The sequence below is a fragment of the Cryptomeria japonica genome, chromosome 10 (genome assembly GCF_030272615.1).
Source record: "Cryptomeria japonica chromosome 10, Sugi_1.0, whole genome shotgun sequence".
In the NCBI taxonomy this organism is placed as follows: domain Eukaryota; kingdom Viridiplantae; phylum Streptophyta; class Pinopsida; order Cupressales; family Cupressaceae; genus Cryptomeria; species Cryptomeria japonica.
This window is the reverse complement of record NC_081414.1, coordinates 282,008,341-282,080,429: the sequence shown is the minus strand read 5'-3', so window position 1 is coordinate 282,080,429 and position 72,089 is coordinate 282,008,341.

Genomic DNA, 72,089 nt, shown 5'->3' with positions numbered 1-72,089 from the left:
CAACTGGTATTTTGTATGAACCGGTAATACTCTGTGATGAGTTACCAACCGACATTTTGTGATGAGTTACCAATCCACCGATTGTTTGACGGTGCTGACAGACTAATGGTGCTTCTTGTGTCATGTTACTGAGTATGTATAGATTCATTGAACCTAGGAAATTGTAATGTAATCCTATTGGACCGCCATGAAATCAAATTCCTTTAAAAGGACATCATGTCTAGGGTTTTAGGTTGTTGCTGAAAGGGTTTATGTTGTGCTAGGGTTTAAGGTGATTGATGAGTTGTTAGAGCGATCTTATGTGAGAAGATCAAGTTGTAACTGAGTGAGAGATAGAGAAGACTAAAGTAATGCTGGGATGCATTAGCAGTGAGCTATACTGGATCTAACCAAGCAGTTTGTGCTATTAGATAGATCAAACACTTGTTGATTACTCACATCTTTGACAAGTCTGTAGCCCTTAACCGGGTAGGCCCAAAAGCCTTTTGTAAAATCCTCTAACAAGGTGGTTCACCTCTGTGAATCTAAAATCCTCTAGCAAGGTAGTCTTTAATCGGACTTATCTCCTAACAAAGATTGAGATTCCTAACAGGATCTATTCCGGTGAAGAACATTGTAAGACCTTAACCGGTTTGACCTTAATCGGTCTGGTTTCTATTCTGCAGATAGTGACTTGTGAGTTCCATCTCACCATGGTTTTTCCCAATTGGGTTTCCACGTCAAATATCTTGTGTTATGGCTGTATTGCTTTTGTGGGTGAATGCCTTATTTGCATTTTGGTTTGCATGTGTATTAATTGGTCTATCTGTTAAACTGCTTTATCGGTTTATCTTTAGACTGTTTAATGGTTTTAGTGTAGTGATTTTTGGCATACTAATTCACCCCCCCTCTTAGTATTCATCAACTACTTGAGTGTTGTTGTTGATGTCATTGAATTTGATGAATATTTTGTTTGGTTTTAACTTTGCAAATGGTTGTTGAGCACTATCACCCTTATCACTCGGAGCCATGGATGGAGATGATTGTTCCAATTGACTTACAGTCAGTTGATAATTATGAAGTACTGTGCACAACTGTGGAAAGGAAGTAAACTCAATTAAGATAAGTTTATCCTTAATATCCTTTTGTAAATTAGCAATGAAAATCTTTTGAATATCTTGATTGGGCACATGAAAAGAAATATGAGAATATAAATGCTTATATCTACCAATTAAATCAATCACTTTTTTTTTAACTCCTTGTTTATAATGCATCAAATTAGTCAAAGTAACTTTAGGACCAATGTTATTGTGAAATTTTTGAATGAAAGCATTAGCTAGTTGTTGAATATAAGTAATAGAATAAGGAGGAAAAGAACAATACCATTGCAAATCTCTATCCCTTCATGTTCTAGTAAACAATTTTGCTAACAACATTCGATCATAAGAAAAGTCACTACACAAAGTTTGGAATTTATTAACATGAGTTAAGGGACCACCTTTTCCATTATATAGTTCCAATTGAGGGACTTATACATGTTTAGGAGCAATGGCTTTAATAATGTAATTGGATAATGGGCTCGCTACATCAAATGTGGGCACATTATACTTGTATTGGTTCATAGAAGCTAGTTGTTGTTGTAAGGAAGATACTATTTGGGCTAGACTATTGATTGCAGCTTCGGTAGAAGGTTTGAAATTAGACATGTTGGATTGAGAGGGTAGAGTAATATTGTTGAATGAAGGAAGATATTGAGAATAAGGAGGTGGGACACTATGATAAGTAGGCAATGGAGAAGATTGGGTAACACATGGAAAACTCATAGGAGGAATGAAGGAATTGTGATTGAAAGAGTTGCCCCCTTGACTACCATTTATAGGTGGTGAATGTGATTGGGTAACAAGGGGAGCACTCATGGTAGGAGAAAAGGAGGAAGAGGTATTTCCCCCATGACTAACATTTGTAGGTATACAATTTTATGTAGAGGTAGCCATGATGTTTGATTTGAAGGTAGGAACACTAGTCATAGGAGTTGTTAAAGGAATGGAATGATTAACTTGGATAGGAGGGTGTGTATAACCTAGGTTTTCGACACAACACTTTATAGGCATGATATTATAATCTACAATATGAGAAATACCACACAAGATATCAACACCATGTTTATCACTTTAAATCATTCTTTTTAATCCTTCAATCAATAATAGAGCTTCACTTTCTGGGTATTCTTGACTCATCCATTGTTGAAGATTGTCAAATTAATTGTCCATCTTCGCCAATTGATCAATGGATACCCTAGTTAGTGATTCCTCCTCATTATGAGAATTATCAAGAGGATAAATGGGAATATCAGAGGATTAGAAGAAGCACCAATATCCTCATTGAAAAAGCTAGCCAAATTAGTCTCCATTTCCTCGGTAATTAAACCTTGGGCAACCTTAATTCTACAACTTCTTCTAATGGGGATACTATAGGTAGGACTAATAGTAGTAAAACTCATGCACTAGGAGAAAGAAATTGAAAGAATAATGCAATCTCCTAGGAATTTGAAATTTAAAATTTAAAATTAGGGCTTTGTTAAAATAACCTCTTAAATTAAATTTGAAATTATTCCCTAGAAGATAGAAATTTGAATTTAAAATTAGGGTTGAAAATGACCTCTTAATTTTAAATTTTTGAAAGGAGTGAAAATCAAAATTAAAATTAGGGTTGTCCAAATCTAACCTCTTAATTAAAATTTTGAGAGTTTGAAATGTTGAAATATTGAGGAAATCAATTTAATTTTAAAAATTAGGGCATATGGACTTAACCACTTAATTTTAAAATTTAAATTGAAAATGGAAATGTTGAAATTCAGATTTATTTTCGAACTTAGGATGACCTAAAATCAATAAAATTTCACAAATCTCTGGAATTGTGTTGTAAAACACAGTCAAAATAGGCTCCCAAAATTTGAGTAGAAAAAGTTGGGACCAAGGTGGTAGCAACACGGTCCGAACACACAGTCTGACCAACTTTTTACCAAAATTTTGGGGAAGCAAGATATTGTGATTTTAATGCGAATTCTAGAAGGATATGGGAATTCGAGATGTCTAGATATGCAAAAATAAGCCTTGAAGATCGAAATAGGATACACTTAGGATGAAAGATTGATAAAATGATTAATTGAAAGAAGAAAAAAAATGGACACACTTAAGGGTTGACTTTTATGATGTTTATAGGGACAAGAAGGGACTTTAGATTTAATTGAATCAATTAAATGCTTAAAGGAAAATTTGAATTTGCACAAGATTAATTTAATTTTAATAATTAGGGTTTGTTCCATAAACCGCTTAATTTTAAAAATTTAAATTTGAAAATTTGAATGTTAGAAGGAGGGAAAATGAATTTTTGAAATTGAAGCAAAGACCAAATTCAAGATCTACACAATCCACAAGGTGAATTTTAAAATAAAAAATTAGGGTTTTGTGATTTAACCACTTAATTTTTTTAAATTTTTAAAAATTATAAGTGTAAATAAAAACTTGAATTGCAAAATTAAAAGTTCTCGGATTTGAAACAATCAATCCAATATAGACAAATGACAAGCTCAATTTTGAATCTAAAAATTAGGGTTTTTGTGAATTCAACCTATAAATTTTTAAAAAATTGCAAGAAAATTAAAATTGTAAATGAAAAATTGAATTTTAAATTGTATACACTCAGATCTAAAAACAAAAATCAGAATTAAGGGTGTAAGGAGTTGGTTTCATAAAATGTAAAGTGGAAAATTGGGGGCTTGACCAACTCTCCACTTGGAAAGTGTGGGAATTTGCTAAGCACAATTTTCACTTGAGGAAACTTTACATTCAAAAGAGGGGGATGAATCTACTAGATCCATTCTCAAAAGGATGCAAGGACAAAATATTAAGTAGATTGATTGAGATTGGAATGCAATTAACCCTATTTTGTAAGTTGATTGATTGAATTAAGACAAAGTGTTGAAAAAGAAGACAAAGTGCGAAAAACAGTGAGCTATAAGTTCGAGATTCAGTCGTACACCTGGATCTGAGAAGTTTGAGATGATTCAGAGCTTCTCTGCAAAATCGAGCAAAATTTGTAGGGACCATGTGTTCGGACATGGGCACCCTCCACTTGCTCCTCCAAACTTTCCACACTTCGAAAATGTTAGGGTTTCAAGCAGATCCGAAGCAAATATGAACTAACAATTATATGCAGATTTAAATACAAAAGATAAAGAAATAAAATAGGACACAGACAACACAGAGATTTAACATGGTTCACCTAGAATGGGTTATGTCCATGATACACAGCTGTCCAATCTTTCTTATTATCTAGCAAAAAAAGTACATCAACCTTACAATGCCTTAAGCATCCCAGCCGCTTATAACATGCATTTTTAGGGCAACCAACAAAGTCGGCCTTTTTAGGGTTTTATTACAATGAGAGGATACGTGTTGAGTGTACAGTACTTTGTTGATCAGTCACCACATATCAACAATATCCCACTTGGAGACTGATCAGGCTCCACACAAAACAATCTCCCACTTGGAGACTGAAACTAGACGACACCACTGTACATGCAACATCCGCTAAATAAAACACTTGGACTTGACTAGTATAAATTCCACAATTATCAATCAAGAAGACCAACATAAACTGATGAAGAAATCAACTTCTCATGTGGAATTGCCTTCGTCAACATATCGATAGGATTCTCACTTGTGTGAATCTTCTCAAGCCGTAACTGACCCTCCTCCAAAATAGTCCGGATGAAGTGGTACCTGAGCTGAATGTGCTTTGTCCTTGAATGAAAAACATAGTTTCTTTGCAAGATGAATGGCACTCTGGCTATCGGTATATAATGGCTGATCCTCCTATGTCTTACCCAATTCCTCCAGAAAATATTGTAACCAAATCATCTCCTTGCTGGCTTTTGTATCAGCAACATACTTAGCTTCAATGGTTGAAAGTGCAACAACCTTTTGCTGCCTAGAAATCCAACTGACTGCGGTTCCCTCTATAGTAAAAACATACCCTGTAGTACTCCTCTGTGAATCAATATCACTTGCCAGATCAGAGTCAACAAATCCACTTAGAGCAGCATTAGATCCTTTGAAGCATAATGCCTTCGTAGTAGTTCCTTTCAGATGCTGAAGAATCCATTTCACAACATTCCAATGTTCCATACTCGGATTACTCATAACTTGCTCACAATTCCCACTGCATGTGTGATATCTGGCCTTATGCAAACCATTGCATACATCAGATTGCCAAAAGCTGATGAATACGGGATGTTAGACATTTTCTTTACCTCTTCCTATGCCTTTGGGCACATCTCCTTAGTCAATTTGAAATGACTAGACAAAGGTGTACTAACTGCTTTTGCATCTTGCATGTTAAATATTTTCAACACCTTCTTTATATACTCACTTTGGGACAAATTCAAGGTTCTATTTTTCCTGTCCCGTGTAATCCTCATACCCATAATTTGCTTAGCTGCACCCAAATCCTTCATAGCAAATGACCTAGCTAATTTCTATTTAAGATCATTTATGTGTTGCATGTTAGACCCAACAACAAGCATGTCGTCAACATAAAGCAACAAGATAATATAATTGCCATTATCCAATCTCTTAAAATATACACAATGATCAGAATGACATCTATGATAATCGTGTTCAACCATGAAACTATCAAATTTTAAATACCATTGTCGGGGTGCTTGCTTTAGGCCATACAAACTTTTCTTCAACCTGCACATCAACTTCTCCTTACCTTTCACCTCATATCCTTGTGGTTGCAACATGTAAATTTCCTCCTCCAAATCGCCATGGAGAAAAACTGTTTTGACATCTAATTGTTCAAGCTGTAAATCATCTATAGCCACAAGACTAAGTACAATTATAATTGAAGTCATTTTTACAACTGGAGAAAATATTTCATCATAATCTATACCCTTTTTCTGTGCAAAACCTTTTACCACAAGTCTAGCCTTATATCTTTTCTGACCTCCTTCCTCCTCCTTCAGCTGATAAACCCATTTGTTAGGCAAGACTCTTTTTTCTATAGGTAAAGGGACTAAGTCCCAAGTCTTGTTTTTCATCAAGGAGTCCATCTTCTCTTTCATGCCTAGCTCTCACTGTTGTTTGGCATCCACCTGCATTGCTTCTTCATATTCTTCTGGTTCACCAGAATCAATTAATAATATAGAATACAAAGAAGGAGAAAATATTTCAGGGGGTCTACTTGACCTCGTAGAATGTCTAACACTTGTAGGAGTTTGTGGGATATTCTGTTGTTGTTGAGCATCAGGTACTTATGGCATTTCATTTTCAGGAATCTCATCCAACACCACATATTCTTGCTTGTCCTATTCATGCTTCTTTTCCTACATCTGTTCTTTATACATAACCTTCTCATTAAATATAACATCTCTACTTCTAATTATTTTCTTATTTTCAAAATCTCATAATCGATAGCCATATTCATCTATCCCATATCCAATGAAGGTACATTTCAGAGATTTAGCATCAAGCTTGGTTCTGTTTTCTTTATCAACATGGACAAAAGCTTCACAACCAAAGGTTTTCAGAAAAGAATAATTTACCTTTTTACCAGTCCATGCCTCCTCTGGAATACCACCATCCAAAGGGGTTGAAGGTCCTCTATTTATCAAATAGACAACAATATGTACAACATCTGCCCAAAAATGTAAGGGCAATCCAACATGCAATCTCATGCTCCTCGCGCGTTCCATGATAGTCCTATTCATTCTCTCTGACACACCATTTTCCTATGGAGTTCCTGTAACTATCTTTTGCTTTTGAATCCCATTTAAGGAGTAGAAATCTTCAAATGCTTTGCTGCAATACTCACCTCCATTATCCGATCTGAGACACTTCAACTTTTTTCCTGTCTCATTTTCATCCAAAGCTTTCCATTTCTTAAAAGTTTCAAAAATATTTGATTTTTGTTTTAGGAAATATACCCATGTTTTTCTAGTTGAGTCATCAATAAAAATAACATAATAACAAGAGCCAACAAGAGATGATACATGAGTCGGTCCCCATACATCTGAATGCACAAGCTCTAACTTCTCACTCTTCTTCTCTTTCCCAACCTTGAGAAATCTGACTCTTTTATGTTTGCCATAAACACAGTTCTCACAGAACTCTAAATCAATCTTCTCTAGTCCTGGCAATAGATTTTTGGAGTGAAGTATTTTCATCCCTTTCTCACTCATGTGCCCAAGCCTATGGTGCCACATTATCGAATCTATTCTTGCAACATCTATTGTTGTTGTCCCTGCAGTAACTTTATCTGTAGCAGCTAAGGTAGAGTAAGTGTTACAAGTACATAGATATAATGTGCCTACCTTCGCACCTTTAGCTACTACTAATGATCCTTTAGTGACCTTCCAGATACTGTCTGAGAAGGTAATCATGCAACCTTCACTACCTAGTTACCCTGCAGAAATTAAATTTCTTCTTAAGTTAGGAACATGTCTTACCTCCTGCAGAAACCAGTCATTTGCATTTTGCAACTTGATCTTTATCTTTCCTTTTCCAACAATTTGACAGGGCTCATCATCACCCAAATATACCTGTCCAAAATCACCTTGAACATAATCTAGAAAATATTTTCTATGGGGTGTAGCATGAAATGAAGCCCCAGAATCTATTACCCAAGAATCATTAACGTTATCCAAACATAAGATTAAAGCATCTTGTAAAGTATTACTTGCAATATTAGCTTCCTTACTATCATTTTCATTTTTGTCTCCTTCTTTGTTTTTCCGAGGCCAACAGTCTTTCTTTAGATGACCAGGCTTTCCACAGTACCAACAATCTTTCTTTCCTCTAGATTGAGAGCGTCCTTTCTTTGACTTCCCTCGTGACTTCTCATTCCAAGGGCCTTTTCCACTTTCCTTTGATCTTCCTCTATTCTCCACATTCAAAACACTACTTGATGATGTTGAAGTCTCACTTGTGCTTTTCCTTCGCATTTCCTTGCTTAAGATAACACCAACAATATCATCAAATACCAAAGTATTTTTACCAGAGACAGAGTTACTTACAGCCATAACCAAGCTATTCCAGCTTTCTGGCAAAGAACATAAAATCAAGAGAGCCCTAACCTCTTCTGCAAAGGTAATTTTTATCGAAGACAATTGACTGGTGTAGTCACATAAATCTGTCCACTTAATTAAAATGAATATTTAGTATTTATTTGATTATTTAACCATCAATCAATAATTAATTAAATTAATATATTTAATTAATTCATCTTAACCCTCTTCTCCTATTAATTAAATAAATTATTCAATTTATTTGATTTAATTCACTTAACCAAATTTAGACCATTAATTAAATAAATAAATCATATTTATTTAATTAAATCTTCTGTCACATTTAAATAAATTAATATTTATTTAAATTCCCCCAAAATCCCACCTCTCACATTTAAATAAATTAACATTTATTTAAATCACCTTTATCCTCCACCCACTTGTATTTTCCTACAAATGCAAGTTGCACAACTATTTTAAATAAATCATTTATTTAAATCACCTTTATCCTCCACCCACTTGCATTTTCCTACAAATGCAAGTTGCACAACTATTTTAAATAAATTATTTATTTAAAATCCTATTTATCCTCACCCACTTGAAACCTTTAATGGTTTCCCTTAAAGTCTTCAAACTTAATGGCTTCCTTCTAGAGTCTTCTCAAACCTTTAATGGTTTCCCTTAAAGTCTTCAAAACTTAATGGCTTTAAAGTCTTCAAATTTGATGGCTTCCTTCTATAGTCTTCTTAAGCCTTTAATGGTTTCCCTTAAAGTCTTCAAGCCTTTAATGGTTTCCCTCAAAGTCTTCAAGCATTTTAATGCTTTATCTTCCTTTTTCTCATTTGAATAAATTAATATTTATTTGAATATTTATCCAAATGCAAATTACACCATTTAATTGAAATAAATGATTTTATTTTAATTGAAAATACCAAAAATCCTCCCACTTGCATTTTCCTACAAAATCCATTTGCATGCCTAAAACCCCTTCTAGATTCTTCTAAACCTTTCCTAATTAACCTAATCCATCCCCTAAATATTGTCACATTCCTAAGAAAATTGGAGTCACTTCTCAAAGACTCCAAAGTCTTTGAAAAGCAATTAATGATTTGTGTGTTCAACAAATTAACCTCTAAAGTCTTCCAAACCACTTATGGCTCTTACATGACCATTAATGGTTAATTCCACTTGCACCCATGGTTAAGGACTTTGACCCCTAACTTAACCCTCATGTAACCCATGTGTCTGTTCAAAGCATTTATTTCTTTGACTAGGGTAACCATCATGTCCCCTCAAGCATTTAATGCTCCTTATCTCTCCTCTCAAGCCTCCTCATGGTGACACTTGTCAACATGGGATTGGGTTGAAAGTCTCACATGGATTAAATATCTTTCAATCCTAACCCTTGTTAAGATTACTCAATCTTAACCCTTCATTTCCCCATTTCTTCTATAAATAGAACCCTTCTCCTCAAGCAAAAAAAGGAAGCATTAGAGTATTGTTGTTATACTGGTATTAGCATAGAGCTTTTTCATAGCATCATTATCTACACTTGCATAGCATTTGCTTATTATATTCAACCATCTTGAATCTCCTTATGGCATCCATGGCTAGTGCTAAAAGCTGAGAGTTACACTCATGTGGAACTTGGAGAGGAGAGGAACAAGGGAGGAGCAACTATGAGCATCTTGATTAGCTATTTTATTCTATGTTTATATGCTTTCTATTTCATGTTTAATATCTCTCTTGATATGCCTGTTTAGGATAATCTTTTGTTGCTAACACTAACATTTGTTTCTTGTACTCTTGTGTGTGTTGCCATCAAACAGATTTTCTAATCCTTTTTGCAGAGCATCAACTGGTAATTGTATTAAATTCATTTAAGTGCTCCACTATAGATCCTCCCTCACTCATTTTCAAATTAAACAAACGGTTCATAAGAAATACCTTATTCGAAGCCGAGGGTTTCTCATACAACTTAGCCAATGTCGCCATCAAATCTACAATCATTTTTGCTTATGTGATATTGAATGCTACAGACGGTGCAAGGCACAATCGAATGGATCCCAGTGCCTTTCTATCTAAAATGTCCCACTCTTCATCTGACATTGTCATCGCTTTCTTTGCCTTTCCTTCCAACGGTCGCCACAAATCCTTTTGATATAGGTAATCCTCCATTTGCATTTTCCATAACTGATAATTCTGGTCATTAAACTTTTTGACCTTGAATTTGGAATCCTCCATTGCTCCCATTCAAATCTAAAAGTCCTACCAATTTATAGAAAACCTGACTCTAATACCAATTGTTAGGGTTTCAAGCAAATCCGAAGCAAATATGAACTAACAATTATATGCAGATTTAAATACAAAAGATAAAGAAATAAAATAGGACACAGATAACATAGAGATTTAACATGGTTCACCCAGAATGGGTTATGTCCACCATACATAGTTGCCCAATCTTTCTTATTATCCAGCAAAAAAGGTACATCAACCTTACAATGCCTTCAACATCCCAGCCGCTTATAACATGCATTTTTAGGGCAACCAACAAAGTCGGCCTTTTTAGGGTTTTATTACAATGTGAGGATACATGCTGAGTGTACAGTACTTTCCTAATCAGTCGCCACATATCAACAGAAAAGGGTTTTTCTGTCTCTGCGAATAAAGCCTAATTCCAAAAGTACAGACATGCACCTATTTCTTGCCTATAGAAAGAAAGGGAAATGTTTTGTGAATAGGGGTTTGCCTTCAGGTCAAACCTTGGTTTTGGAATTAACCAAGTGGTTGAAATAATGTAAATGAATGGGTGAAAGTAGAAATCCTCCTCTTTAAGGGGATGCTGAATTGCTTGAAAATGAAATGCTTATAACTCCTTGTGAATTTTTGCTTGCCTCCACATGGAATTATGTTTTCATGAAGTAGAATGATGATCTTCTCTTTAATGCTTGAAATCTTGACTTTATTGTTGCTCCAAAGCTTGAAGGAAGACTGAAAATGCTCAATTTATTTTGAATGCTTGGATGCTTGATAATGGTTTTTGTTAGATGTCAAATGAGAGGGGAAATCCCTCTTATATACTTTCTAGTAGGATTAATTGACTGATTTTCTAACTTGAGCCGACATAGTGGGGATTTTCCTGCTTCAAATTTGAGTTAGGTCTAAAGGAGGGGATCAAGATAGGCCTTAATTAAGGGTCCCAAGGAAACATGCCCTAGTCTTATCCTATTTTGAGGTAGGATCAAGGTGGCCCCTGAGTGTATTGTTGATTTGTAAGGTGTTTTTGGTGTGCATGAGCATATTTAGGTCTCCGATCAGGATGAGGGGTGTAAACACTAAGGTGGAGACCCAAATGCAATCAAAAATTGAGAGGGGTGCAATTTTAGGATGTTACACCTTCTATTCCATAACCAACTTTCATCAATCTGAGCAATCAAACAACTTTTACCACCAGCATTCAAGTGAAAGATATTACCTTTAGTTTTTGTACCTGATGGAATCTCAATTCTTGAACCACTCAAGATCTTACACCTGCCATTCTTGAATGGCAAGTCATAACCCTTACCAATCATCTATCCAACACTCAAAATATTATGCTTTAGACCTTATACATACAAGACATCATTATTATTGTGCTTACTATCAAGATAAATGGAACCTCTACCATGGATTATACCAGCTTTGTCATCGCCAAATCTTATTATACCACCATAATACTTTTCCATACTCACAAACTTACTCTTATCACCTATAATATGATGAGAGAATCCACTATCAATAACCCATTCATCTTTTTCTTCAACTTTAGCAGCCAAAGCTTTCTCCTCATTAATGCAACTAGTAGAATTAGTAGGCACCAGATCATATTCCTTGATAGCTATGAACACCCATTCATCTCCTGAATTTCCCTTATCAAATTCATCATTTGTCACACCTTCATCAACAACATAATAACACTTCTTATGATATTTAGGCTTGTATGGATTGGACTTAAGAACTCTTTCCCGATACCTTGTGGAAAAATGTCCTATCTTATTACATAAAAATAATTTAAGAGGCAATTTTCCTTCATACTTACTGACTCCTTTCGACAATCAAGGCTTCAAGCTCCTCAAGCTCTCTTTCTTCTTCTTTGAGTTCTCTCATCTCCTTCTCATATCTAGACACCCTTGAAGAACTTTCTCCTAGATCATATTTTTGCTTCTCAAAAATAGTAGCTTTGAATGTAGATTCTGACTTAGGAAGAGATTCACCAAATTTCCTCAACTCAAAGGCAACAAGCTTTCTAATTAGCATTTCTCTAGTCACATTTATCACCGTTTGGATCTCCTCAATAGCAATAACTTTGTGCTTGTAAGAAGGAGGCAAATATATCAACACTTAGCCTACAATCTCTAGTTCTTCTACTACTCCACTGACACATTTGATATTCAATGCAATCTCATTCACTTTCTACATAAAAGAGGTAATATTCTCATCTTCGCCCAATCTTAGCATTTCATAGTTTCCCTTTAGGCTTTATAACTTAGAAAATTTCACATGGTTGTTGCCTTCATACAAATTCTCTAGCTTCTTCCATATCTCATGAGAAGTCTGCAAATCTATCACATTAGTCATCTCAAAATTAGTCAAGGCACTCAACAATGCTCCCTTAGCTCTAATATTGAATTTAGCTTCCTTTATCTCATCTGGAGTCGTAGTACCATTCAGAGGAACATCATACATAGTCTTAGTAATTTTCCAATAATCTTCATTAATGCATCTCAAGTGACACTCCATCCAATTGTTTTGAAGAGTGTAATTCATTCCATCAAATCTTAGACTATCCTTCTTGTAAGCATAGTTTGCCATCCCGAATCACCTCAAGAGGTCAAGCTTCTTTCAAAGGATCTAGATTTGATACCAATTGTTGGCAATAAGAAAACAAACTGAGAGGGGTGGTGAATCAGTTTTCTCACAAAATTTATTTAATTCAAACACAATTTCAGATTTGATAATTAAAAATGAAAGCACAAATCAACACCACATCAATAACACACATAACACCAAGATTTTTGACGTGGAAAACCCGGTTAAGGGAAAAACCATGGTGGGAACCTACCCACAATATGATGATACCCTATTAGAAGTATATGAAATATTATAATGGGGAATGCACATGCATTCAGACACACTTCCTAGAGCTCATTGCTCAAAACACATAACAAAAAGGGCTACAACCCTTGGGAAGACTCATTGTCTTACAAAAAACATTTGGATTACATCTGGAAGATCGTGAATTGATGGAATAGAATCTCCTCATTCCTGGTTATAGTTCCAGTTAAGTACATAATCTTATATTCTCTGTCACACTTCTTCACACATTTGAAAGATCAAAACATTTGTTTGCACACTTATCCAATCACACACATTCACATACACTCATAGATACATCTCTCATATGATTATTACATATATTTATACATATCATCAACCTATCTTTCAAGGTTGGCTCAACATATCATAAATTACAAAGATAGAACCATACACACTACTACATTACATGTGGACCAAAATAATGTCGACTAAGACATAGTATGGACCTAAGCCAACACCTCGAACAAGAAACACCTCCAAGAATTATGCTTTGAACATCCACAACACGCTACAATCATCATGTCAACCAAGAACATGAATAACACCACCGTATAAGGAAAATCATCAATAACGTGCACAACAATCAATGTGGACTATCAACATGGATAGGACATGATCTAGAAACATCCACAAGCATCATGAATTACACCAGGAACAACCGCACCAACACCTTTTACTAAAATCATTATCATCATTATACTGAACCTTAAGAACACTCACTAAACTAATTGTCAAACGAAAAGATTCACTTAAGGACCTCCAAATCATGAACCATCTGAATTGAGTACACATATGAACGTTACAAACACACTACCAAATCCACAAACCAAGATTTTGCAACACGGAGCAAAATCCAGAACATTGATCAATAGTGAACAACTGAGAAAGCAACCGCAATACCAGATCTCATAACTTGATCAAATCACCATGCGAACCTCTAAAACTTTAGCTAAATTAACTAGAAATACTTTATCAAAACCCTTTAATCCACAATAAGTCATCTGCAACACACTGGCCAAACCAACTCAATTAATCTAACTACAACACTGAAACACATAGAGGAATATGTTGACATTAATGACAACACATCACTCATCAAACTTGTGTGTGTGCGTGTGTGTGTGTGTGTGTGTAGATATATATATGTATGTATGTATATAGATATGTATATAAATATGCATATATGCATATGCATGTGTGTGTGTGTACATACATATATATGTATGTATGTATATATATATCAATATGTGTGTGTGTGTGTACATATACATACACACACATATGTATGTATGTATGTATGTACATACATTATATATACATACATATGTTGGTATTTTGGTATGGTTTTGTCATTGATGTCAACACCTACTAAAGCACTAGCACTCTGGAGATCCAACAACATTCACCGACAAACAAGTAAATATTGCACAATTACTGGTATATGGTTCACTGACAGGATATAATGATCACTGACACTTGGAATGATATGGAAGAAACCTGGTAATGTCGAAGACATCATGTGGACACTTTGTTTTGAATAATTAATCATTGCTATAATCATATTTGCATATTTGCTTTTACCGGCAAATAGGTCCAAGGTTACTTAGGGTTACACCGGCAGGTTTATCTTTTCCAGTCAGCATGGCACACTATGGAGATGATTTATTATTGTTGTAAATGCTTTAAGCCGACACGTTTAATCAGTTATTGCATCAGATATTATATTATTTGTAAAATGTTTTATTGTAATATCTTGTAGAGCCGACCTACTAAAATTGGTCTTAGCTTATGGTATAAATGTAAGATCTTATTTGTAAGATCGAATGTGGGAATGCGAAAAAGAACTAAGTGAAGGTATATGCGAGATTAAGCAGAGCTATACATGAAGACATCATTTGAAGGAGAAGCTAGGTTTTTGTGGAAGCATATCAACATTACACTGGTACTGAATCTAGCATATGAAGATGCTATTTTGTACAGTACATTCTTATTGGATTTAACCATCCAATTGTAGTAAGTGTGACTCCCATTTTGTGATTGAGCAGTGAGCTCTAGGCTGTTGGCCTTTCTACATGTGCAGACCCCATTTATGTACACTTACTATCTGCAGTAGTATCATCTGATTATGGGTAAGGTTTCCCATCGTGGTTTTTCCCCTTACAGGGTTTCCATGTACAAATATTGGTGTTATGTGTTGTGGATGACTTTGTGTTTATGTTTCATGCTTTAATATTTATCGGTATAGCAATTAGCTGTTAACACTGTCTACCGACATACTTAACTGGTTTACCGGTATTATGCATTAAGTTGGTTGAATTGTTATAGGTTTGAATTTATTAGACAACTGATTCACCCCCCCCCCCCTCTCAGTTGTCTTCAAGACCTAGCAACATACATACATATACATATATAGATATACACACACACACATATACATACATACATACATACATACATACATACATACATACATACATACATACATATATAAATACACACATATATACATATATAGTACATACATACATACATGTATGTATGTATGTATGTATGTATGAACGTATGTATACATATGTATGTATGTATGTATACATATACATATACATATATGAATGCACATACATATACATATATATAGACACACACACACACACATACATACATACATACATACATACATACGTACATATACATATACATATACATATACATATACATATAAGTATGCACACACACACACACACACACACATTAAATGGTTTAATTTCTCCAGTTTTAGATTGTTTTAGTTTTTGGTGTCTCTCTTTCTATTTTGAGGTTCGCTCTAGCTCACAACAAGTTGAGCAATCACCAACTAATAACATCTAACAATCCACATGTTCATCTACCTCAAGCCAGAAGACCAATCACCTCATAAGGCCACAAAAACATATTGTAGACACCTATTTCTATCCACTTAATTAAATGAATTTTATTTGTGTAATTATCACTTATCCAACCATTAATTAAATTGATATAATTAATGTCCCCTTTCTTCTATTCAACCATTAATCAAATTTAATATTCGATTAATTAACTTTTCTTCTGTTAATTTAATAAATCCTATTTATTTGATTAAATCCCCCTTCCACATTTAATTGGATTTACATTTAATTAAATTCATCTTCTGATATAAATAAATAAATATTTATTTATAAAATGCCCCCCCCCCCCCAAACTTGTGTTTTCCTACAAATGCAAGTTCCACATTTTAGTTGAAATAAGTCATTTTATTTTAATTAAAAATCCTAATTTCTCTCACTTGCATTCTCCTACAAGATCCACTTGCACCCTAATCATTCTTATAGAAGATAGCAAACCCCACTTAATTAGCTAAATTAAGCCTAAACATTTGTCACATTCCTAAACAAAAGGCAAGTCACTTCTCAAACCCTCAAAAGTCTTCAATAACCATTAAAGGCTTTATGCCTTCAAGTGGTTAACCTCCAAAGTCTTCAAAAAGAATTTAATGCTCTTACAAGACTTCACTTCTTCAACACATCACCCTTTGCACAAAAGTTTAACCAATGGGTAATATCTTGCACTATTGAATATTAGCTTTATCCAATGACCTTTCCCACATGGATTTAACTCTCAAAGTCTTATCAAGCATTTAATGCTTATGCCTTCCCTCTCAAGCCTTCTCATGTTGACACTTGTCAACATGAGATTGGGTTGAAAAATATCACATGGATTGAAGATCATTCAATCATATCCCTTGTTAAGATTATTCAATCTAGACCATCCAATTCCCCAATTCTTTTATAAGTAGTTCCCATTTCTTCATAATCAGGATCCCAAGTTATTGCATCCAAGTTATAGCTAATCTTTCTTGTGCAGATTATCAGGGAGCTCCATTGACCAACTCTTAGCAATTATATCATTTCGTAGTATTATAGTATTAGAATAATCATGTTTAGCATATCATAACATATCATGCTAGTAGTATATCATCTTAATATCATCTTCATGCTAGCTTAAATATCATCCTAATCTCATCATCTTTCAACATATCATAGTTGCATATCTATATCATGTTAAGATCTTAATTGCTTTTAATTTATATATTTGATCACATACCCCTCTTTCTTTAGGTAGTCATCCTAGAGATCAAGTGCTCATCCAAGCTGAGAGCCACCTTGATTTCAAGGATCCTTGGAGATAAAGAACAATGAGGCAATTTTAGGATTTTGATTGACTAACTTGTTTGTTCATTTAAATATCTAATGCAATATTTCATTGGTACATTTGAATGTGTTTTCTATCATTTGGCTGACCCCTCTTATTAGGTGTACATTTTTAGGCGCACATCGTGGGGCAACCCACTCATTCTAACAATTTTTTCTTCAAATCACGCCCAGAAAATACAGAGGAAGTTTTAATGCATATAACATTTTCTGTGGAGCATACACACCTTCTTCTATCACATACAAACTTTTTGTTAGTGCATATACACATTCTTCTAGTGCATTTAGTCTTTCTTATAGCACATATGTCTTTTCTTTTAGCGCATATACCATTTTATGTAGCGCATTTAACACAGAGAGTAGGAAAAACTTGTAACTAGTCAAGAAATTAGGCTTGTGAAGCCCACCATCAAATTTTATTTTCTATTTGGTTTCTTGTAGGTCTAACAATGGTTTTGCAAGAACAAAGAAGAAGTTAGTTTAGTTTTTCTTTACTTGCCTTCAAAGTTGGTAAAAGAATTCACTTTCCTTTTTGCAAAAAGTTAAAAAGATCTACATTTTCATTTGATGCAACTAAAAAGGACCTCATTCTCATTTGGTGCTTAAAAAGAATCAAATCTTTCTTTCTTGCAAGGATAAAAATAACAACAACTCAAACTTCATTTTTGCAAGTTAGAATCACATCTCTTTTTCGGCTCTAAAAAGAACAAGACAATTTTTCAACTCTTGCAAGGATAAAAAGAACAAACAATCTCATTTCGCAAGCTAAAAAGAATAAGCCAAATTTTATTTTGGCACTCGATTTCTTTTGTTGTACAATTTTTGTTTCAAGTTCAAACAATTTCTATGTGGTACTAAAATGAACACCATGTTTGTTGGAGCAACATCTCCAAATAATAGTTAGATAATCATTGCAATGAAGGATTAAAAAGAACAAGTTGTAAGTCATGTCTTGAAAGTGATAGCTATATGCTCTCCCCTTAATTGGGTGATCAAAAAGACAAACTCACTATTTGAAAGCTTTATTTCAATTCTTGCAATAAGATAAAACCTTTAGAAGACATGCCCTCTCGAGAAGCCCATAAGACCGGTGAGAGGGGAACAACCTAAGTGGGGAATGAATTAAAGCCAGATTTACCAACTCACTATAATCAAATGTGGATGGAGATGAAAATCATATCCAATGATAGTGTGTATTGATAGCCTTTCCCCAATATCCTTGAGATATGAAAAGCCTTTGTTTTAAAGGTTGGGAAGCCTCTTGAGGGAGTTTATCTTTCGTTGTGCTGAACAAAACCCTTATTATAAACCTTAGAATTAGAAGCTTCACCGAGTTAGTAACCATACATTTGTAATATCATAGTGCAAGGGTGGGGAATAATCCGCCCCCAAGACACTCAACATACATCTCCGAAGAAAACGATCCAATTGAGGAGCAATCCTCTTTGGTTCAACTTTTGGAAAAAGAAAAAAAAATGGGCGCACCCCACCCTAGGGTGTGACATGAATATTTAAGCTTAAGGAGTATTGAGATGTGGGCTATGATATTATTGATGTCCCTTAAATAAAGAGTCTTCTTAGTGTGTTTTTCTTGTATCAAACCAATGAAGAAATCATGGATTTGAAAAGATCCTCAAAAGAACATACACTTCATGTTAGATTAAGACCAAAACTACTATTATTTTCATGAGTGTTTGTTGTGTTCTTGTCAGATATCAAATAAACATCTTGCAAAAACATCAACAAAGTCAGAAATCACTTTACAAATTGCAAAAATTAGAAAATCCCACAAAATAGCACATTTGACGATTTCTGTGGCACATATGACGTTTCTTCTAGCACATTTAATCATAACAATGGCACATTTAACCATAACAGTGGCACATTTGAACCCTTAAGTAGCACATACAACCAAGGAAGTGACACATTCCATCAAAATTTTGGCACATATACATTAGCGCATTTGAGACAGAGGCTATTTCCAAGCAAGTTTTCAAAAATCCAAAATTGATCCAAGTACCCTTTTAGGTGATCTTTTAGATTCAATTGTCATAGATCAGGTCTCTTCCAACAAAATCTGAGGAATATCAACTAGTGATCCAAGTTGCACAATTTTAACCAATATCAACATCAGATACTTAGTCTAGATATTCAAGTTAGTCAAATAAATCTAGTTTCCACTATCAGGATACTTCATCCCTCAAATTAGGGAACTTTATTATATCATTTGATGCACTTATTCACATCAATAGGGGCATATCGAACCGTCTATTCGAATTAGTAGGCTCGAGTATGCAAACAAGGTATTTTTTATCAAATCAACCTATCAACAACATCAATTTTGATCACTTGTATGAACACTCCTCAACATTTAAGAAGGACGAATCTTCATCAAAAGACCAAGTTGAAAAGGAGGCAACCTAGTTAAAAGGAAATCATAAAGAGAAGGAAGTTTCTCTACATAACCATGAACTCTTCCTAAAACATCACACTTTCTTGTACCACTTCCGTGTCTATCTATGCGGTAAAGGAACTGAGTTTGATGAAGAATCTTTGAAAACATGTGTCTTAGCTCAAAAGTCAGCCTTTGATCAATGCCTCAACAAAGGAAAACAAATAAACTTAGCTTATCTACCCAAAGATCCCATCACCTATTGAACCATATAGCAACCAAATCAATAACATGCCATTTTTTACACGATCCCATAAAAACAACGAGTGGGAGGCACAACCTGAATCAAGCATGGGACATAGATAAACCTAACACCTGGAATAAGTACCTAAATATAGATGAGGATGATATAATGGATGACATTGTCCAAGAGCCCCAACAAGAACCTGGCCTACAAAAACTCATGAAAAACTTATCGAACAGACAAACAAAAATACTTCCTCCTGCTATCTAGCAAAGGTATAAAGATCCCTGAGGATTTTGACATGGATCAACCAAAGAAAATTGAGCATGTAAATAGGACAAAATCGAGAAGATACACCTAAAACACCATAGAATATGACAATACAAACGATCATGATAACACCAATGACCAAGACAACACTAATGATCAGGATAACACCAACAATAGTGGTATCAACAATGAAAACAATCCCCTTACTGCACTTACGCAACAACTACAAGCGCTTCAACAACAAATGCAAGACATGCAACAAGGGACCACAACAAGATACTCTTTAGAGGATATTTGTCCCTATCCATTTGATAGAAGTTTAAAAATGGTGCCATGTTAGGACCCGGAGGCAACTGAGAGGGGGAGGGGGTGGGTGAATCAGTTATCTATTAATTTCAACCCAAATATAACTTAATCAAACTTGATGCATAATACCGGTAAACCAAACTTAATGCCGGTTGATAGTTTAACAGTTAATAACAGTACCGGTAAATTTTAATGCATGAAACAGAAAGACAAATAACATCCACAACACATAACACAAATATTTGTATGTGGAAACCGTGTAAAGGGAAAAACCATGGTGGGAAACCTTACCCACAATCAAATGATACTACTGAAGATAGTATGTATACAAATGGGGTCTACACATGCAGAAAGGCCAACTGCCTAGAGCTCACTGCTCAATCACAAAATAAGAGTCACGCTGACTACAATTGGATGGTTAAATCTAATGATAATGTACTTCTCAAAATAACATCTTCATATGTTGGATTTAGTATTGGTTAAACTCTAATTGTCTTCTTCATACCTTCCTTGAATCTTCAAATCATGTATGTGTGTATAGCTCTGCTTATATTCGCATATATTGAATATTACAATCCTTTTCACACCTGCTACTTCTCCTCTACATAATCTCACAAATGAGATCTTACATATATACCAAAACCTAAGACCAAATGTGTAGGTTGACTCACTAATAATATTACAATTAAATTAATTACAAATTAATCAATATGCGATGCATCATGTCGGCTCAATGCATTTAAAATAATAAACAATTAATAAATCATCTCTACAACGTGTCGTGCTGATCTGGAATGGATAACACTTGCCGGTCCATAACCTAGACCTATTTGTCGGTAACAACAAATATGCAAAATTGATTAGACCAATAACCAAATCACCAAAACCAAGTGTCCAAACCATGTCTTTGACATAACCAAGTAATCTCTAGATGATAACAGATCATCCTTAGTGCTGGTGAACAATATAACCTGCCAGTGAACCAAATACCGGTGACTGTGCATAAGTCACTAAACATGCCGGTGAACATAACCAAAGATCTCCGGTGCTGATAAGTGTTCACAAGTGTTGACAGGTGTTGGCATCAATGACAAAACCAATGCAACACATCCATAATACCAACAATCTCCCCCTTTGGCATTGATGGCAACACGAGTGGAAAAACCATCTAAGTGCCAAGGTAGAAATGCCAAAAACCAAAAATAAAAACCAACAATCTCCCAAAGAGATCAATTACCAGAAATCAAAATACATAATATTACTCCCCCTAGGAGTAATCTCTCCCCAAAAGATAATGTGTTTTTCCATAGATATCTCTCCCCCTTTGACATCAAATGCCAAAGCAATACAAAAACTAGATATAATCAGTTCATAGAACTTATTACAAATACCAATTGTTATAACCAACTACTCCCCCTAAGAAGTAGCTCTCCTTCATCAAGGATGGAAAAGATTTCTTTGTTAATTCCTGTCGGTTTGATGCCATGCTCCAACTGTTTAAGTTTCTACCGATGAGGGTATTACCCCAAGCTATTCTCTGAGATATTCAAAAGTTTCCTTAGGCAAAGGTTTAGTAAAGATATTTGCAATCTGCTCTTTAGTATTCACATAAACCAATTTCACTTCTTTTGCTTCAACATTCTCTTTCAGAAAATTGAATTTGATAGAAACATGTTTAGTTTTAGAGTGAAATACCAGATTCTTTGACATATCAATTACTGCAATATTATCACAGTAAATGATTATAGGTTCTTTGCATTTTACCTTTATGTCCTTCAACATTTGCTTAATACATAATACTTGAGTACAATTAGTTGCTGCAGCATATTTTGATTCTGCTGTTGATAATGATGTACAACTCTGTTTCTTGCTCAACCATGAAATCAATCTGCTACCAAGAAAGAATGCTCCACTAGTGGTGCTCTGTTGGTATTTTGGTATGGTTTTGTCATTGATGTCAACACGTACTAAATACACCTACTTTGGAGATCCAGCAACATTCAACGGCAAGCAGTAATCTGTGCAACAGTTCTTGGTATATGATCAACTAGTAGGATATAATGTTCACCGGTACCTGGAATGACATGGAAGACACTTGGTAATGTTGAAGACATCATGTGGACACTTTATTTTGAAGTACTAATATTGATATATTCTTATTTGCATATTTGCCTTTACCGACAAATAGGTCCAGGTTATCTAGGGTTACACCGGTAGGTTTATCTTTTCCAGATCAGCATGGCACACTATGGAGATGATTTATTATTGTTATAAATGCATTAAGCTGACATGTTTTATCGGTTATTGCATCAGATATTATATTATTTGTAATATGTTTTATTGTAATATCTTGTAGAGCCAACCTACTAAAATTGGTCTTAGGGTATGGTATAAATGTAAGATCTTATTTGTAAGATCAAGTGTGGAATGCGAAAAAGATTTAAGTGAAGGTATATGCGAGATCAAGCAGAGGCATACACGAAGACATCATCTGAAGGTGAAGTTAGGTTTTTATAGAAGCATATCAACATTACACCGGTACTGAATTCAACATATGAAGATGCGATTTTGTACAGTACATTCTTATTGGATTTAACCATCCAACTGTAGTCAGTGTGACTCCCATTTGTGATTGAGTAGTGAGCTCTAGGTTGTTGGCCTTTCTGCATGTGCAGACCCCTCTTTGTACACTTACTATCTGCAGTAGTATCATCTGATTGTGGGTAAGGTTTCCCACCGTGGTTTTTCCCCTTACATGGTTTCCACGTACAAATATTGGTGTCATGTGTTGTGGATGACTTTGTGTTTATGTTTCATGCATTAATTCTTACCGGTATGGCAATTTACTATTAACACTATCTACCGACATACTTAACTGGTTTACCGGTATTCAGCATTAAGTTGGTTAATAAGTTTTTGGTTTGAATTTATTAGACAACTGATTCACCCCCCCCCCCCTTCTCAGTTGTCTCAGGGACCTAACAATTGGTATTAGAGCTTAGTCCTCTTTTTGCAGAAGTTTAACAACTTGAGGAGATCCAATGTCTACTAATTATTTCAGAAAGGATAGTCCTAAACTTGATGGAACCAACTATGGGATATGGAAGATTATAATGGAGACACATTTGAATTGCATTGGTAAAGACATTTGGGAAGTTACCAAGAATGGTTATACTGCTGCTGTAGCTGGTCAGACTGCTCCAACTACTTTAGCTAAAGATGAAGAAAATGATTGCAAAGCAAGAGAAGCACTCTTGAGTGCATTATCAGATCAACAAATCATGGGATTATCAGATAGATCTACTGCTAAAGCTATTTGGGATCATTTGGAAATGATGAATGAAGGAGATTCCATAGTCAAAATTGCAAAACATGAAAGCTTCCGAGTCAGGTATGAACATTTGAAAATGGAAGAAGATGAAAGGATTTTTGCTTTTATGGAAAGAGTAAATGAAATTGTTTTGGGTATCAAATGTTGTGGAGGAACCTTGAGTGAGGATGAGATTGTTTCAAAAATCTTAAGAGGTTTGCCACTGGCATATAAAATGAAGGTTACTGCTATAAATGAGTTGAGAACAATGCCTAATACATCAGTAACTAGGGATACATTGATTGGAAAACTTTCAGCTTTTGAAATTGAGGAATTTGATCCTGTTGCTACTATAAAAACTGATTTGGCCTTCAAAGCATCAACATCATCTGCTCCATCTTTTGACAAATCAGACTGGAGAGCCTTTTATGCAAGAGAACTTGAAGAAACCAGGAAGGAGAATGAAGAGCTTGAAGAACTTGAAGCACTATTTGCAAGAAAAATGCCAAAAGGCCCAATTGGAAGTAAATATGAAGGTAAATCACCCTTTAAATGTTTTGACTGCAATAAGATTGGTCATATGGCTTCAAGTTGCCCTGATAGACATGCTAGACTAAGAGAAGAAGCTAGAAGAACATACAAACCTAATCTTGAATATCAGAGATACAGATTTAAGAAAAACAAAGATAAATCTTGTTGCATTGCTGATGAAGGTGTGACTGATGATTCTGATGAGGATCCAACAGACAATGGATGGGTCTTTGTTGCTATAACAGAAGATCAACTGGCACCTATTGTTCAACCAGTAGAAGAAGCCCTAGCAACTAAAGTTGAATCAAAGGATGAATGGATTATTGACTCAGGATGCTCACATCACATGACTGGAGACAAAGGTAAATTCTTGAACTTTCAAGAATACAATGGAGGTTTAGTAAGATTTGGAGATGACAAAGCCTATTCAATCAAAGGTAAGGGTTCAATATCTCTTGATGGTAAACATAACACTGACAATGTCTACTATGTTGAAGGATTAAAACATAATCTTTGAAGTGTTGGTCAATTAGTTGAGAAAGGTTTTCAGTTACAATTCAAAAATGGAAAATGCAAAATCATGAATAGAATTGGTTTGGAAATTGCAACCGGTAATCAGACTAGAGGTAATATCTTTCATTTGAATAACAGTGAAAAGGCATGCTTAATTGCACATATAGATGAAAGTTGGTTATGGCATAAAAGACTATGTCATGTAAATTCTGATTGCATGGTAAAAATCAGTACTTCTAAGGTAGTTAGAGATCTACCTAAAATTGTGAAACCTCAGAATACAGTTTGCAAGAAATGTCAATTTGGAAAACAAGTTAGAGCTAGTTTCAAAAGTATTCCAGAAAAATCCAATAATGCTTCTGATTTCTCCCTGAGAAAAGTAAGCCAAAACATTCTAGAACAATCATCAATGATTAGCATAAAGTATCTATCTCCCTGTAGACTTCTTGTTCTTGCCGGACCACACAAGTCAGTATGAATTAAATCAAGAACATTATTGGATTTCTTAGAAATACTCTTAAATGTTGTTCTAACTTGATTTCCCATTTGACATTCCTTACATACCAGATTATGAGGTTTTACAATCTTAGGTAAATCCCTTACTACCTTAGATGAACTAATCTTTATAATGCAATCAAAATTCACATGACAAAGTCTTTTATGTCATAACCAACTTTAATCAATATGTTCAATCAAGCATGTCTTTTCATTGTTGTTCAAATGAAAAATATTACCTCTAGTCTGATTACCAGTTGCAATCTCCAAACCAGTTCTATTCATGATTTTGTATTTACCATTATTGAATTGTAACTGAAATCCCTTTTCAACTAATTGACCAACACTCAAAATATTATGCTTCAAACCTTCAACATAGTAAACGTTGTTAGTATTGTGCTTACCATCAAAAGAAATAATGTCTTTTCCTCTAATTAAACAAGCTTTGTCATCCCCAAATCTTACTAGACGTCCATTGTATTCTTGAAAAGATAAGAATTTACTTTTATCACCAATCATACGATGTAAACATATGGAATCAATGATCCATTCATCCTTTTCTTCAATTTTAGCTACCACAGCCTGCTCTACCGGTTGTATAATAGGTGTCAGTTGATCTTCTATTATTGCAACAAAATCCCATCCATTGTCTACCGGTTCTTCATCAGAATCATCAGTAACTCCTTCATCAGCATAGTAACATGATTTGTCTCTATTATTCTTAAATTTGTATCTCTGATATTCAGGGTTAGGCTTATATGTTCTTTTAGCTTCTTCTTTCAATCTTGCATGTCTATCAGGACACCTAGATGCCATATGGCCAATTTTATTGCAGTTAAAACATTGAAATGGTGCTTTACCTTCATACTTACTTCCAACTGGACCTTTAGGCACTTTCCTTACAAATAGTGCTTCAAGCTCTTCCAATTTTCATTCTCTCTTTTGATTTCTTCAAGTTCTCTTACATAAAGTGCCTTCCAATCAGATTTCTCAGATGATGATGATGATGTTGTAGATGATGATGCTTTGAAAGCTAAATCTGTCTTAATTGTAGCAACATGACCAAATTCCTCAAGTTCAAAAGCTGAAAGTTTTCCAACCAAGGTATCTCTAGATACTGATGTATTAGGCATTGTTCTCAATTAATTAATATCAGTTACTTTCATTTTGTATGCCAGTGGTAATGCTCTTAAAACTTAAGAAACAATTTCATCTTCACTTAAGGATCCTCCACAATATTGTATACCTAAAACAATTTCATTAGCTCTTTCCATAAAAGCAGAAATCCTTTCATCTTCTTCCATTTTCAGATTTTCATACCTGACCCGGAAGCATTCTATTTTTGCAATTTTTACAGTGGTATCACCTTCATTCAATGTCTCTAATTTGTCCCAAATAGCTTTAGCAGTAGATCGATCTGATAATCCCATGATTTGCTAATCTGACAATGCGATCAAAAGTGCTTCTCTTGCTTTGCAATCATTCTCCTGATCTTTAGCCAAGTTAGGTGGATTAGGTTGACTCTGTGTAGGACCAACATAGCCATTCTTTGTAACATCCCATATGTCTCTTCCAATGTAATTCAGATGTGTCTCCATTTTGATATTCCATATCCCATAGTTAGTTCCATCAAGCTTCAGACTGTCCTTCCTGAAATAGTTAGTTTCCATAGAATCTCCTCAAGTTGTTAAACTTCTGAAAAAAGAGGACTTGGCTCTGATACCAATTGTTAGGACTTGGAGGCAACTAAGAGGGGGGGGGGGGGGTGAATTAGTTGTCTATTAATTTCAACCCAAATATAACTTAATCAAACTTGATGCATAATACCGGTAAACCAAACTTAATGTCGATTGACAGTTTAACAACTAATAACAGTACTGGTAAAGTTTAATGCATGAAATAGAAAGACAAATAACATCCACAACGCATAACATAGATATTTGTATGTGGAAACCCTGTAAGGGGAAAAACCATGGTGGGAAACCTTACCCACAATCAGATGATACTACTACAGATAGTATGTGTATACAAATGGGGTCTGCACATGCAGAAAGGCCAACTGCCTAGAGCTCACTGCTCAATCACAAAATGAGAGTCACACTGACTACAATTGGATGGTTAAATCCAATGATAATGTACTGCTCATAATAGCATCTTCATATGTTAGATTCAGTACTGGTTAAGCTCTAATTGTCTTCTTCATACCTTCCTTGAATCTTCAAATCATGTTTGCGTGTATAGCTCTGCTTATATTTGCATATACTGAATATTACAATCCTTTTCACACCTTCTACTTCTCCTGTACATAATCTCACAAATGAGATCTTACATATATACCAAAACCTAAGATCAAATGTGTAGGTTAGCTCACTAATAATATTACAATTAAATCAATTACAAATTAATCAATATGTGATGCATCATATCAGCTCAATGCATCTATAATAATAAACAATTAATAAATCATCTCCATAACGTGTCGTGCTGATCTGGAATGGATAACACTTGCCGGTCCATAACCTAGACCTATTTGCCAGTAACAACAAATATGCAAAATCAATTAGACCAATAACCAAATCACCAAAACCAAGTGTCCAAACCATGTCTTTGACATAACCAAGTAATCTCTAGATGATAACAGATCATCCTTAGTGCTGGTGAACAATATAACCTACCAGTGAACCAAATACTGGTGACTGTGCATAAGTCACTTAACATGCCGGTGAACATAACCAAAGATCTCTGGTGCTGATAAGTATTCACAAGTGTTGACAGGTGTTGACATCAATGACAAAACCAATGCAACACATCCATAATACCAACATGCCATTCCCACCAAACTCTGAAATACCAAAGTATGACAAATACAATGGTAAAAGTGATCCCCGCGATCCTGTAAGGGAATTTTGTACAATGAGCTCGGGGTTTGCCCACAATGATACCTACATGATGAGGTTATTTCCAAGAATCCTAGGAGGACAAATGATGGAATGGCTTTCAAAACTCACACCTCCCATTAGATCATTTGAAGAGTTGGTGAACAAGTTTGTTTCACAATACTCTTATAACATTCAACATGAGGTCACCATGCTTGACCTTTGCAACATGAAAGAAAAGAATAATAAGTCATTCATGATGTTCTGATAGAGATGGATATGATTGGTCTCTAGATATCCATGGTCCATACCTAAAAAGAAGAAAATATAAATCTTTGTAGACAATCTAAATGACGAGATGAGTTATCAACTTAAATTACAATGTCTACCTAGTTTTCAAAAGTCGATCAACAATGGCATCCAGATAGAAGATGCCTTAATCAAAAAGGGAGTTTTTAAATTTTATAGGGAAGGTGTTAGTTCATCAAAAAAGAACTATAGAAACAACTACTACTACAACAACAACTCAGACAAATCCAAATTTTGGACAAGGAACAAAAATATTGTCAATGTGGGCAAACAAATCAAACCCTCATGGTGGAATGACATGCACTAATGCGAGTATCATATAAACAAAGGGTATCACACAAATGATTGACTAAGGTTGAAAAACTTGGTCCAAGACTTACTAGACAAGGGTGACATAATGATAGACAACCATAAAACCAACAATGATCATGAATAATTCAAGAATCCCCTCCCCAATTATGACAATGGAGGAGAATCAAACAACAAAGGGGGGGCCTACATAAACCAAATTTATGACAATGTCATCAATCACATATTGGTATGTAACAATCAGGTGAAAATCTTCAAGATCAAAGACAAACAAGAACATGTCCTGATAAATGTGACTAAGAGAGCCCAATCCAAATATGTATTGAAAGGGAGCACCTCCAAAATAACAACACCTCCTAGAAATCAATACACTTTGGTAGATCAACTATAGAAAACACCGACCTAGATATCAATACTAGAGCTGCTCAAAATTTCACTGGTACATAAGGATATCTTAGAGAGAGCTCTTGTCGATACTACAACTCCAAACGACTTGGACATTAATCAATTCCAAGCCATGGTGGGACATTTGACCATGCCTCATAACCTATCATTCTTAGAACATGATGACGTCTCTTTTCATCATCCACACAATACCTCACTCCATATCAAAGTTTTGGTCCATAAACATCAGATAAAACATGTACTAATAGATGGAGGAGCTGGTCTAAATATATGTACTCTAAAACTTATCCGTGCATTGGGCTTCTCGGAAAAAGCTATTGATCCTAAAAAGAAGATAATTATAAAAGCATATGATGATGAATAAAGAGCAATGGAAGGATTGGTGGTGCTTCCCATTCAAGGGGGACCAATTCAAAAGGACACCATATGCCAGGTCTTGGATATAGACTTATCTTATAACATACTCTTGTTTCGTCCTTGGATTCATGAGATGCAAGCAGTACCATCAACATATCACCAATGTCTCAAGTTTCCATACAATGGGAAAGAAATATCAGTGTCAACAGACACAAATCCTTTTCATTAAAGTAGCACAAAATGTCCTAGTACCACGTAATAGGGAATCTATTGCTTCCACATCATCAAGCAATCTGGATCACTCAAGTATTTATCCATAGATTTTAGGAAGAAGATACAACTGAAAGATAAAGGCATGGGGGAATACTCTTTTGAATCCCTATGTCTATCACGGTTACCCATATCACCAAGATCTCATGGGCAACCATCAACATCAAGGCAAAAATATTCACAACCCATAAATATCTTTGATGGTGCATTTATCCAAGCAAGAACACTAGAAAATGAAACAGAGGACAAGGATGTCCTGAATTGGTTATACAAAGATGAAGAAGAAACCAGAGCAACAATCATTGATATCATAATCCCAACAAAACAATATGGAAATATATTTAGGATCATGCAACAAATGGGATACAAGGGAAAGGGTCCTATTGGCAAGCATTAGGAAGGTATCACAAAACCGATCCAACCTCATTCACAACAGGCCAAGGAAAAATCAAGCCTAGGCTATAGACAACACAATCAACCACATCAATAGGATCAACAACAACATCATCAGCCAAACAAAACATCAACATGGCAACAACAATCATCACAGGAATTCATACAACAAGCATTAGAAGAAGCGATCCACAAATAATATGAAGAAGAGTATGTGTTGGTAAACAGATTTGTCTCTCACAATTTATTTAACTTTTATACTCTTAGCCCAAGAAATGAAAGACAACTTTCACCATACAGTTGGAAAATCATTGTATTGATTAACCTTTGAATTAAGGTACAACTCCCTTAAATAGATATTTAATCAACTCCAAATTACATACAATCAATATTATACTTTTCACCAGAAAGTACAAAAAAGCTAATTGCATTCACCAGTTAATACCAAATGAACACAAGCATTGATTCATATAAAATTCTTTGTGTAAAGTTGACAGAATTCACATGTACGCTAAAACAAAATGAAAATCTTTAAAAATGAATTTCACTGATATTTTCTGCACATATAGAAAGCCATGACAGATTCTTTTTGAAATAGATTCTCACAGAAATCAAATTTTAAACACCAAAAACATAGATTTGAAGCCAAAGATAAACTGTCATTCGATTTTCATTCATAAATGATCATCAACTTCCAACACATACATCAAGTATTCAGCCAAAAATCAAAAGAGATAATTTTTCAAAAACTTACCGGGCCTTCATAAAGTCATTACAAAACTTATAAATAGGTCTCCAGACCAATAATTTAACCAAAGGTAAAATTAACTCCAAATGGGTTAATGAGAAAGTGTCCTAACTACATAATAGAAAATGAAAGAAAGCTAGATACGCTGGCATTCAACTGCCAACAATGCTAGTCAGGCGGTCGATCCAGTTTCAACTGGATTGCCTAGATTGCTATTCTAGGCGAATACCATAACCACATTTGCTCCACTCCACTCCAGATGAACCCTTGAGAATTCCTGGATTACCACTACATGTGGTAGGCTAATATGAATTACCCTTTGCTTCCAGAGTTCCTTCTTCCTTTTCACCAGCTATACTTTATCCCTATGAGTGTCCAAATGATCAAGAAATACTATAAGCATCGACTCCACTTTAGCAATCTTTGTAAAATCTTCCATGACTAAGGACTTCTCCACTACTGCTGAAAAGATTGACCATTTCTGCTATATCTTCCAGGGTCTGGCCATCCTCTTTAAGCAACTGAACATCTACATAGCGCAGATCCTTTTGCATGATTATTCTTAGGGTTGTTAGTTCCCCTCGCAGACTGATAGATTCATTATGTCCTTGCTCAATGATTTGGTTACACCACTCTATACTTTCTTTGCATTTGAACATAATGTCTTCATCTGATCCTAGCACTTGTCTTTCGGCAAGAAAATTCATCAAGCCATAGTGCTGAATATCGCGGATTTGCCTTGAAATCACCGCCCATTTATTCTTTTCATTCTGCCATATGATTAAGTCAACGTCCAATTCCTTGGTAACATCATTGACATCCTTGAAAATTTGAACTAAATCTGATATGTAATTAGTTCCTTGATACACAATCGATGTGAGCCACTCAGAGAAAATCTCTGCGATCATCTTGTTTCGTTGAACCTCATCCAAGAACTTTTGATTACCAGGGGATTTTGAACTAAAGGGAACAGAGCTTTGGGACAATGGCAACAGACTATTCTGCAGAGCATGGATGTATTGAGTCATTTGCATTAAACTCCATTTCGACTCTGCTTTATCCTTTTCATCCTTCCCAGTGCGGGAGATAATCCTTTTGGTTGAAGTCTCTAAATGTTTCACATCAACCGCTCTAGTTCCTACCCCCATAGAAACTTGTTCAATAGTATAATTAGCCACTGAGGTGGTAGCTGCATCTTTATCAGATGTGGGCTTAGCAATATCTACAGTCCAATGTTTTATGCTCTCATCAAAACCAATCATGCTTTCCACCTTAGCCGCTTAGGCTTTGTGGCCCTTCCTAGACATTTACTCATGACATCTTCCATTGACACAAAAATAGGCACAACATTCCTCTTCTTGGTAATTGAATCACTCAACCATTTAGGAGCCACAGTCAAATCTCTGGATTGCATAGGCAGAGGTCCTCCTAAAGTCAACAACATAGCATTATCTATATTAGACATAACATCAAGCACCTGTGAATCCTAGATATTAGCATCAGCATCGGTTAAGACCTTGTTAGCATCAGAAACAGGTGTTGTCATATTGCCCTGTACTTATTCGGCGTCCAAATCAAGAAGGAGATGAGTGGCAGGTGGCTGAAAGTTCTTCTTGTATCTTGACCTAGTAACTCGACCACCAATGGAATGTGCAGCTTCAGAATCAAGTTTTTCCTCTTTAATCTTAGCTTGCTTCTTTCCTGCAACAAAAATAGGAATGTTAGTTAAAACAATGGTTTTGCTCACAATCTCCCTTTTTCTAACCTCATTTCTTAAACTGGTTGCCTTTCCCAAATGAAATTTGCAGCTCCTTAGCCAATTCTATGTTGAAATCTGCAGCTCCTTAGCCAATTCTATGTTCTGTGAATTATACTAAAGGTGCGTGCCTGTACACTATCTTCCCTCTTTCTACTCCAATCAACCTCTGGAAAGGGTTCATTGTGTACCCATTTCATGAATTCTAGATCCAATATATCTTCATTATCAATGGTCACACCAGAGGTATCCATTTGCAACTTCATATTGAGAATCTGCTTCAGAGTTAACCTGGACCAATTTCTTTTTCTCACTTCAAATTCATCTAAGCAGTCTTCCCAGTAATCTTCCAACTATGGCACATGTTGATTAGGCATTATCTTTTTCACATAATGAGCAATAAAACATTTGTTGTCAAAATTATCTCTCTTCACGAAGGTTTTCAAATGAACTCTCTTAAATTCTAACAAAAGGTTCAGTGCATCAAAAACAAACATGCAATTGTAATGGCCTAAATCAATAGGAAAAATTCTACTTGTGCCAGAATCTTCACCATAATCCTTTACAACATGGGCTAATTGCCTGGAAACTTAAATCAAAACATAGTATTCTGAAACATATATAGGTAGCCTAAAGGGTTCACCTTTAAAACCTCCTACCCTCATATAAGTGAAGTGATTAAATTGAGTAAAGAAGCTACCATAGATGTTAATTAGTTCAACAACTTCAACCGACATTCTCTTGTGCAAATTACCTTGTAACTCAAAAGTTAATCTCCCAACAAAAATATCATTCTAGCGAAGGTAATTGCCAACATGTCCTTTTTGGGTCAAATGGGGGTGATATTCATAGATTTTTATACCTTGAACCCATTTTGCATGGAACAGTCCAGGCCACTCCCTCACACAAGTTAACATAAAGAACATATATGAAGACATATAAAAATTTGACATCCCATGGTAATTGCTCAAACCCTCATGCAACCTTTCTGCAATTATGGTGCCCCAGTCAATGAACTCATCTTTGTCAAGAGTGACTTGGATGAAGAAATACATCCAGTCCTCCCAATGGAAGGAGTGTGAATTTCCCCTAATTTTGCTCAACATTATTACCAAATCCCTGATTCCAGGAATCAAATGCTCTTGGGTTAATGGCCTTGGCAGCCTTGAGCCGCCCTTTTGAAACTTCAAAAGCCAATTTCGTGCAATAATGGTTTTGTAATATTGCTTCTTCTCAGAATAAATCCCATAAGACTTTCCAATAGTCCAATCCTCATATGGTTCCCGATGTGGGATATCCATGGCCGCCATTACTGTCTCTCTATCAATAGACAACAGAACCTCACCATTATTTCTCCTAATGCACCTATTAAATTTGTCATAGTGCTTCATGTACTCTAAAACCAACTCAGGACAAGGGGTAGCTAGGGGAAATACCGTCACTTCCAATAAACCACTTTGTGCAATATCTTTCAGCATAGAATCAACAGCTGGGTTCCTTACTCTTTCTAAGAAAACATCTAAATCTAATTGAACTAGAGTCGTATCTACTAGCTCTGGTAAGGAACTCACAAGGGAAGAAGAGCTCGCTAATTTAGGCAAAGTCGACCTCATGTTTAACCCGTAATCTTTCCCCAATCAATTCAAATAAAGTAGAAAATAGGTAAAACGGAAACAAGCAGCTAAACAATATACCCATATCTTTTAAAAACTGCAGCAATTAGGAAATTCGTTGAACATACCTTCTTCTGTCATCTGCAAAACCCCTATCATAGTCTATTTTCCTTTCGCTCCAAAACTCTCCTTAAAACTTATGTTTCACAAATGACAATCTTCGACAAAAAAACTGGTCAATTTAAAATAGCCAAGAAAATCTTACCCATGATTTCCATAAGTTATCATAATTACTCTTCACTCATGTGACATCACTTTAAAATGATCGCAAATGGGCATGCATTTAACAACAAGTCACTTCATATCTGAAAACATAGATTCCCACGCCATACTTGCTACAAATGACAACTTTTAAATCATTAAGGAAGAATATTCCTCTTTTCTGTCGTCGTCATCCATATCTTAAAATCCGCATCGCCACCTCATGAAAGTCATATGATTTGCAAGAAATCAAATATTAAACTTTGAACCTTGAAAAACAACAGTGACAGAAAAACATATACATGACCAATATTGAACTTTGAACCTTGAACCCATTTGGTTCAAGTTCAAGGTTCAACTAATGCTAACACCAACAAACACTGAAAGAGACTTTAAAAACCACGCGGGGAAATAAACTTTAACATGAAGCCCATTGAACTTTGAACTTTGAACCCATAAGGTTCAATTTCATGGTTCAAGTTCAGTATAGTGAAGGTAAAATAAAAAACTGGGAAGACTGAATTTGCACAAAAAATTCAAGAAATACAACCCGCCCAAAGGACCAGCTAGGGACATGACTCTAAAAGGTGACATAAAAATAGAAATTTATAAGTACCGCCAACAGTGGCTCTGCATGGGGACTGGAACTGTAAAGTACCAAACAATGAATCCCAGAATCCTTGGTTTCGTAAATGACTTAAAAGTAAGGCCCGAATCACACCAAAAATCACACACCTAAACTAAACACAACAAAAATTGTATACACAAACTGGCAGGAGACTCCTACTTACAATTGATACAATTTTCAGTCCTGCCCATTATAGGACAAGGTAGTTCAAATCCATCCTGATAAGCAAGTTTAAAAGAATTGGGACCTCTTACCTCATGAATTACATAAGGTCCTTTCCACAATGACTCAAATTTGCCATGGGCACCCTTCGACTCCCTCCTATTATCCCATAATAACACCAGATCACCTTTCATGAACTTCTTAGGTCTTGCCTTCTGGTCAAAAATATTTTTCACCCTCATTTGATGTTCAGTAATCCTGTCAATCAAATTTTCCCTTTCTTCCTCGATCTTAATTAAATACATAATTCTCTTCTCAAGAGAGCTTTGAAAGAATGCATCTTCTACTACAGTTTGCAATTTGGAAGTTGCTAATTCTAGAGAAAGAGAGACTTGGGTGATAACTCAATGATGAATGGATAGTACCAAATCGGTACTGAGAGGGGGGGGTGAATCAGTATAGACGAAAACACAATCCTAAATTGGTTTGTCAGTAGACACTATGCTTTGACAGACAAATAGTAACATCGGTCTTAAACAACGTACAATCGACAAAACCCAGAATAACTGAGACAAGCCTAAACTGGTTGACACTTATCTTTTCATACAAATCTAATACTTCATTTCCATTTCACCCTAGTGCATGAATAGGTAATCTATCATCAAAGATATATAAATAGCTAGATTAACATGATTTACCTTCAGACACAAATCACTTAAACCATCACATGAATAACACCACACATGACATAGATTTTTCACGTGGAAACCCAACTGGGAAAAACCATGGTGGGGATGAACACCCACAAGCTGTTTTTGAACTCTTTAGAAGTCCACTTTGTTAGGAGCCTTGTCCGGTTAAAGACTAATACAATAGGTTCTGTTAGGAACCAATCCTGTTAGGGATCACCCGGTTAAGGGTTAAACCCTGTTAAAGGTTACCTTGTTAGAGGATTTCAAGAACTCAATGGTTTTGAGTCACCCTGTTAAAGGATTTATAGTAAGTTGGTTAAAGCTACCCTGTTAAGGGATTTCCCAACTGTTGAAGTGGTTAGAGATCAACGGGTATTACAATGATTTGGTAATAGCACTCAATGCCAATGCAGATCCGCTTTAGCTCCTCTTCACCTTCTGCACTTACACTCTGCAGGTATCACTTCTCTCTTCTGGTCTAGCAAGAATCACGTATCTCTTCACTTGGATACTCACACACAAATTTTTCCAACAACCTCAGAAGGAAACACAACATCGACCTTATAGGAAACAGATAGGTCGGTAGCATAAACCCTAAATCCTAAACCTTTTAGGTTAAGCAATTCAAATGGTTCAATCTTGACCGTTGAGCACATTGCATTAAATGCAACAATCTTGAACCAATCTCAAGACGTTCTCCATCATTCATTTTCCACCAATTTCATGGTGGCTGATAAGCCATCACGTGTTATCACCGTTTACAGACTTCACACATTCCCGAGGTAGATAGGGACAATCTCCTTCATGCAAGATCCTTCACATGCACAAGGCTGACGTGGCAACATGATCTGTTAATCGTTACAATGCTAACTCATCACACAAAGTCACCGATTGAGTCACACAAGCTTGAGGCACTTCAACCGGAAACCTTGAAGTTGAGACTACCAACTGGTAGTCATACAAAGCTTCCATGTACCAGTTCCCATAACCACATGCCGATTCACCTTGAACAAACACACCGCTTCACTTTGGCACATATACCGGTTCTTGGTAACATACCGGTTCTCTCTTCTTCAACATATTGACATCAATGACAACATACAATGTTATCATGTCCTCATACCGGTTCACATAATGCCAACAATCTCCCCCTTTGGCATTGATGGCAATATACAAAGATATCTCTCCGCTTCACATCTTCTCCCCCAATTTTTGCAGATATCTTCTCCGCTTCACTTCTTCTCCCCCTTTGACAACAATGCCAAAGTGGAGGCACAAGCTTCCCTGTTCCATTATGCTGCTCCCCTGAGGAGTAGCATCCTTCAACACATCAATCCTGAAGAAAATTTTGACTATGCAATACTTGACTGATGTGGAGCATATACCTTTAGTTTACCTCCTGAAGGGGCAGCACCCCTAATTCACCTCTTAAGTACATAAATGTAGCCTTTGGGAGAGACTTGGTGAATATGTCTGCTAACTGCTCCGTACTGGAAACATGTTCCAGTGCAATCTCTTTGTTCTGAACCTTTTCCCTCAAGAAATGATACTTAAGCTCAAAGTGCTTGGTTCTAGAATGTAAAACCGGATTCTTCGAGATGTTAATTGTACTAGTATTGTCACAAAATATACTTACCGGTTTAGATACAGGAACTTTGAAGCCATTTAATACATTCTTCATCCAAATTATCTGAGTGCAGTTCACGAAAGCTGCAACATACTCTGCTTCTGCTGTAGATTGAGAGATACAACTCTGCTTCTTACTCATCCATGAGACTAGTCCACCACCGAGAAAGAATGCACGACCGGTTGTGCTCTTCTGGTCGTCCACATTACCTACCCAATCAGCATCTGTGAATACTTTCAAGTTGAAATCATTGCTATATGGATACTATAATCCATAATCAATAGTTCCCTTTAGATACCTAAGAATCCGCTTGACTGCAACCAAGTGGGATTCTCTTGGACTTTTTTGGAACCTTGCAGTAATGCCAACTACATGTGCAATATCTGGTCTGCTATGCACTACATAATGCAACTTACCAATCATTGATTAGTATTCCTTCTCATCAACCAATGCTAAGTAATCCTCTTTGGATAGTTTACAACCAGTCACCATTGGTGTACCAACCAGTTTGCTATCTTCCATGGCAAAGGTCTTTAACACCTCTTTGACATACTTGGACTGAGTGATAAAGATTCCATCTTCCATCTGCTGAATCTACAGTCCAATGAAGAACTTAATCTCCCCTATGAGTGACATCTCAAACTCTTTCTTCATCTCATCTGCAAACTCATGACTCATCTTGTCATCTCCACCAAAGATAATGTCATCAATAAATACCTCACAGATTAGGATCTGATCTCCTTCAGACTTCCAGTAGATATTGCTATCTTCGCTTGTTCTCTCAAATCCAATCTTCACTAGATGGGAGTGCAGGCATTCATACCATGCTCTAGGTGTCTGCTTTAGACCATATAAGGCTTTATGTAGCCTACACACCATGTCATTGTCTTCAGATAGGGCAAACCCATCTAGTACACCTCCTCTTGAAGTACACCATTTAGGAATGCATATTTTACATCCATTTGATATACTTTGAATCCTTTAAAAGCTGCATATGCAAGAAGCATACAGACTCCTTCCAATTTGGCTACAGGAGCAAAGGTTTCTCCATAGTCTTCTCCTTCTTCTCAGGCATATCCTTTACACACTAGTCTGGCTTTGTTTCTAATCACTGTGCCATCCTCATTCAACTTATTTCTGAAAACCCATTTGGTACCAATGACATTTTTATGCTCCAGTTTGGGTACCAAAGACCATGTACCATTTCTCTCTATCTGGTCAATTTCCTCTTCCATTGCCTTGAACCAGTCTTCATCTTTATGTGCCTCTTTGAATGATTTAGGCTCAAATTCAGAGATCATACATGAGTTTTCTCTAACCTTTCTTCTTGTAAGGATTCCTGCATCCTTATCTCCTATGATCTACTTAGGATCATGATTCAACTTGACATACTGAGGAATGGTCTTGATAGATTCCTTTTGCTTTTCTTCTTCATTCTCATCTCCATTAGTATCAACATCTAAATCTATCGGTGTAGGAACACTGTTACTGGTACTTGGTTGACTGGCAACCGGTTCCCAAAAGGTTACAACTGGTTCATTTACCGCTTGCTCAATGCCGGTTTCCTCAATTTTCTCAGAGGTTTCATCAACTCTTACATTGATGCTTTCCATAATTCTCTGTCCTATGATTGAAACACTTGAGAGCTTTGCTCTTGGTGGAATACCCTAGGAATATTCCCTCATCACATTTCGCATCAAATTTGCTCTGGTGTTCGCTCCTCTTGATGTAACATTTGCTACCAAACACTCTAAAGTAGCTAACCACAGGTGTCTTACCGGTCCAATACTCATAAGGAGTTTTATCCTTACCTTTCTTGATGAGTACCCGGTTCATTGTGTAGACTGCAGTGCTCACCGCTTCTCTCCAAAAGGTGTGAGCGACCTTTCCTTGAGTCAACATAGTTCTAGTTGCTTCAACCATAGTCCAGTTATTCCTCTTTGCTAGGCCATTCTGTTGTGGAGTCCAAGGGGCAGACAGTTTCCTCTTGATGCCATGTTCTTCATAGTAATTGTTGAATTCACTGGAAGTGAATTCCCCTCCTTGATTAGTTCTTAGGCACTTGATCCTTTTACTGCTTTCTTTCTCCACTAATGCTCTGAAAGCTTTGAACTTTACAAAAGCTTCAGACTTATCTTTCAATAATGTGACCCACATCATTCTTGAGCAGTCATCAGTGAGAATCATGAAGTACCTATCACCCTTCACACTCCTAGTTTTCATAGGACCACACAAATCAGTATGCACAAGATCAAGCAAATTGTCAGCAGTGAAAGGTTTACCTTAAAAGGTCGAGGAAGACATTTTCCCCAGTTGACACTCTCTGCACAAGGTATTTTCCAGTTTGCTTAGCACTGGCAACCCCCTAACTGCCTTGATCTTACTGGCCTTCATAATGATATCAAAGTTTACATGGCAGAGTCTCCTATGCCATATCCAGCTATCATCAAATTTAGCCATAAGACATGTACTTATATTTGCATTCAGCTGAAATAGGCTACCTTTGGTCTGCATGCCGATGGCCACCAATTCACCATTCTTTCCTTTGATTCTGCACACTCCATTCTTGAATTCCAGAGTGAGACCACTATCATTTAGCTGGGCAACACTTAGAAGGTTGTGTCTTAGACCATCAACCCAATACACATTATCAGCACTACTCTTTCCATTCAGAGAGATGGACCCTCTGCCTTTGACCATACATGGTGCATCATTACCAAAGTGAACCACACCACCATCATACTCTTCCAAGGATAGAAACTTGCTCCGGTCACTAGTCATATGGTGAGAACAACCACTGTTTATAATCCACTCCTTGGAATTATCAAAGTGGGAGACAAGAGCCTTCTTGTCTGACACATCTTCCTTGACAGCAACAAACACAATATCTTCATTTTCTTCATCTTCTGACTCCTCATCTGTGACACCTTCATCAACTGCCACAAAATAGTTTCTCCTATTTCCTCCTTTGAATTTCTTGAACCTTTTCAGTTTGTCCTTGTTTTCACCATTAGGACAATTTATAGCAAAATGTCCTATCCGATTACAAGAAAAGCATTTCAAAGGGAGCTTACCTTTGTATTTATTGGTTCCTTTAGGAAGTTTCTTGGCAAGAAGAGTTTCAAATGCCATCAGAATCTCCTCATCATCCATTTCTCTGCTCTATCTTGGTTCACCACTAGTGCTAGCTTCTTTTCCTTTTCTGGATGGTACAACAGAAGCTTTAAAAGTTGATTCAGTCTTTTGAACACTGCCATCAAAACTATTTAGCTCATAGGCTGTCAACTTTGCAATGATGGAGTCTAGGGATACCTTAATCTTGTCTATTGATCTCAACTTCTGAATAGTAGCAACCCTTATTGCATAGACCAGTAATAAGGATCTGAGGACTTTGCTTACCATGGTGGAATCTTCCATTTTACCACCTGCACTCTTGATATCTCCAACAACAGTTTTGATTCTTATTCCATATAGTTGAATGGTCTCTCCTTCAACCATTCACATGTCTTCAAACTTCCCTCTAAGGATTTCTTCCTTAGCTTGTTTTACATGCTCATCACCGCCATAGATATTTTCAAGAGTATCCCATACTTCTTTGGGATTTACTTTATCTTGGACATCAATAAACTCAATGTTAGATAAACTACTAATTAGGGCTTCCATGACTTGCCCATTCTCCTGCATCTCTCTCTTTTGGTCATTGGTGAGAGTACCGGTAGGGGCAACATATGCATTCTCAACATAGCTCCAATGTTGAGCTCCCATGCTTCTGATGTATATCTTCATTATGTCTTTCCATATACCTAAATTATCTTTGTTGAACTTTGGACACTCTTCACCTTCTGCACTTACACTCTGCAAGTATCACTTCTCTCTTCTGGTCTGGCAAGAATCACGTATCTCTTCACTTGGATACTCACACACAACTTTTGCCAACAACCTCAGAAGGAAAAACAACATTGACCTTATAAGAAACAGATAGGTCGGTAGCATAAACCCTAAACCCTAAACCTATTAGGTTGAGCAATTCAAATGGTTCAATCCTGACTGTTGAGAACATTGCATTAAATGCAACAATCTTGAACCAATCTCAAGACGTTCTCCATCATTCTTTTTCCACTGATTTCATGGCGACTGATAACCCATCACGCATTATTACCATTTAAAGACTTCGCACATTCCCGAGGTAGATAGGGACAATCTCCTTCATGCAAGATCCTTCACGCGCACAAGGATGATGTGGCAACACGATTTGTTCTTCGTTACAATGCTAACTCATCACACAAAGTCACTGATTGAGTCACACAGGCTTGAGGCACTTCAACCAAAAACCCTGAAGTTGAGACTACCAACCGGTAGTTATACAAAGCTTCCATGTACTAGTTCCCATAACCACATGTTGGTTCACCTTGAACAAACACATCGCTTCACTTTGGCAGATATACCGGTTCACAATGTTATGTCGGTTCTCACATATATCGGTTCCTGGTAACATACTGGTTCTCTCTTCTTCAACATATTGACATCAATGACAACATACAATGTCATCATGTCCTCATACTGGTTCACATCATGTCCTCATACCGGTTCACATAATGTCCTCATACCGGTTCACATAATTTAGGCTTAATGTCTAAATTAAACTCTTTAATCTTAGAGACCCAATATGCTCTATTATTGATACAAACATCCTGCTGGGTTAAAATTATTTTCACTGTAGAGTTTGGAACAAAAACAGTTGCATGTGAATGAAGTATATAGTACCTAAATTGTTTGACATCTTTCAGTACCGCATAAGCTTGCTTTTCTATTTGCAAGTATTTTAGCTCGTCCTTCTTCAGAGGTATAGTAATGAAGGAGATTGGGACTTCCCCATTATCCTCACCTTTCTGCACTAAAATTTCAGACACAGTATGCTCTGATGCATAGCAATAAATAATAGAATCCTTACTGAAATCCGGATTAACTAGAGTGGGTACATGCGCTATTGCTCTTTTTATTTCTTCAAAAGCCCTTTTACCTTCCTCATTCCACTTAAAAACCACGTTCTCACTCATCATATTTACAATGTATTTAGTAGTCTCAGCAAAATCAGGAATAAAACGTCTCAGAAAGTTCACCTACCCCAAGAAGGACCTCACTCCATTTCTGTTGGAAGGAAGGTTGAGTTGTTGTTTTTCTTTTACTCTTTCTGGATCCACCTTTACTCCCTCCTTTGAAACAATATGTTTGAGAAGTTTTCCTTTTGTGATGCCAAAAATAGACTTTTTAGGATTTAATGACACCCCATGCTCTCTGCATCTCATCAAAACTTTCCTCAAATCTCACAGATGATGTTTTCTCTTCCTAGAGAACATAGTCAAATCATCTAAATATATGACAATGATTTTATTCTTCAAATGCCCAAAGGAAAGATCCATCGCCCTCTGAAACGTTGCCCCTGCATTAATTAATCTGAAAGGCATCCTATTATATGCAAAGGTGCCCCAGGGAGTTATAAAGGTTGTTTTGTGTTGATCTTGCTCTGAGACACTAATCTGGTTATATCTAGAGAAGCCATCCAACATGGACATCATCTCTGATCCTGAAACAGTTTGTAAAATATGATCCATTACTGGCAGAGGATAATTATCCTTCAGGCTTGCTAGGTTCAAGTTTCTAAAATCAACACAGATTCGTATTTCACCATTTTTCTTTCGAACAGGGACAATATTAGCAATCCAGGTAGAATTATGTATAGGATAAATAATTCAAGCCTTCAGCATCTTGTCTACCTCGTGAAAGATCACTTTTGCTACCTTTGGATTAAAGTTCCTCAACTTCTGTCGAAAAGGATTGACACTAGGTTTCAAAGGAATGTGATGTTGGAATCTACCATCTTTGAAATTCTTTAAATCATTGTAGCACCATGCGAAAACATCTTTAAACTCAACCAACAGGCTGATGAACCTCATCTTCTCCTCCTCAGATCAACATTTTCCCAAATTAACAAACTTAGGATCCTCTTCAGTACCAATGTTGATTCGCTCGTACTCACTAGAGTTTTGAATTACAAGAGTTTTTTTCTCTTTTTTCTTAACATACCCATCCTTTCTATCAAAAAGGCGTTCGAGAGAAACCAAGCCTTTTGGGATTTTATTTCCTTTCAACTGTAGCATCCCATCATGCAGTTCCTCTGGTGAATTAGGAGAAAACTCTTTACAACTTTCTTCTGAACCTTCATAAAACAAGGATGTGAAAATATCAGCACACCATAAAAAATTCTGAATCTTCTTATCATTCTCGAACACCTGCCAGGATTCAAAATTGTTAGACACGCTCGGTCTATAAACCAATTCTATCCTATAGGTATCAGTTGTGAAATTAGGATGAGACACTAATAAAGCTGTAGATACCACCAAAGAATCAGCCTTCGAGTTGAACTCCCTTGGTACTGCTTCGATTGAGAAAGCATAGAATGCTTCAATCTCATCCCGAACATGGTTTCTATAATGTCTTAGTCTCTCATTTTTAATAGTGAATAAACCTCTCACTTGTTTCACAATAATTTCAGCATCACCTTTAACTTTCAACATTTTGATCTGTAATTTCTTCGCCTCAACAAGACCTAATAATAAAGCTTCATATTCAGCCGTATTATTATTGTTTTGAAACTCCAATTTGAAAGCACAAGGAATAACTTTACCTTCAGGAGGTATTAATATTACCCCAGCCCCTGAACCAGAAGATGAACAACTCCCATCAAATTCCATGGACCAGAGTTCATCAAACATACCTGGATCTACGGTCTTATCCACACCTTGAAAATCAGTTGATATCATATAATTTCCAAAGCCACAATCTTGATACAATATTTGAGCTTTCAGATCATCTAAAGGAAAGACTGTGTATTTGGCTTTTGTTTCAGGATGTAGGACAACTCTCTATTTTCCAACTATGATCATTGTTTGAGACCAATCCATTCTAATTTCCCCACCCATGTCTTTACAAAAGGTACGACTCAATAACATGCTATAACTGGCAGGGATGTCAGCCACCAGAATTGTCAACTTGATTCTCTTGTCAGGATGTGCTACTGAAGCCACTTGTGTATCCTTAATTTTCCCTAACAAAGGAACCTACTTGGAATCCATGGAATAACATTTGCCAAAGGTTTTCATTAAGGTTAGACCTAAAGCTTTTGCTATTGCTAAGGGCATGACATTGTCTGATGCTCAAAAGTCTATTATACAATTACTCAATTTATGCCCATTGATAAACAAGGACACATAGAAAGGTTCAGGCTTATCTTCAAGACTAGGTTCAACGAATTCAACTTGTTGAGGAATAGTTTTTTATGAGACTTCAGGGATTACTAAAGCAAGGCTGATATTTTCCCATGCTGAAGAATTACAAGTTGCGGCCATTTGGGTTTCACTTTCTATAGACTGAGTATCATTTCCCTTGACAAATTCAACTAGTCTATCTAACTCTTTAGGGTTAAATTCAAGATACTCAGTCAGAGTAATCTGAATACGAGATAATTTGCAAAATTCAATGATATCAAAGGAACTATTAGATGAATCAGAACCTGAAGAAGCAACTTCTTGAACAACTTTTGAAACACTTCCAGGACGAGTCAGAATTTCCTTACCCTTTGCAGTACTATGGACAGGTGTTACAACATCTTGAGGCTTCAAATTTTGTTGAGTTCTAGTAAGAATTGCACATGAGGAATCCTCCAAAGTCACCAACATGTTTCCTCCCCTTTCTGAGTTAGAGACATATTCCATGTAATGAATTTCAGAGTCGCCAGGCATACTTTGGGAACCTCCTTCATCAGATTCTAAGATTGTTTCTCCTTTACTGATCATTTGAGAAAAACAAACCATCTCTGGACATGAAGAACCATCATGTTCATCGGTTAAATGAAACACACATTTGTTTATCTTAGGAGGTGGTGCTTCAATAGCAAGTCTTTGTTGCATAAGAGGTAATTGTAATTGTCTTCCTCCATTTCCTCCTTGTTGAGTAGGATATTTTCTAGGAATGTCCTGGTATGGTTGAGAATATGAAGTACTTGCTTTGGGGGCCTGTCTTTTTAGGGCAATCACATCATTCATTAACCGTTGAATCACAAGGTCAGATGAAGTAGAGGTACTTGCAACTTGTGAAGCAGAAGTTTTCACTTCTCTTTTCCACTTGCCTGCCATGATTAAGTCATCTTCAAGACTCACAGCTAAAGTTTTCATAGCATCAAGGGTTTGTAACCACTCATGCCTCATCATGAAACTTATTTCTGCAGGCATGGAGTTCATAAAGAAACATTTCATGTTTTCATCAGAGGATTTTTATGCTGTTGGAATCTTATGACAAAGTTTATCAAAATGGGCAACAAAGTCCCTCATAGGCTCTATTAGTTCTTTCTTTAATTGATCTAACTGAGCAATGAGCGAATGCTCATCCTCAGTTAATTTGAACCTTGCCTCAAAATTATCTATTAAAACCTGCCAATTTGTAATAACTCCATCAGGTAGGTGGTAGAACCAATCAGTGACAATATCAATAAAAGTTTGAACAAACAACCTCACTGCCACATCTTCATGTTGTACTACTAACACTCCACATGCCACTTTGAAAGCATTTAAGTGTTCATAGTGGTGGATACTTTGCCATCACCACTGAACCTGGGCAGATGATTTTTTGCTCCTTTCGGAAGATTATGAATTGCCCCCAAAGCTAAAGGTCCAATAGCAGCACCCCAAAGATTGTTTGCAATTGCTCCAATAGTATTGAAAGGGGTAAGGTTTATAACAATTGGGGGCACAACACCATGCAAAGTTAAGGCTTGATAGATAGGTGAAGCAGTTGCTCTTGGTGGAGATACGGGTCTACTTCTAGCCCTTCTAGGTGTAGCCTAAGAAACAAAACCAAGGTCTAAGAGTTCCTGGAAGGTGTGATCAATAATTCCCTCCCTCCGTTGTGACTGGGTATAAGGCTTGGCCTCTAGTGTGAAAAACAATCAGGGTAACAAGCATCTGAGATTCTGTGGTTGATTATCAGGGATTCTAATAAAGAAGACTCTAGGAACAATCACCCTCTCAAAAACTAACATAGGATGGCCTGCTTGCCTTTCTACTTCATCGAGGAATGGAATTATCCTATCCTATTCAGCTCAACTTCTTCTATGTCTCCAAGCTAGAGTATCCAACTCAGAGATAAAGTTACTTTGCTCTTCTTGCACCCAATTTAGATTTGGTTGAAAAATAGGTAAGAACTTTTTGTGAGGCAACACCATTTACAAAGAACAAAGCATCACCATAAAGATGACTTTCTTTTAAAACCAATTATCTCGTTCAATCCCCAGTAGAGTCACCAAAAATCTGTTGGTAAACAGATTTGTCTCTCACAATTTATTTAACTTTTATACTCTTAGCCCAAGAAATGAAAGACAAATTTCACCATACAGTTGGAAAATCATTGTATTGATTAACCTTTGAAAAAAGGTACAGATCCCTTAAATAGATATTCAATCAGCTCCAAATTACATACAATCAATATTATACTTTTCACCAGAAAGTACAAAAAAGGTAATTGTATTCATCAGTCAATACCAAATGAACACAAGCATTGATTCATATAAAATTCTTTGTGTAAAGCCGACAAACTTCACATGTATGCTAAAACAAAATCAAAATTTTAAAAAATGAATTTCACTGATATTTTCTGCACATAGAAAGCCATGACAGATTCTTTTTTGAAATAGATTCTCACAGAAATCAAATTTCAAACACCAAACACACAGATTTGAAGCCAAAGATAAATTGTCATTCAATTTTCATTCATAAATGATCATCAACTTCCAACACATACATCAAGTATTTAGCCAAAAATCAAAAGAGATAGTTTTTCAAAAACTTAGTGGGCCTTCATAAAGTCATTACAAAACTTATAAATAGGTCTGCAGACCAATAGTTTAACCAAAGATAAAATTAACTCCAAATGGGTTAATGAGAAACTGTCCTAACTGCATAACAGAAAATGAAAGAAAGCTAGACACCCTGTCATACAACTGCCAACAGTGCTAGTCATGCGGTCAATCCAGTTTCAGCCGGATTGCCCGGATCTCTATTCTGGGCAGATACCATAACCACTTTCGCTACACTCCACTCCCAATGAACCCTTGAGAATTCCTAGATTACCGCTACATGTGGCAAGCTGATATGAATTACCCTTTACTTCCAGAGTTCCTTCTTCCTTTTCACCAGCTGCACTTTATCCCTATGAGTGTCCAAATGATCAAGACATACTGTAAGCATCGACTCCACTTTAGCAATCTTTGTAAAATCTTCCACAGCTAAGGACTTCTCCACCTTAATCTGTTTAATGTGACTGCTGAAAAGATTGACCATTTCTGCTGTATCTTCTAGGGTCTGGCCATCCTCTTTAAGCAACTGAACATCTACACAGCGCAGATCCTTTTGCATGGTTGTTCTTAGGGTTGTTAGCACCCCTCACAAACTAACAGATTCATTATGTCCTTTGTCAATGATCTTGCTACGCCACTCTATACTTTCTTTGCATATGAACATTATGTCTTCATCTAATCCTGGCACTTGTCTTTTGGCAAGAAAATTCATCAAGCCATAGCACTGAATATCATGCATTTTCCTTGAAATCACCACCCATTTAGTCTTTTTGTTCTGCCATGAGATTAAGTCAGCATCCAATTCCTTGGTAACATCATTGGCATCCTTGAAAATTTGAACTAAATATGATATATAATTATTTCCTTGATGCACAATCGATGTGAGCCACTCAGCGAAAATCTCTGCAATCATCTTGTTCCGTTTAACCTCATCAAAGAACTTTTGATTACCAGGGGATTTTGAACTAAAGGGAACAGAGCTTTGGGACAATGGCAACTGACTATTCTATAGAGCATGGATGTATTGAGCCATTTGCATTAAACTCTGTTTCAAGTCTACTTTATCCTTTTCATCCTTCCAAGTGCGGGAAATAATCCTTTTGGTTGAAGTCTCTAAATGTTTCACATCAACCGCTCTAGTTCCTACCCCCAAATCAACTTGTTCAATAGTATAATCAACCTCTGAGGCGGTGGCAACATCTTTATCGGATGTGGGCTTAGTAATATCTGCAGTCCAATGTTTTGTGCTCTCATCAAAACCAATCATGGTTTCCACTTTCAGCTGCTTAGGCTTCGTGGCCCTTCCTAGACATTTACTCACGACATATTCCATTGACACAAAAATAGGCACAACATTCGTCTTCTTGGTAATTGAATTACTCAACCATTTACAAGCCACAGTCAAATCTTTGGATTGCATAGGTGGAGGTCCTCCTAAAGTCAACAACATAGCATTATCTATATTAGACAGAACATGAAGCACCTGTGAATCCTGGATATTAGCATCAGCATCGGTTAAGACCTTGTTAGCATCATAAATAGGTGTTGTCATATTGCCCTGTACTTCTTCGGCGTCCAAATCAAGAATGAGATGAGCGGCAAGTGGTTGAAAGTTCTTCTTGTATCTTGACCTAGTAACTCGACTACCAATGGAATGTGTAGCTTTAGAATCAAGTTTTTCCTCTTTAATCTCAACTTGCTTCTTTCCTGCAACAGAAATAGGAAGGTTAGTTAAAACAGTGGTTTTTCTCACAATCTCCCTTTTTCTACCCTTATTTCTTGAGCTGGTTGCCTTTCCCAGAAGAAATCTGCAGCTCCTTAGCCAATTCTATGTTCTGTGAATTATATTGAAGGTGCATGCCTGTACACTATCTTCCATCTTTCTACTCCAATCAACCTCTGGAAGGGGTTCATTGTGTACTCGTTTCATGAATTATGGATCCAATACATCTCCATTATCAATGGTCACACCAGAGGTATCCATTTGCAACTTCATATCGAGAATCTGCTTCAGAGTTAACCTAGACCAATTTCTTTTTCCCACTTCAAATTCATCTGAGTAGTCTTCCTAGTAATCTTCTAACTATGGCACATGTTGATCAAGCATTATCTTTTTCACATAATGAGCAATAGAACCTTTGTTGTCAAAATTATCTTTTTCCCACTTTAAATTAATAGGAAAAATTCCACTTGTGCTAGAATCTTCACCATAATCCTTTACGACATGGGCTAATTGCCTTGAAACTTCAATCAAAACACAGTAGTCTGAAACATATCTAGGTAACCTAAAGGGTTCACCTTTAAAACCTCCTACCCTTATTTAAGTGAAGTGATTAAATTGAGTAAAGAAGCTACCATAGATGTTAATTAGTTCAACAACTTTAACCGACATTCTCCTCTGCAAATTACCTTGTAACTCAAAAGTTAATCTCCCAGCAAAAATATCATTCCAGCGAAGGTAATTGTCAACATGTCTTTTTTGGGTTAAATGGGGGTGATATTCATAGATTTTTATACCCTAAACCCATTTTGTATGGAACAGTCTAGGCCACTCCCTCACACAAGTTAACATATAGAACAGATATGAAGACATAAAAATTTTACATCCCAGGGTAATTGCTCAAACCCTCATGCAACCTTTCTACAATTACGGTGCTGCAGTCAATAAACCGGTCTTTGTCGAGAGTGACTTGGATGAAGAAATACACCCAGTCCTCCCAATGGAAGGAGTTTGAATTTCCCTTAATTCTGCTCAACATTATTGCCAAATCCTTGATTCCAAGAATCAAATGCTCTCGGGTTAATGGCCTTGGCAGTGTTGAGCCGCCCTTTTGAAACTTGAAAAGCCAATTTCGTGCAATAATGGTTCTGTAATATTGCTTCTTCTCAAAATAAATCCCATAAGACTTTCCAATAGTCCAATCCTCATAGGGTTCCCAATGTGGGAAACCCATGGCCGCCATTACTGTCTCTCTATCAATAGACAACAAAACCTCACCATTATTTCTCCTAATGCACTTGGTAACTTTGTCATAGTGATTCATGCACTCTAAAACCAACTCAGGACAAGGGGCAGTTGGGGGAAATGTCACCGCTTCCAATAAACCACTTTGTGCAATATCTTTCAGCATAGAATCAACAGCTAGGTTCCTTACTCTTTCTAATAAAACATCTAAATCTAATTGAACTAAAGTCGTATCTGCTAGCTCTGGCAAGGAATTCACAAGGGAAGAAGAGCTCACTAATTTAGGCAAAGTAGACCTCATGTTTAACTCGTAATCTTTCCCGAATCAACTGAAATAAAGCAGAAAATAGGTAAAACAAAAACAAGGAGCTAAACAATATACCCAAATCTTTTAAAAACTGCACCAATTAGGAAAGTCGTTGAACATACCTTCCTGTATCATCTGCAAAACCCTTGTTGTAGTCTATTTTCCTTTCACTCCAAAACTCTCCTTAAAACTTATGTTTCACAAATGACAATCTTCGACAAAACAATTGCTCAATTTAAAATAGCCAAGAAAATCTTACCCATGATCTCCATAAGTTATCATCATTACTCTTCACTCGTACGACATCACTCTGAAATGATCGCAAATGAGCATGCATTTAATAACAAGTCACTTCATATTTGAAAACATGGATTCCCACGCCATACTTGCTACAAATGACAACTTTTAAATCATTAAGGAAGAATATTCCCCTTTCTTGCCGTCGTCAGCCATATCTTAAAATCTGCACCCCCACCTCGTGAAAAGTCATATGATTTGCAAGAAATCAAATATTAAACTTTGAACCTTGAAAAACAATAGCGACACAAAAACATATACATGACCAATATTAAACTTTGAACCTTGAACCCATTTGGTTCAAGTTCAAGGTTCAACCAATGCTAACACGAACAAACACCAAAAAAAACTTTAAAAACCGCATGGGGAAATAAACTTTAACATGAAGCCCATTGAACTTTGAACCTTGAACCCATAAGGTTCAATTTCATGGTTCAAGTTCAGTACAATGAAGCTAAAATAAAAAACTGCGAAGACTGATTTTTCACAAAAAATTCAAGAAATACAACCCGCCCAAAGGACCAGCTAGGGACATGACTCAAAAAGGCGACATAAAAATAGAAATTTATATGTACCGCAACCTATCAAAAAGAAATGACCATAATCTTTCATGACATGATGCACACATTCATGGAGGACTATGTAGATGACCTACTAGCCAAATCATTTACACAAGGACATATAGAAATTTTAGAAAAAAATCTTTCAGTGGCTAGAGCAATTCAATGTTCATTTGAATCCTAAAAAGTGTGTTTTCATTGTAACATCCAACAAATTCTTAGGATACATAGTATCAGAAAAGGGAATTGAGGTGGAACCTACAAAGGTACAAGCAATCATGGAGATGCCACCTCTTAGAAATATCAGTCGGTTAAGATGTCTACAAGGACGTCTACAATCCATAAGAAGATTCATTGCTCAACTAGCTGACAAGTACCTTCCGTTCACTCATCTACTCCACAAGAATGTTCCTTTTAGATGGGAGGATAGATGTGCAAAATCATTCCACCAACTAGAGCAATATTTGATGAATCCACATATATTGGTGCCACAAATAGAAGGAAAACCTCTAATTCTCTACATATCAGCTACAAAGGTATCACTAGGAGCATTATTAGCACAAGAGGATTCATCAGCCCAGGAAAATGCAATATACTACATCAACAAGACATTGAATGGATATGAGATCAACTACACATTCATTGAAAAATATTGTTTATTTGTGGTGTTTGCTTCCCAAAAGTTGCGACACTATATGCTAGATCACACAATCAAGCTAGTAGCAAAAATTTACCCATTAAAATATCTTCTCGGCAAAGCTACTCTCATAGGAAGGCTTTCTAGATGGGTGATGATTATGAGCGAGTTTGACATCCAGTACACAGATATAAAGGCTATCAAAGGTCAATCCATACTAGATCAATTGGTAGAAGCACTATTACAAGATGATCATCAACTTCATGTTGAATTTCTAGATACAAATATTCTCATAGTAATGACAAAACCATGGGTCTTATACTTTGACATATCATACACACAACATTGATCAAGTGTGGGTATTTCATTTGTCCCTCCAAAAGGACACACTATTCCAAGGTCTTACAGATTTATGTTTCCTTGCAAAAATAACATAGCTGAGTATGAAGCTCTAGTGACAGGCATCAAAGTGGTCATAGAGTGGAAGATCACAGAGTTGAAAGTCTATGGAGACTCCCAATCAGTCATTAATCGGGTTAATGATGATTATCAAACAAAGGACAACAAGTTGATGTCATACAAGAGAATGGTGGATGACTTCAAGAAGTACTTTGTGGACATCAAATTTGAACAGATTCCGAGGTTGGATAATAAAGATGCAAACGCCATGGAAACCATTGCCTCATTCCTTCAAATACCAGAGAAACAAAATCGTTATGAATTCCTAGTGGAGCAACTATTTTCCCCTGCCTATGATAATTCTGAATCCAGAGTCATCTATCACCTGGTCAATTCTGACTCACCCCTCTATGGAAGGATCTATACATATTCAAAAGACAATATCCTTCCACCAGATCTATCTCGAAACCAAAAACGCAACTTTATTCGTCAAGCAGCCCGTTACACCCTAACTGCTGACACACTTTATCGCCGAGGTCTCGATGACACTCTTCTTCAGTGTCTTTATCATAACAAATCTAAAACCGCGTTGCAAAAACTTCACGAAGGTATTTGTGGCACACATTCAAGTGGCCTTACTATAGCCAAGACATTTCTAAGGATGGGATATTATTGGCCGACCATGGAAAAGGAATAATACCAATGAAGTCACATAAATCTATCCACTTAATTAAATGAATATTTAGTATTTATTTGATTATTTAATCATCAATCAATAATTAATTAAATTAATATTTAATTAATTCATCTTAACCCTCTTCTCCTATTAATTAAATAAATTATTCAATTTATGTGATTTAATTCACTTAACCAAATTCAGACCATTAATTAAATAAATAAATCATATTTGTTTAATTAAATCTTCTCTCACATTTAAATAAATTAATATTTAATTAAATCTCCCAAAATCCCATCTCTCACATTTAAATAAATTAACATTTATTTAAATCACCTTTATCCTCCACCCACTTGCATTTTCCTACAAATGCAAGTTGCACAACTATTTTAAATAAATAAATTATTTATTTAAAATCCTATTTATCCTCACCCACTTGAAACCTTTAATGGTTTCCCTTAAAGTCTTCAAACTCAATGGCTTCCTTCTAGAGTCTTCTCAAGCCTTTAATGGTTTCCCTTAAAGTCTTCAAACTCAATGGCTTCCTTCTAGAGTCTTCTTAAGCCTTTAATGGTTTCCCTTAAAGTCTTCAAACTTAATGGCTTCCTTCTAGAGTCTTCTCAAGCCTTTAATGGTTTCCCTCAAAGTCTTCAAGCATTTAATGCTTTATCTTCCTTTTTCTCATGTAAATAAATTAAGATTTATTTAAATAAAATCCAAAATTCCCATTCACATTTAAATAAATTAATATTTATTTAAATATCTATCCAAATGCAAATTACACCATTTAATTGAAATAAATGATTTTATTTCAATTAAAAATCCCAAAATTCCTCCCACTTGCATTCTCCTATAAAATCCACTTGCATGCCTAAATCTCTTCTAGATTCTTCTAACTCTTCTAATTAGCCTAATCCTATCCTAATCATTGTCACATTCCTAAATAAAAGGAAGTCACTTCTCAAAAACCTCCAAAGTCTTTGAAAGCCATTTAAGGCTTTAAGTCTTCAAATGGTTAACCTCTAAAGTCTTCCAAACCATTAAAGGCTCTTACATAACTGTTTATGGTTAACTCACCTTTTACCTTTGGTTAGAGACTTTCCTCTAACTTAACCATCCTTTTGACTCATGGGTCTCTTCAAATCATTTATTTCTTTGACTAAGGTAACCATTTAACCCTTGCACATTCCTTTATCCCTTGGATAAAAGGAATATCCATTAACCTAACCCTAACCCAACCCCCTAGGGTAACCATCATGTCCCCTCAAGCATTCAATGCTCCTTATCTCTCCTCTCAATCCTCCTCATGGTGACACTTGTCAACATGGGATTGGGTTGAAAGTCTCACATGGATTGAATATCTTTCAATCCTAACCCTTGTTAAGATTGCTCAATCTTAACCCTTCATTTCCCCATTTCTTCTATAAATAGAACCCTTCTCCTCAAGCAAAGAAGGAAGCATTAGAGTATTGTTGTTATATTGGTATTATCATAGAGCTTTTTCATAGCATCACTATCTACACTTGCATAGCATTTGTTTATCATTTTCAACCATCTTGAATCTCCATATGGCATCCATGTCTAGTGCTAAAAGTTGAGAGCTACACTCATGTGGAACTTGGAGAGGAGAGGAACAAGGGAGGAGCAACTATGAGCATCTTGATTAGCATTTGGAGGAGTATAGTTTATCTATTCTATATTTGTATGCTTTCTATTTCATGCTTAATATCTCTCTTGATATGCCTGTTTACGATAATCTTTTATTGCTAACACTAACGTTTGTTTCTTGTGCTCTTGTGTGTGTTGCCATCAAACATATTTTCAAGTATAGTTTAACCAATTTACTAGAAAATGTCTGAAATGCCAAATTCATGGCAATCTTATACATGCATTAGCACAAGAGTTGCAACCGTTCACTATATCATGGCCATTTTGTTAATGGGGACTCGACCTAGTGGGAAAGATTCATCCTTCCTCATCAAATGGACATAAGTTCATCATCACCGCCATTGAGTATTTTACAAAGTGGATTGAGGCCATTCCATTGACTATGGTTAGCGACAAACAAATATCCTCTTTTATCCTGAATTATCTCAATTGTCAGTATGGCATTCCTAGTTCCATTATCATTGATAATATAAGACCATTCAAAAATTAAGATGTGAAAGAATTGTGTGAATGATTCCATATCCGGCCTTGTTTCTCCACACCTTGTTATCCACAAGGGAATAGCCAAGAAAAGGCATCAAACAAAACCATCCTAAAAATCCTAAAGAAAACAATGAATGATGCTAGTCATGATTGGCATGTCCAGCTCAACCCGGTATTATGGACCTACATAACTAGCATCCGCACACCTACAGGAGCCACACCATACTCACTTGTGTATGGATCTGAGCCTATTTTATCTATTGAGGTCAAGATTCCATCACTCAGAGTATCACTAAAGGGACTCATTTTAGATGAGTAATATCGACTAAACAAACTGCAAGAGTTAGAGCTGCTAGATGAGTGTTGAAAACGTGCTTTTGATCACCTCAAAGCATATTAGAAATGAATGTACAAGAGCTAGAACCACAAAGTAAAGCCAAGGGAATTTCAAATCGGTGACTTGGTACTTTAAAGGAAAATCCCTGCAATCAATAGGATGGGGAAAAGAAGGACAAGTTTGAACCAAACTGGTTGGGTCCTTTTGTCATCATATCAACCTATGGATCAGAGGCATATCAACTATCTACATTAGAAGGGGATGTACTTGATGAACCTATCAATAGAACACATCTCAAGAGGTTCTACACATAAGTCGTCCAATGCACGAATAAGGGAAAAATACAAAAAAATCAAAAAAAAAATCAAGAAAAATACAAAAAAATCATAAAAATAAAAAAGTGCAATAAAACAAGTAGTGAAAACCTAGCAACAGGCACTATTTGTGATATATCGACTCTTCTATCTATTAGGACATGTATCATATCTTTTGCATCCATCTAATCTAATCCATCAACAAAGATTCACCGAACTTTTTAAACGCAACACAATGATGGACACACTTAACATTATCCATTGTCCTTGATTATCCAAAATGTTATATGCATCATATCTCACCATGGATTGGTGATCAATGTACAATCCATTATAAAAAGTAGTTTCTAAAGCTGGGAGCCAAAAAAATCCCGACTTTGCTAGGAGAAACTCACCTTTTGGGCTAAGAAAATAGGCAATCAAGCACACACACATAGATCTACGAAACACAAATGAAGATCGTGACTATCAATGGTAAACATCAACACAAGAATTGGATGCACAAACTAATTTTTGCAACAAAACTAAGCAAGGGTACATTTGCAATATTTTTTATCTGACAAATTACATTGGGTAGCCTGCATGTTTACCTATGGTAGTTTTTTATTTTTGTGATCATATCTCCTAAGTGAGTCAAGGATGTCTTAAGACTAGAGACGTAAGGAAGGAGTTTGATATTTTATTTGGTATGCTATTTGTGAGTGAAACCTTATTACTATGAAAATTTGTCTTAAGACGTGATCAGGAAACATATCATTTTGGACATTTTGAATTTGTATATGATGAAGGTTAACTCTTGTCTATTTTACGCAAGCAACACTCAGGTCATCTTGGTTCTATTATACCTCGACGCTTGCATCATCTTGCAATATCAAAATCCATGTAAGTTATACTTAGCTCATCATGGTTCAAATATACCATGTTGCTTGTATTAAATTTCAACATTTCAAAAGCTCAACGATGATAAAAACGAAGCACTACAAATTTGATCAAAAGGATGACTATCTCAAAGGGTACATTTCATATCATTTAAAGTGCATTTAGTTGCATTATCATATCATTTACTTGTATTATTTGTTGGTATTCCACACTCCAATGAGAATTGAAGGTGATTGAAGGTGTTGTCATTGATGGCAACTTACCAGTAACCTTGTAAATATCTTCAGACACCTGCAGACACTTCACCGACAGTGACAATAATGTTTACCGACATCTCAGCCGATAGGATTTTGATCATTATATTTTGTATTTAATTGTAATATCTTTTGTAAGCCGACATGGCATATTGTAATAAGACTCATATATAAGTATGAGATCTTGTAGATAATTTAGAGATACACATAGAGGATAGATATGATGGATATGTAGAGCGAATATTAAGGCATATTTTGTAGAAGGGTTTATGTTTATTGTATGAGCTTAAATCAGTACAGAACCTGGCATAGCAGATGTTGTTTTGTAGCAGTACATTATATTGGATTTTCATAATCCATTTTGTAAGTCAGTGAGACTTCCTTTTGTAATTGAGCAGTGAGCTCTAGGTAGTTGACCTTCCTGCATGTGCAGGCCCCTCTTGTAAGTAATATCAATTCATTGGCCAATGAGTGAATATTGTGGGTCACAAATCCCACCGAGGTTTTTCCTACACTGGGTTTCCTCGTTAAACATTTTGTGTTATGAAGTGCTTTCTATGTTGTCTTTACTATTCATATTTATTGCATTAATTATTGTTTACCAGTACATTGTTTTAGAATGCAAAATACTTAATAAGGTCAAATATTCTGTAAACCAGTTAGATACTAATTCACCCCCCCCTCTCAGTATCTTTGGGACTATCATCAATCCTAACAATTGGTATCAAAGCCTAGTCCTCTATTTTCAAAAGCCTAACAACTTGAGGAAGATTCTGACACTAGTACAGATGGAAAACTTAAGAAAATAATTAGAAGGAGCTCTTGTAGACTGTGATGCATACAAGTTGAAGAATATCAAACTTGAAGATGATATGAGGATTGCACAGGAATTCATTCAAGGAATTCGGGAGAATCTCACTATTGCTAGAAAAAAAAGAAGAGAACTTCATGAGAAGATGCAAAATGATGATGATGAAAAGGAAACTCTTATTGATCTTATAAGCAAGATGAGGCAAGAAAACATGACCTTGATGAGTGAAATGCAAGACATGACTATGAGATTTTGTAAAGACATTGAAGACAGAAAGAAGAATGAAGATGACTTGACTAGGAGACTCAATGATACTGGAAATGAAAATCTAAGACTCGGTCATGAAAATGATATGTTAAAGATAGATCTGATTCACATGGAACATGATAAAACTGAACTTATGAGACAAAAGGAATTCTTGGAAAATGAGTTGGCTACTGCAAATAAACATAAAGAGAAATTCAAGAAAAGTTCGGAAGAACTTGATGGTATGCTGAAAAGTCACAAACCTAATGGAGACACTAATGGACTTGGATTAGAAGTTGGTGAAAGCTCCGGTACTGCAAAAAATCATGATCACAATAAACCGGTAAGACAACCTAATGCCTACAAATTTAATGGGAAATGCTTTAACTATAACAAGTATGGTCATAGAGCAAATCAGTGTAGATCTAGAAACAATCAGAACATTAATGCACCCATCGGTCAATGTTCCAAATGCAATAAAATTGGTCATAATTCAGAAAACTGTAGAATGAATGTAAGATGTTATGTTTGTGGAAGATTTGGGCACTTATCTAATCAATGCAGAACACAAAATAGCATAGGATATGGAAAGGCTATTCAGAAAAACAATGTGACTTGTTATGCTTGTAACAAGATTGGACATATTTTAATATTTTGTAGAAGCAAGACTTCACCGACAAATAATAAAGGATCCAGTTTGAAAGGCAAAGAGAAGGTTGATGAGGTAAAGCAAGGATTTTCAAGACAATGGATTAGAAAGAGAGATCAAAATGTTGATGAGACTATTCCTTCACCGGTAGAACAAAGTATTACTCCACAGACAGGAGATTCTTCATCCAACTGAAAAGTAACCCTTGGGGGTATTCCAACAAATTGAAAATCATGCAAGTTTACCCTCGATTTATGGTGAGAAGATGAACTTCTTTTCTACCGACAGATGTGTTAAGTTTCACTTAACCGACAAGCATTTATTGTGGTTGTTGAAGGAGAAGACATTATAAATCAGTGTTTTTCCCTCTTTTTCATTCACCGAGCATTCAAACTTTCAAAGAGCACAAAAAACCCAAGCGAAGGAATCCTTAGCGAGAAGTGAAGCAAGTTCTTTCAAGCATCCAAACCTATAAGGCAGATTAAGGCATTTATCAATGGCTTCCTCCTCTGTTCTAGAATTCATTGCAAACCCTACTATTATAGAGGTAGTTAAATACCCTAGGCCCATTTTCAAGATTATCCCCGAGGTAGCAAAACAGGATGATACCCTAGGTGCTTTTTCAAAAATCCCTAAAGGAGTTGCATATGTAGAAGACCCTAGAATTTACATACATTGCCACATTGAGGAATTAGGTTCAGAGGAAATCATGAAAATGTATTAAAATGTTATCTGTGATGAAAATGGAGCTGTGAAACCCAAACATAAGGTTATTGAAACTTTAGGTTTTGTGGAAATCCTTGACATCCCAGAATTTCCTAAGGAGGTAGTAAGGATTGTGCTTAGTAGAGTTCATGGTGAGTTCTTTTGGCTAGACTCTGTTTGTAAAATCACTAAAGAAGCAGTTAGGGCAGTGACTGACTTACTCTCCATTGGTAGTAGGCCAGATAAAACTAAGAAGGTTCCTAATAACACAGTGATGACTTTAATAGGAGTAACACATGACAACAGATCCCTGAGAGTTAATAATGTAAAAGAAATAAATGTTAGATTCATAAGCATGATCTTAGGATACAAAACCACACATGCAAACCGACTGAACTCAGTTTTCAGTCTATGTATTAAAAGTGCATATGATATGGTCAACAGTGATGCTAAGATAGATATATGTGAGTGGTTGAAGGATGAGTTGATTGACAATCTGAAGAAAATCAAAGGAGATAAGAAAGGTACTTTCCGTTTTAGCAATCTTCTTGTATGCTTAATGCTATATCTTACAAAAGAGGTTCCCGGTATAGGCAAGAAAGACTTTGGTTATGACATACCATTAGGGAAACAACTGTTTGATATCTTCATCGGTATGGGGACAGATACAGATAACAACATTACTGAGTATTTCCAAGAATTTAAATAAAAAATGAAAACAAGGGAAAGGTTACCACAAAGCATTGTAGATAAATATGAAAGGAAATTTTCTTTGTAATTAAGAAAGATGAAATATGGATGGAGGCAGTTCTTCCTAGAACTATTTGGGTGATAGAAATGGGATATGAGGCTAATGTAAACATAATTGAAACATATGTCAAAGCTCTATTAGCAGCCCCTAGAGAACTGGAAGAAAAGGTTTTCGGTAGTGCAGAAACAATAGAGAGTGGTGTACAGACACTTAAACATAGGAAGAGGAGAAAAATACATAAGGAGTGCATCCAAGCAGGTTAAAGAAATAAAGGAAAACATAATGAATACCACTGGTATCAAGGAAAGTGACTTAGAAGGACTACAACCAGAGGCTCATCTCTCACCGGTTGGTACATCCCCTGACAGTGAAATTCCGCTGAGTTTAGAAGAGTTGATAGGAAGAGAAAACCCTCATCAGTACCCTCTCCTCCTCCAAAGAAAACAAGGACAACAAGGCAAAAACAACAAGCAGTGAGGCCACCAGCTAAGAAGATGACACCTAGAAAGAAAAAGCAAAAACAGGTCATACCACCATTGGACAACCTATTGAATGAGATAACAAATGATGGAAACTTATCCAATGTAAGAAAATTGTATGATACATTTACCAATGAGGAAAAAGAAAGTATAGAGAATAGCATCATCATCTTACACCTTGATATTTATAAGAAAGTCTTAATAGAGGTTGTAGATGATTTGCATAGTGATTTATATAGTGGGCTAGATGCTAAAAGGCTAGCTATTATGGAACTTGACAAGAAAATCAAAATTGAGAAACTACTTGCTGTACATCCTGTAAAATCTTTTGAGGAAATTGATGAGTCACTAATACATTTGGCCTAAAATTCCAATGGAGGTTTCTGACGGAGAAGGTATATTGTGATCAAATTTGAATTTTTTTTTTTAAATGCCTGATTTCATCATAATTCTGACGATAATGCAACATTTGGTTTTGACAGAGAAGGAATTGGCAATGACATTTACGTTTTTTAGAAAAAGTGCCCGCGTTTGTCGAAATTCCGACAACCGCGGGCATTACTTAAAAAAAAAGAAAAAAAGACCAAGTCATTTCATAAATCCTACCTCTTCGTCCCATCGGCCTCTGCCATTACAAAATCCTGCCTCTTCGTCCTGTGGACCTCTGCCATTACAAAATCCTGCCTCTTCATCTTGTGGACCTCTGCCATTACAAAAGCTCTAACTTGGATAAGTCTCCTCTGGCAGGGAACCTATGGGTTTAATCACTGCAAGATGTAGGAATGGTCAGCTATCATAGCCGCCACTTTCCTTTCCTTTCGCATTTGAACCAAAGGATGTGTTTGTCAGGGAGGCCATTTCAATTATCATCACTTCACTCTAAATTGGGAATTACAAGATCCGGTTGAAGAAAAAAGGTAGGGTATAATCAACCAATTTATTGTTATACATATTCAAATATTTAGATTCAAAGTTTATTATAGATTTATCATATTAATTGCCAATAGCAGAGATGGTGAGAGGTTTTTGTAATATGATATGATCAATTTAAAAGAAGAATTTCTTACAAGACCTAAACCCTTGAACAATCCTACAATCATGTATTAATTAAACACTGCATTTTAAATAATGAACAATATAGTAAGCCTGAAACATATTAACACTACTTTCCATATTTAAAATATATCCTAATTAAGGAGAGGGATGACCTAAACCTGTGTGATTGAGTGCCATTATGTAAAATATATCCTAATTATGGATGCTGGTATATATGGTTGTGACATAAAATCCCTGCTGCAGAACCGTGAGAGCACCGTGTAGTGATCAAGTGCTATTTTTTGTTGGTGTTTTGGAAGGGTGAATAAGTGTACCATTAGGAAGGTGGTATAAAATGGAAGCTAAGAGGTATAAGGTTATGAGGTGTGGGTTATGATAAGATAGGGAGGTAAGTGATGAAGGATGTAATGGTGAAAGAGTAAGTTAGGATATGTTAGGGGTTTGGAAGGTAGGAAAGTGAATTGGGGGAGATAAAAGGATTTGAAGGATGGAATGGGGTTAGGTAAGTGAAGTAAAAGTAAGTGTGTATGAGGTTAAGGTTTAGGATAGGATGTAGGAAAGTGGAAGAGGTTAAGATAGGGGATATGAAAGGTAGATGGAAGGTAATAATGATAGGAAATGAGGTAAAGGTTATGAGGTGTGGGTTAGAAAATAGGGTGTAGGAAATGGAAGGAAGGGTCATATCACTTTGAGAGTTTTCACCAAGATGAGTAGCCCAATTATGGACCTCAAATATTACATTCCATGAGGATCCACTTGTAGTAAAGGAGCATATACTTGCATCTTGGGAGCTTATTAGGAGTTTGCCTTGAATTTGGGAAATACACATAGAGGAGATAGAATATTGATCAATACACATTACCTAGCCTCATCATGCATAAATACAAGAGGTATAGACTATAGCAAGAACATATCATGAGCCAAAGGATCATATTTGAGAGTTGCTTCATCTCAAATGCTCTACATTTTTAAGATCCACAAATGGGGTTGAGGCTAAGTCTTGGTTACTTAGCTTGGAGTTATGCTTTGGGTTGCATCTATATTTGAGCAACTTAAAGGCATAATTTTTAATACAATTTTTTAGAGGACTTGCTTCCACCTTGTGGTACTGGGAGGATAAAATGCACCAACTCACATTGGAAACCCTCTCCAGATACCATTTTGGAGTGCTTCAAAGTGTGTTCTATTTCAAAATTTTTTTGACAAAGATGCATAGATGAGTTTCAATATTTACATAATAAGGTTTCATAGTGGCTCAACATGAGAGTTATTTTTTGGAGTTCTTGTAGTTTGTAGATTACATTCAAGACAAGTTACTTGTCAATTATTTCATTAGGGGTGGAAAGCCCAAAATTTCAGTTTTCCTACACATGGCCAATCCAAATGACTTTAGGGTTGCTATGGCAAAGTCTCTTATGGAAAAGGAGGTACCTGGTAGGGCACAAAGAGGTATGAGAGAAGTTTGTAACCTTGATGAAGGTACTAAAGTGTCCATAGGCCTCCCCATCCTTCAAAGGATAATTTAGACTTACTATATGATTTACCAAGAAAAACCCAATAGTATCAATATTAGGAACAAAGGTCTAGAGCATAGTAGGGGCCATAGGGTAGTCGCATGTGACCATCATTGACACAAGGATATTTTAGGTATGAGAGACTATAGGGCTATCAAGCTAGGCCTTCTATGACTCAACAACCTTTTAAGGGAGAATCTAGTGTTTTTAGTACTTAGGATCTTCTAATTATGGTGGGGCCTAGCCAACATAGGGTTATATGAGAGGCACATGTTATGTATATGTTAGTATCAGACAAAGAGTGCCCAAAAGGTTCTAGAGTAGGTGGACAACATCCTAGGATGTCAAAGTAGATAGTTGATATGTGGGTCTTTACGCTCCCAACCACTCAACATATACCACCATGGGTCTTTACCCTCCCAAACACCCAAAGGTCAAAGGAAGATTCACTACTGCAACACTCACTTTTTGTGATAGTCTCAAGCACTTAGGAAAGTCACTCCTTTCATGGAAATTCTTCTTCACACAACACTCTCTAACATTAATTATGATGATAGTGTACCTCCTTAAACCTTCCACCAACACCTAACTCAATACCAAACTCTTTCCCAATCTCGCTAATGGACTAATTAACTCAACTCGCTGTGAAATTGTGACGGTCAATGCAAGGTTTAGGATAGTAGTAATTAGGATCTTCTAATTATGGTGGGGCCTAGCCAACATAGGGTTATATGAGACAGGGGTAAGTTCAACAGTGATGTGTATTAGATTGTCATCAAAGTTTCCTATTAGTGTTACTTTGTATCAGGATTAACCACTTATTGTCATGGGAATCAACTAATAGACAACATAGATATTTATCATCAACCTCCTTTTTTTTCACCAAAGGGATAAAATTTTATTAAACACAACGAGAATTACAGAGCAAGAAAGTAGATACATAACCTAATCTAATCTCCATTTGCATAACCTAAGAAGGTAGATACAACTAAATAATCTTGAAAGAATTGCATATGAAGGGAACTATTAGAAAAGAACTTATGTACCATGCTAGTCTATGTAGCTACTACTAATTATTGCATAGAAATAGATACATGTGTTAGAATATGTTGAAATAGTAGCTAGCTCGAATAGGACAGACCCTATAAATGTAACTTGTAATTTGGTCTGACCCTAATTGGGTGATGTAACTTGTGGTCCTATATTGAACATAACTTGTAGATAAGGTGATGTAACTTATGGTCCTATATTGAATGTAACTTATAATTTGGTCTGAATGTAACCAAGGATAAATATTCAAAAAGTATAATAATTACACTAATACATATATCACTCTCATGCCTTCCTTAATTTGATATAAGGTCCCTCTATCCTGTTAATGCATGATAGCCTCGGTAAGATAAATGATTGAATGAGAGATAAATGAAGTCTCTCATTCAAACATCTATCCTATCGATAAACTATGATGAAGACTTCAAGCTACTGTTCCTTCATTTGATCGATGATCATTCTTAAATTTGTATATATTCAACCATACTTGAAAAGTTCAATCAATGCTTAACTACCGATAATCATCAGTTGTAAATCTCATAGCACATAATACTGATTGATATCGGTTTACATTAAAACCAATGCACTCCAATTAATATCGGTTAACATATTAACTATGAACACCAATTGTTATCGGGCTTAACCAATGCACTCTGATTAATATCGATTAATATATTAACTGTGAATATTGATTGTTATTGGGTTGAACTATAAAAAACCAATTAGTATCGGTTGTCTTGCATATGATAGACACGTCAATTAATTATCGGGTGGTTTGTTAAGTGATATATACATCGATGAAATATTTGGGCATAAAATAGATGAAATGCACTCCATACTACTGCTGCACAATATTTTGGTCGATGATATTTTAAAATAGTAAAGGAAGGTGTATGAATGTTGTGCTTTAACTTGTGATGTAGAGGAAGGGTTTGATAAATGAACCTTTAATATTTATAAGGGAAATACAAGGTCCAAACCCCTAGGCCTACTAGCACCCAAATGGCTCCAAAAATGACAGTTTTACAAAGGAAGTATATAATTTTTTAACTCCCTGACTCCCAAACTCTCAACATTCATCCAATACAATTCAAAACTAAGGAAATGCAATTATTTACAAGTTTTAACCTTCTTGGATGCAAAATCCCTTATTTAGCCTCTCACAAACCCTTAAAAGTAGGGTTTCTCATATACCCCTCTTCCAAACACTATACCATCCAAATGATGATGGATTCACCTTCATATGAAATGTCTAAACACTATCAATAATAAAATGTGCCCCTCCTTAAGGCGAATTTGCTACTGCTTCTCCTTAGCAAGCAATTTCTCCACTCTTACATTCGTTGTTTTGGTGATCACCCTGGTTCTCTACCCAATCTGCACATCAACCTATTAGTAATTTATTGTACATGTTAGAGGAGTTCCATCTTGTGAATATTAGGCCTTTTACATTCATGGAATGACCATTATCATTGTAAATCAACTAAATCAAATGCCAAATTGCACAAATTTGTTAGAATAGTCAATGCAACTAGTCTAAAGTTTGAGACAAATGGATTATCAGTGCATCTTCCCTACAAATAATATGTGTAAGGCCTCTTAAATGCATTAGGAATTTGAATACACACTCAAGACAAAGTTACCATAAGTCAAAACACCAAAAAATTTCAAGAAAACAAAAAATTGTTGTTATTTCTTGGCCTAGTCCGTACACCACCATTCTCTGCCGTACAAAGCATTACATCAACTATTTGATAAAAAAATCTTAATTTCTGACACACAAGGTCATGAAATTATTTATTGAACTTTCCTAAACTCTTGTAGACTCCCTAAGCCATAAATTCCTATTACATCTTTTTGTTGGTCCTAAGGTCTTTACCAGGCCCTTTAGGACAAATTACAAACTTATTACAATTTTCATCATTAAAGACCATAATGGACCTTAAGACATCATAATTTGTTGGCTCTTCACTCCTAAGACCTTAAAAAGTCTTTAATGGCTTCATTGAGTCCTTTGGTCTTCCAAATGCACTTGCACCAACTTGAATTCTCCTTCAATGCTTGATTGCTTGTTCACTTGGAATTGAATTGATTTTATAATTAAGAGATCACTTGAATTGTAGATAGACCCCTTGAAATGAGAGGGTAGGCTTCATTTTATACCTAATATATGTCTTGAAAGCATTTGATCCCGATGGCATTAAATTAAAGTACTTTCTCTTCTATCTAGTATTCGTGGAGCAGAGGTTGCATTGCATCGACCTATGATACATATTTCTGCAGATACAACACAAGTTAAATGTATCCCAGGTCGATGCAAAGCAACCTTTGCTCCAGAGATCACCATAAAATAGAGAAAGAACTTTAATTTAATGCCATTAGGATAAAAGGCTTTCAAGACAGATAAAATTTGAGTTTGATTGTCATCATTTACTTTGCCAAATTCTTCACACATAACTCCTGAATCAATTTCCGACACACAAAATGACGAAAATAGGTTTGTTGATGGGGGCTTTCCTAGGTCAAATAGGTTTGAATATACCTTGAAGTGTGCAATATGGAAGGTTTGTATTCTTAATCTCCTGCCCATTTCTTAATTTAAAAGATGATATCTTTATTAAATATCTCCTCTATTTTTGGAGGTAGACATGTTTAGGAAAAGATCTCTTCCCCCCTCTTTAAAATGATCCCTTTAGATCTAATCTAAAAATGATTAAAAATGAACATGATACCTTGATGAATCTTTCTTGAATCCTCACACAAGGTTTTAGGATGCCATGCACATTGTTGATCATGAATGTTGTGCTTTAACTTGAATTCTCCTTCAATGCTTGATGAATGCTTGATTGCTTTTTCACTTGGAATTTAATTAATTTTATAGTTAAGAGATCACTTTAATTGTAGGTAGACCCCTTCAAATGATAGGGTAGGCTTCCTTTTATACCTAATCATACATAAAGTGTTTGAATTTTTTCTCACACATGAGGCAAGAAATGAGGGGTCATATTTTGGGTCCCAATCACGAGTCTTGTCAATTTAGGATGTGACATGATAAAGTGGGTATCAATGTCCCAAGATCATATGGACCTTAAGTGATTGTATCCCTTGCATATGATTTGTTTGGGTGATAAACTTCACCATTCTACTCACAAGAATTTTATTACGTCTCAAATATAGGGAAACAGAAGGCTTCAAATAGAAAACTTGTACATACAACTAAATCCATTGAGTAATCTAAGAGATGTTGTAGACTTGAAACTCACCAACTACTTAGTTTTTGCGGGTAAGAATTTTTTTTGTTTTGGTTATGGTTGTGGTGTTTGTAGGGAGACATTTACAAATTTATATCTATTTTCACTATTTAATGGTTTATGGGTTTGTAATGGTAATTTAATGTTCTTTCATATTTTTGTATATATTCTTTATAATAGCCTATTATATTGATTTGTTCTATTATGGATAATGGTGTGGGTCAGACGGCTTTGCCATCGGTGCATGAAATCATTGCAGGAGTTCTACTTTTAAAAATTACATGAAACATTTTTAATTTATTTGTTTTAGTGTTATTTGCCAAAAAGTTTATCAATGATGTTTCCTTTCTTCAAGAATTGTCTAGGATCTTTCTGTCAGATAATATGTAACATCGAATGACTAAATCTTTTCTTTACAAATGCTTATTTTGTTTAATTATTATCTGAGCATGAATTAAAATTTATACCTGTACGGAAGCAGAACATACAAGCTGAAGAGTCATGTGCAAGTAAATTTCGTAAAACAAAGCAAACAGGCACTATCTTGAATGACTTGGAAACAAGCTCATCGGCTGCCTAGAAGAGAGAAATTGGAGAAAAGTAGAGGAAAGTGTTAAAGGGTGGTAAAAAAATAAATAGAGAGTATGCAATACAAACAAACAATGTCTGGAGTGTGTGATGCGACGTCTCTAATTTATGTCTGGAGTGGGACTAATTGGTTTTGGAGTTCCTGGAAAACCTATTGGGCCACTCTTGGAGGAAATCAATGTGTTCATGCAAGGAGTACCTTTTTTCTATTATGAGAATGATGCTTTTGCACCAAAGCATATTTGGAAGGCAATATCCAAAAATTTCTATAGTGTGGAACTAGAGTTGGTGAACTCGAAGTAATTTTCAGCTTTTAGAAGACCAAGAGGTTATGTACACAATCTCCCAATAGAAGGGTGATTTCAAGCATTACCTCTTCCCCCCATGACTATTCAGGAAGCACTTCCTTAGAAAAAGGACTATTGGCATCCATGGGATCAAAGAAAAAAATTGAAGCATAGACTCTAGACGATGTGGTGGTGTCCTTCATGAAGAACTCTGCACTATAATTGAAAATTCACGAGGGAAATTGCAAGATAGTGAAGAGAAGTACATTCTTGAAAAGTGGGAAGAATGGATCTTGGTTTGGGTGGGGCCAAGTCAGGTGGCTCCTCTAGAGGTTGACGAGATAGAAATCATATTAGGATTTGAAAAAGATCACACTCGTGGAACTTCGTGTGTGACTGATTGATTGTGCTATTTGGGTAATGCATTCCAAATAGATACAGTTGCATACCATTTATTTGTCTTGATTAAAGCCTTTTATCCTGATGGCATTAAATTAAAGTACTTTCTCCACCAATACCAGATAGAAGAGAAAGAACTTTAATTTAATGCCATCAGGATAAAAGGCTTTAATCAAGAGAGATAAATGGTATGGTGGCACCATTTTTCACCTTCTCCTCTTCTCTCCAAGCTCCAATCTCCAAATGACAAGTGCACAAATGAGCTGGAAAGAGAACCCTAGGGGCTTATATAGAAAGCGGTGATGTAAGCAGGTTGTGTTACCTAGATGGACGTGTGGGGCATGTGTGTGCTCTGCTCGCACCACATTTTCACAAATCAAACAATTTTTTTTATTAGGAGATCAAAATTAAATTTTTTTAAAAATCCACAAAATTAAAAAAATTTTAAAATTGAAAAAAATAAAAAAATCGTCAAAAATCAACGAAATCGACTTGATCATCAATTTTTTTCTCAATTCATCTCTCGAGGGGGCATAATTATCATATCAACATCCAAATCAATATCTGGGGCACCATATCAAAAATTTTGGCAACGATATCAAAATAAAAAAAAATTGGCAACATATCAAGCTATCTTTCTTTGAATCAACATGTGGTTACACGTCACTTCAAAGAGGAGCAAAATGTAGACACATATTTTTGTCCACTTAATTAAATGAATTTTATTTGTTTAATTATTAGTTAGCCAACCATTAATTAAATTAAAATTTAATTAATGTCCCCTTTGTGCTACTCAACCATTAATATTTGATTAATTGACTTTCTTTTGTTAATTGAATAAATACTATTTATTTGATTAATCCCTCTTCCACATTTAATTCAATTTACATTTAATTAAATTCATCTTCTGATATAAATAAATTAATATTTATTTATATAATCCCCCCCAACTTGTTTTTTCCTACAAATGCAAGTTGCACATTTTAGTTGAAATAAATCATTTTATTTTAATTAAAAATATTAATTTCTCATGGTACTTGCATTCTCCTACAAGATCCACTTGCACCCCAATAATTCTTCTATAAGATACCAAACCCCACTTAATTAGCTAAATTAAGCCTAAACATTTGTCACATTTCTAAACAAAAGGCAAGTCACTTCTCAAACCCTCAAAAGTATTCAATAACCATGAAAGGCTTTATGTCTTCAAGTGGTTAACCTCCAAAGTCTTAAAAAAATATTTAATGCTCTTACAATACTTCACTTCTTCAACACATCACCGTTTGCATAAGAATTTAACCAATGGGTAATATCTTGCACTATTGAATAATAGCTTTATCCAATGACCTCCACATGGATTTAACTCTGAAAGTCTTATCAAGCATTTAATGCTTATGCCTCCCCTCTCAAGCCTTCTCATGCTGACACTTGTCAACATGATATTGGGTTGAAAATTATCACATGGATTTAAGATCATTCAATCCTATCCCTTGTTAAGATTATTCAATCTAGACTATCCAATTCCCCTATTCTTCTATAAATAGCCCCCATTTCTTCATAATCAGGATCCCAAGTTATTGCATCCAAGTTATAGCTAATCTTTCTTGTGCAGGTTATGAAGGAGCTCCATTGACCATCTCTTAGCAATTAGATCATTTAGTAGCATTGTAGTCTTAGAATAATCATGTTTAGCATATCATAACATATCATGTTAGTAGTATATCATCTTAATATCATCTTCATGCTAGCTTAAATATCGTCCTAATCTCATCATCTTTCAACATATCATAGTTTCATATCAATATCATAGTAAGATATTAGTTGCTTTGCATTTAGATCTTTGATCGCATACCCATCGTTCTTTAGGTAGTCATCCTAGAGATCAAGTGCTCATCCAAGTTGAGAGGCACCTTGATTTGAAGGATCCTTGGAGATAGAGAACAATGAGATGATTTTAGGAGTTTGATTGACTAACTTATTTGTTCATTTAAATATCTAATTCAATCTTTAGTTGGTACATTTGAATGTATTTTCTATCCTTTGGCTGACCCCTCTTATCATGAGTATATTTTTAGCCCCCATCGTGGGGCAATCCACTCATTCTAACAATTTTTTCTTTAGGTTCACGCCTGGAAAATACAGAGGAAGTTTTAGTGCTTATAACATTTCATGTGGAGCATACACACCTTCGTCTTGCACATACAAACTTTTTGTTGGTGCATATACACATTCTTCTGGCGCATTTAGTCTTTCTTATAGCACATATGTCTTTTCTTTTAGTGCATATACCATTTTCCGTAGCGCATCCAAACTTTGTTCTAGCACATACAGTCTTTGTTTTAGCGCATTTAACACTGAGAGTAGGAAAAATTGGATATATCAAATATAACAAAGAGCAACAACAAGTGCAAAAGTTGTGAGAAATAAACTTTATTTATTGGTAGACCAAGTGTGGTGGAACATTAGTACTGGCTATGCAAAGTATATTAGATGTGAGTAGCTTTATCATATCGAGTAAGCTAAACCACGTATCTTCATCAAATTATGACAAAGGGGGAGCCTCTAAGGGCTGCATGAGGAACATGCATGTGTGTTTCACCAACAATCCACATCACATTATTTACCTATTGATTTATAATTATTGACTCTTGCATTGGTTTTGTTGGTAATGATGTATCACAACATTCAAAAATTTTGTGAGATGTTGTATTTATGATTGTTAGTTAGACATGTCCTTAAAA